General features: G+C 39.7%; 1 long non-coding RNA gene across 5 annotated transcripts; it reads right to left on the reverse strand.

Annotated features, from left to right (window-relative positions):
• Positions 1 to 32,955: 32,955 nt before the first annotated feature.
• Positions 32,956 to 55,090, reverse strand: LOC148183169 (uncharacterized). 5 transcript variants are annotated; one of them, XR_015773772.1, is made up of 5 exons: positions 54,947 to 55,090; positions 47,315 to 47,397; positions 46,261 to 46,325; positions 45,095 to 45,173; positions 39,649 to 41,767 (listed from the first exon to the last, which is right to left on the reverse strand). It is a non-coding gene; the product is annotated as an uncharacterized LOC148183169 (long non-coding RNA). The 5 variants fall into 5 exon arrangements; XR_015773771.1 differs by lacking the exon at positions 47,315 to 47,397; XR_015773774.1 differs by lacking the exon at positions 45,095 to 45,173.
• Positions 55,091 to 72,089: the final 16,999 nt, after the last annotated feature.

The following is a 72,089-nucleotide window of genomic DNA, read 5'->3' on the forward strand; positions in this document are numbered from 1 at the left end:
TAGGTTAATATTTATACATTGGAAAAACTGAAAACCTTTCAGCAGTTAAAATGCAGCAGTTGCTTTATTAAAGTTTGGTTCTGAGTATTATCTTGAAAGAGGTGAAATAGCCCTGAATTGACCAAGAGAGCATTTATAAAATGCTTTTCACAGACACTCCAGGGAGATGACCATTAGCTGTGGCACAGCTGTATCTCACCACAGGTGGGAATGGGACCCATGAGGAAATCACCCTTCACTTTGCAGTGGTTTTCCCTTAAGTTTTCAGTAGTTCCATGGAAATTACCTGGTTGGAGATCATGTGATTAACACTCATAAATTATCAATAAGCCTTGAGAAAAAAATACCCAGAGCATGCTAAGGTGACAATACAGAAACTGTGAGACAGAAATCTTTTTGGAAAGCTCTCTGTACAAGGAAACATTTCAGTTCTTTTCTCAAGTTAAATCCCAAAGTTTGTCTGAATAAAGACAAACATTTCAGTCCTTTTCTCAAGTTAAATCCCAAAGTTTGTCTGAATAAGGACAAACATTTCAGTCCTTCTCTCAAGTTAAATCACAAAGTTTGTCTCAGTAACGACTATATATTAAGAAGGCAATGTTAAACCCAGAAGGCAACTATGAATACAATTGTCTAAATAGGAATGTCAAGTCTAGTTAATCCAGAGTTTGTGGAAAAACTTATTTTGGTTTCCCTTTACTATGAAAAGTGAAACATTAGCTGACAAGAAAGAGTATGAAATGAAACAAAGCAATGATACAGTTCTGTGTGATTTAATTCCAGAGAGCCTCCAGCTCAACCCCCAGAAGCACTTATTCAAAATTCTTATTCCTCATGGAGGCAGAGTGGGAATCTCTCTGAACCATTTCAAAAGTGTGCTCTGCCCTCAGCCAGGATACCCTCATAAGGATGAGAAATCATGGAATTTTCACAAATTGGCAGGTGTGTGCTGTGGAATGATGAATCAGCCTCAGCCTTACTGCAAGTGACTTCCACAGCCATCAGCAGGTGTAGATGCAGAGTGGTCACTGAAGGTATTCCAGGGAAACAGAGGAAACACCACCTCAGGATCCTGCTTCTGTGTCAAATCCAACCTGACCATGGCCCTTAGCAGAAACAGTCTGAACACTCATTTCTTAACCTTTGGGGGAAAAATAATTTTTTGTGCAGTTTCTGATCATAGAATCATAGAATTGTTTCGGAAGGGGACTTTGAGGATCATCTAGTTTCAACCCCCTGCCATGGGCAGGGACACCTTCTGCTAAATTCAACATTTAATAAACAGTAAATGAATTAGACACCTGCCCAAGAGCTGGGATCTGTCTATTGTTTGAAATGAGAGTTTTAACTAGACCAGATCTTAAACATTCACTAATCTTTAGACTGAAGACTTCAGAACTGGCAAAAAACAAACCATGAAGAAATCATTGTCTAACTGAGAGCAGCACAGGAGCCAGCTCAGCCAAGGAGAGGAGGAAGCAGAGATTTTTGAGCTGTTAAGCACAGAAAACACCGTGCAGCCAGAGCTGCTGGTAGCTCTCACAGATGGCTGTGCTTGAGATGTGCCTGCCCAGGCAGGAGCGCTCCAGTTCAGCCTTCCCAAAAGCTGGAGCAGAAAGTCAGGCAGGGAATGCAGAGTCCACAGGAAGCTGTGGCTTGGCAAGGAGAACAGACTGTACGTGTGTCCCAGGCAGGAGGAAACCCCAGACAAAGCACAAATCAGAAGGATCAGGAAGATGAAGCATCACTTTGGTCCAAAACCCAAACAGCTCTGTGAGAACTGACTCGGTCCTTCTCAGGAAACACTGCATCTCCTGAGTGCAGGGGTAGAAAGGACAGGGGAATGGAGAGCTGGAGCAGCACTCATAAAGAAAAGATAGAGCTACCCAAAGCAGGATTGCTGACAATATGCTTTAGAGAATTCAAATCCGAATGGAAATTTGTGAAGGCAATAAAAAGGCAAACGAGTGAGGACGTATGCAAAGGAATAATACAAGCAAATTCCAGCGCAATGTTACCTACAGACAACAAAGAATATGGAAAGTCAAAAAGGAATTAAAATATTGTAGTGATTTGCCTCCCATCCAACAAGTAAGAGAGAGTTATAATTAGCAGCCAACCCAGCTTCAATTGCTTGACAGATTCTGAAAAAAAAAAAAAATATTAAATAATCAATTAATACTCACCTACAGGATAATAAAGTGATAGAAATAGGCAACATAGATTTGTCAGGAGCAACCAAATAACTTTCCTTCCTTTACAGGTAACTGGTGTAGCTCTTAAGGCAGAAGCAGTAGATGCAATAGAGCTTTATATCTTTCTATAAAGATTTAAATACTAGTAGGCATGGAATCTCCATTGCCAAGCTAGGGAAACCTTACCTGGATGAAAAAAAAACCCCTTGAGCTAAATCCTTAATTAATTTAAAAGATATGTTCAAGGAGCAATTACCAATATTCTTATTTTGAACTGAAAGAGGCATTAAGATGGAAATTCACAGGAGTCCACTCAAGCAATATCTAAATTATCCTCCAGTGAAGAGGGCCAGGGAAAAAGTGCAGGGGAAAAAAAAGGCAGGAGGACATGCAAGCATGGATCTTTGTGATCCAAAACTAACTTTACAAGCTGGAAACAAAGTCAATAAAAACCTCTAGGATGAAATTTAGTAAAGGCAGATTCAAGTCATTGTGTGTGGGAGTAAGTCATGAAATGCACCAAGAGCAACAAGAGAAGGGTCAGATGGCAGAATTGAAGCAAAGAATGGAGGGTGTAGAATTTAAGCAGCAGTAAAACCCCCCAAGCTCCTGCTTGAGGCACGAGCAGGTCTGCAAAACACAGACAAGGATTCCTGACAGGTGTGAGCATGAGCCAGGTTCTGACATCCCAAAATAGATGATGGCAAATTTCAGGCTCTACAAGAGGGAGACAATAAAGACAATGGTTTTTAGAACATGACAGATAAAGAGGAGCTGAAGGAACTTGATGTATTTGATTTACAAAAGAAAACATTAAAGCGAGATTCATGAGAGACTTACAATGCAAAAATCTGCAAAATGACAGTCATCCTAAACAGGGCAGGAAAAAACAAATGACAGGCATTATAATTTGGTTCAAAGATTTACTTTAGATATTAGGAAAAGTTTTCTGACTAAAAGAGGTACTAAGTCTTCAGAGATTTCTAGAAAGGCTGCAGAAACCCTTTTGATTTGTTGTTTCTATAAACACATTAGACAAACAGCTATTTCAGTGCATGATTCCTTACAGACCTCCTAGCCTTAATTTTCTGTAGTTAATGGATTATTTTGCTACAGACAGAGCAACTCTAGACCAACAAAAGTCTAATCAAACTGAAGAAATTATTTCTAAATACTTAAGGAAAAATTAATCTTTGCAATTTTGGTGAAAGTCACAAAAATACATAGAGTAAAAGAGATAATTCTAAATGTGACTGAAACTCATTAGAGGTGGCAAACACTAATACACTGAATATTTTTATTGATTTTGCTTTATTTAGTGAGAACTTTTTTCCCAATAATAACGTGTTACAGATCAGGTTATGTAACAGCAAGGACAGCTGAACTTACGTTGTTCACTGGGGTTCACCCCTTAAATTCATATATATATATATATATTCAATATGATTGTAACTGCAATGAAGAAAAATGTCAGAACTTAGTACTTCTGACAAAGAACTTCTAAAACCTCCTTCAGATGGAAAAAAATGAGTCCCTTTGATACTCTGGACAAGAACTTAATGAACAGTAAATCACTTAGGGTGACAGCATGCCTGCCAGAGGAGGGAGCAGAGAGGGACAGAAAAATGCAGAAAGGTGGCTTATTTCCAGTGGCTTCATGGATTGGCTGGGATTCAGCCACTGAATCCAATCTAAGTGCCGGCTTCAGGAACAGAAATCTTCACCTGATGAGTACAGCTGATCATTTATACCTGTTTTGATCAGCAGAGAAAGATATCCAGTGATTGTTTAGCACAAATAAATGATTTACCATCCGATCCAAATCCTGTTCTTTCCTGAGTTGGGCCAGGCCCAGTGTCAGGAGGATTTTCAGCCCTGTGGGGAGGATGCTCAGAGCATGTCTCACACTCTGAACCCATCCCTGTCCCTACCACAGCCCCACTGGCTGATTTATTCCTGGTTGCCAAGAAATCACACTGCTCCTCTATTTACAGTGTCTGGGTTTTTATCTGTTGGGGTTTAATACAGGTGTTTAATTAATACCTTTCATTAAGATAATTAGTGCTTCTTGGAAATATGAATAAGCCACCAAGTAGTTGCTATGAACTTCAAGAGGTATGAAAGGTGGAATGTTAGCATGAGGACAGAAATAACCTCAGGCTCTGTATAACAGAATTGACTGCTCAGTTTAAACTGGCCTTTTCCCCCTCTCCATTTTGCAGCCTATCAACAGGAACTTCTAGGTTTTAGGAACAACCAAGCAATGAAGGTTGGATTTTTTCCAGGCAAAAATTGCACCAGTGTTGTTATTACAGATGAAATTTACCTGCTAAAATGCTGCCCAGTTTTTGGGCTGCTGTGGCATGCCACTGACCAAGCTGAATGCTCTCACACAAAACCAGGCACAAAACAAATTCCCTTTCTTTCCTGGCTCCCAGACCAGCAGGCACAGAACAAACAAGTAACATCATGAACATGCGATGTCGTAGTCCTGCTTATTGATAATTATCTTTTACGTGTCTGAGTAAGCTTCTGCTCCTGAAGGTGTAGGGATACCCTGGAGGAATAACAGCAAGAATTAACACTCTAGTGCACATGCTAATTAGGATTTAATTAGGGAATTTAAAAAATGCAGAGTGCATGTTTTCAGCGAGTGCAAATTACCAACTTACTGCTTATAGAGTTGGGTTTTTTTATTGCAAATATTATAATTGTCACTTTATGTAAAATTCAAGAAATTTAAATTCTGTTTCAGTTTTTAGGATGCAGTAATTTTTCCTCTGGCACATTTTCATCCCCTATAATTCTTGAAATGTTCTATCCCAATTTATAATTTTTTCTACATTACTAATTCAGCATGAAATATATTAAATTGCTTTTCTTTATGTTATTACAATATACACAGGTTGTTCCCTACAAATTGCACTATATCATTTTCCTTCAGCCTTTGCTGTTCATCTGAATAACAGTTATAACCTGTGGGTCAATAAAACTATTCCCTCAAAAGAGGAAAAGGGTGCAGGATTTTCTGGGTTTTTTGGTTTTTTTCCCCCCGAGGAAAAAAAGCAAAATGCAAATGCCAAGCTCTATTTTAACACAGCAGCTCCTTCCCTTCCTGCTCCCACCTTTCTCTCCCAAGCAGATGTTCCACTTCATTTGGAGGCTGATGGGATCCTGACATCAGTAGTCTGGGAATTTTGACCCTGATCTAAAACTGCACAGTGCTAATGGGAATTCTTCCAATCCTTCCCCCGCATTTGGCCATTCTCTGTGTCTGATCACTGGAAAATCCACTCAGGAGATAAATAAACATGCAGTAAAAGCAAATTTTAAAGATCTCTCTAGCTGGGCTCTGAGAGAAACTTCTAGCTAGGGACTTCCTAATGAAAGGGAATTAACAAGATGATTAAAGTGTTAAGAAAACTCAATTTGCATCAGTATTTTAATTCTTTCAAAATAGACCCTTTATAAAAAGGTGATCTTGTCAAATACCTTTCCCCCTTAATTATTAATGCTAATTGCTGTTCTTCATTGTTTTCTTTTCAAAACCAAAACTTTTCCAATGTGCTTCCTTTGCTGTTTCTGGATGTGTTGCTCAGCCCCAGTGCCCAGTGAACCCTCAGCTCTGCACGGTGTATGATTTGTGTCATGGGCAGGACAGTGCAGGAACACCCCCTGAAACTTCCCACTTTCCCACTTGAATTCCTGAACATCTTTAGAACCTCCTAATTTGACTCCAGCACTGTTAACATCCTGGTGAGTGATTCCATCCTCTCATTCACTGTGGATAAGGCTGAATGGGGAGAAAGCAAATAATGGCTGACTTTATAACAATCTCTGGGATGAACAGCAGTGAGGACACAGCCTGTCAGAACCACCAGATAACAAAGGCAGGATTGCTCAGGACACACAAAGCACGAGTCCAAAGCTCATCTGAGCCAGCAGTCACCACCAACACTGAGGAGCAGTGTCAGTTTAGGCTTGGAATGGCCACATTTATTTTCTTTGTTTTCATAGGCTGCATTTTTATTGATCTGCTGAACCAAGATTTGAAAAAATGAAATGAAAACCAAGAAAACACCCCAACCAACCAACCACAGACCAAACAACGGGAAGATACTTCAATAAGACAGTCCTGACACTGCATTTATTTGTCTGAGTGATTTTTTTGTGCTGATATTTCAGCAGATAATTTGGGTTCTGCATCATTGAAGTCATCAGGTTATTACTGGTGGGGTGGGGAGAGCACATGAGCACACAAGCACTCAGCACAACTGGATCAGCCAGAAAGGAAACAACAGCTACAATTAACTGGGAGATGATGATGACAAACCTTTGTGGTAAAAATAATTCATCTAACCTCAGAAACAAATCCTTTCTCTCAAAAAAACAAACAAACCCCCAACAAACCAACCACTTAAATCCTCAGTTCTTCCCTTGTCATAATAATGGTTGATCTACTCTAAAGTGATCTGAATATACACAATATACACTTCACTTCCTTCAGTGCTTGTACTGAATCTTATTAGGAACAATCAAAACATTCCAGAAAACACATCAGCAGGGAAGATTTCTAACCTTTAGTAGTTACCAGGTCCAGGAACAAAATTCATTGCTTTTGAAGATGCCCAAAGTAAGTGAAGTATAGTATTAAACACTGGGATTTTGTCTCAGTGAAGTTATTTTAAAAAAATAAAATACTAGAAGCTTAAGGAGCTGTCTGGCAGTATGAATGTGGTGTTAGAGGAAAGGCCAGCAAAAAACTGGGACTTCAGACTTTGTTTAGTCTTCTCTTTGCTTTCATTCAGCATTCAGGTTCACCCTCACTCAGATGAGATTATAACATAATAATAGGCAAAAGCTAATAAATTTGTGCTCTCAGTACATCACTCAGCTGTCTCTGATATCACAATATTTAAAGGATCTATCACAGCATGAAACATTTCAGCTAAGTCTTTGTAACAATTGCAAATTAAATCATTTAAAAACACTTTTACAACCCATTTCCTTCCAAACACTTTTCTTTGACAATAGCTGGACTGAATTTCAAGGCAACATATAGGAATATAATAAAAACAGCACAAAAAGACAAAGTTTTTATTAAAACATTGTTTCAGGAAAGACTGTAAATGAGGTTAAATTTAGCAGATGTTTGTAGTTAATTAGTAGGTCAAGAAGTTTCATGAAATGTTTCAAACCACATGAAATTTAGCAGATGTTTTGTAGATAATTACTAGATCACTTAAAGAAATATTTACTTTTTGGCTACTCACCATGTGTACAGTAAAACAGGTGTTTTTATTAGCATTTCAAAGCAAGATCAGGGATAGGCTTTATCTTGCAGAAATTCAGTTTATCCTGCTGAAATGCCAAATGCTGTCAATTGAAATATTGAAATATAAGAGGCAGCTTTTTACAGAAACTCTGTAAAACGCTCACACCAAGAACTTTAGTGGCTGCTGTATTTTCAGTGACCTCCCCATCGAGCACAGCACTGGATGTATTCAGGCTTCAGTTTCATTGCAACCAAACCAGTGGAGGGCAACAAGACCAGAAAATAAGTAGGGTCCCAATTTCTTCCTGGAGCAGCTGATCTCTCTCCAGTAACTCCTCCAGGAGGCCTGGCAAGAGCAGCTTTGGCTTTTATTTGTAGGCTGTAGGAAAAAGATGGCATTTCTTGTCAGGACCGGAGGCTCTTTCCACCTCCAAGGAAGAAAATCAGGGATTCAGATGGGGGAGAAATTCACATTCCAGCCCTGCTCTGGATGAGCAAGGACTGCAGTAAAAGCAGTTTTATTGACAGGTGTCTGACTGACTCTGGCATAACCCTGCAATAACACACAGGTTCTCAGCACAGAACTGCAGCTGGCCCAAGAGCCCACCCTGGACAAAGAGAGGGAACCCAAGGAAAAGCCTTGTGCTCTGCTTGTTGTGCCCAATATCTGCATCCAAAGGCTGGCTCAAATACAGGGCATCTACTGGGAACAGACACTCAGCAGTACAGGAAAATTCAGGTAAATTATGGGGTCACAGTTAAGGGGTTCTGTGCAAAGTTTTGCCTTGGAGAATTCCTGTAGAATTTCAGTTGCTTAGGGCAGAACTGCAGCCTCGAGAATGCCAGAGATACTGAAGGTGTTTTACATACCATGCAATTGTAGGTGCCAGATTTTGGTTTTTCTTATTGCAGCAACAGCCACACATTTTGTGTTCTGGAGGTGAAGCTGTTAAAATAAGATATATTTGGCTCAGCAAGGCTGGTTGTCTCATCCAAGTCATTTCCCCATGGCATAAAGTCATATTAAAATCTGGAATCTGCCCTAAACAGCACCAAGGAGCAGGAACTGCTAGGGGATACCACGAGCTCTGGCAACTTGTGTCAACATTTATCTTTATTCCACTGCATATTTAACACAGATTAACCCTTAACCTAATCACTTCAGCCTACTCTGCTATCTCAAATTCTACAAATAGTTGCAATGACTGATTTCAGCATTTCAACAAAGGGTTCAGTGGAATTTAGGGTTTTATAAATCTTATGTTACAATTTCGTTCTGCAAAACAAATTTTATTTTTTTTTTTAAATGCAGTAAGAAATTTTTCACAAGTGATATTTTTTTGGCACAAACAATGTAAAAATGAGGAATCGAAATGCAGAAGATACAAAGTTCCTGATGCAGATTCCATTTAAAAAAAGGAAGCAGTGTTTCCCTAACTTCAGGTGGAGGGGGTTGCACATTCCCAGACTGTACAGGAGAGGAACTGGAGCACTGGAAATATGAGACAGGAGTTTCTGTGCTGGCAGGAAGAGGAAACACCACAGTGAAATTAAGTTTAACTTCTACAAAAGGAAATAGCAAGAGCTAAGAGCAGAATTTAAGTTTTTTTTCTTCTTTCATAGCACAGGAGACTGAAGACAATGTTACATGCAAAAATCAATCCATTGTTAGCAATAACACTTCTCTGCCTCTTACCTTTACTTTTCCCATCCCATTTTCTTGAAATAAGCTGAATAAACATCAGGTTGCACTCCTGTCACTTTATTAAGCAAGAAATTTCACTTTAACCAGACAGCCAACCTTCAGATGCTTTTCTTAAACAAAGTATGTGAATTCTAACTTTAAAAAAAAATTAATTCCAGCTCCTCCTAGGCAATAGACCCATTCTATTTAAAGCTCTTAAAAATCAAAATATAGGACAGAGTGTTTAAATGTGGAGTTTGTAACGCCAGAAAGAGGCAGAATTTATGTTGTTTGTCCTTCCTAATTGACTGTTACCAACCTAGCAGTCCATATAATGATGAGAGAATGATGAAGGGAACTGTAAGAACTGAGAGCATGCTTGGAGCATCCCAAGGTGCTCCGTGGACCAAGAAGGCAAAAGGACTTTTTGTACTTTGGGTGCAACTGGGTTTTTGTGAGGAGGCTGAAAGTTTGTTCACATCTTACTGTAGAGATTCCCAGAGACTTTTGGGGAGGTATTGCTCTAGGGCAGTTTGCTGCAGACAAAATTCTGCTCTATTCTCTTTCACCAGCCCAGGGATTATTAGAACAGGACAGGGAACTCTCTCTGAGCCTTCAGTGGTCACCTGAGTGGCCCCAGTCACAGGGAGGATGTCCTGACCAAGGAATGGGTGATGGAAGATCAGAGAGGCTGCTCACAAACAGAAAAGTTTGTGAAACAATGAAAGGCTCCTGTTCACCCATTCCAGTTGGAGCACAGACAGAGAAATGAGAATATTTTCTACTTTAGTCACATGTCTCATACTTGAATGGCCAAGATTTGAGTCCCAGTAAAGTCAGGACAAACTCCTTATTCACAGTGCAGCATCCTAATGAGAGTTCACATCCTTTTCCAATAATTTATGCAGGAGGCCTTTTAAATCAATCCTTTTCCTCATCACAGCCTTCTCCATCCTCTTTTTCCTCCTTCCTGACTCTGCAATTAACTCATAATGCTGAACGTGGGATACATCAACATCCTGGCTTTCCAAAACATAAAGTCCACTTGAGTGGATCAGCTCCCCTCTCAGGAAGCTTTAATGTGGAATGTGGCTTTGGCTGAAGGTGAGGAGCAGAGCGTGGTGCTTCCCCTGGTGGGTTTGGATGCATTATTATAACCCAGGCAATGGATGCTGATGGACAGCTCACAACAGCTCCACACACAGGATTTCATTTTGCCCACACACTCAAAAGGAAGAAGCTGTCAGAGCTGCTGGGAGCTCACAGGAGAGCACAAGAGAGCTCTGCCACTAAACATGCAGCAGCTGAGAATTTGGGCAAATACTCATTTGGTTGAAATTCTTGTGCATCTTCTGATGATGCATCTGTGGTGTGACAGACAACAGAATGTGCCTTCCAGCTCCTGCATGGCCTGATTTGTGAGCATTGATCACACAAACCCCAGTGGCACAGTGCAGCCCTCCTGATATTGATTAAACACACAAATACACATTGTGACAACCAACCTGCACAAGGTCCTGCACATCAGTACCTCAGGTGACACCTCTGGGATTTAACTTCCTTCCAGTGACATCTGTCCCAGCCTAACATCTGCATCATAAGATCAAGGATTGTTCTCACTGAAATAATTCTATTATTATTGTTGTTAAAAACAGCCATTAAAGTAAAAAGTCTAAATCTGAATTCAACATGTTTCTTTCAGGTAACTTTACACCCACTATTCCACACCTGTAACTTTTCAAATAAAAGTCTGAAAAAATAGTGTTGCTTCCTGTGACTACTTCTTTAAACAAGTTAATTTAGAAGAAAGCTCATTTGAGTGCATTTCAGGTTGTTGTGTGTCTGGGCAGCAGATTGCACCACACAAATACTGACCAGTGAATAAAAATATGAACAGTACAGGGTACACACTTTCAGAATCTGCAAATTAAATGTTTATTTGCAATATTTAGAATCACAGAATATTTTGAGCTGGAAAGGACCCACAAGGAATATCCAGTCCTGCAGACCCCCCAGCAATCCCCCTGGGCATCCCTGGAGCGCTGTCCAAAGGCTCCTGGAGCTCTGGCAGCCTCCTGCCCATCCCTGGGGAGCCTGGGCAGTGCCAGCACCTCTGGGGGAAGCTGAACCTTTCCTGATCTCCAACCTAATCCTTGTGACTTTAGACCTCTACTGCAGTTCAGATTCATATTCTTCTAACCTAGTTTAAACACATTTCCAAAATATTCCTGCATCATTGAAACCCCATTTTGTGTGCAGTTAGCCCATGTTTTTTTGAGCTCTCCTGCTCATGATCAAGCATTACCAGCATCCTTTCCTCCACCACTGTTTTCAGCTCTTTGAGCCTTCCCAGCCACAGAGCTCTGGGGGGATTCTCAGGGTCTCCTCCAGGCAGCAGAGCTGAGCTGGGGGCTGCAGCCAGCCCGAGCCTGTGCCAGGGCAGCAGGCAGCTTTCCTGCCCAGCTCACACCCGGTTCCAATGGGACAGGACATTTCCTGGGAACAGCATGCATCTCAGCAGGTCTGCAGGAGATAAGTGATACATTCCTGGAGGTCTTTAACTCCCACCTCTCTCTTTCCCTCTGTTTCAAAAACACTTGTGAAACGTTCCCTCGCATTTTTTACTCTATTTATATTAAGTCTGACTGCAGGAGATCAGTTTCCTGGGGTCCATTGCACATAGAATAATATACAAATAAACACAAAATTCTCCCTTCTATCATAACATCAAGTCTGTGCAAAACTTTGGGTTTTTTTTCCCTTATTGCCTCCTGTTTCACCCCCTTTGAGGAAATTTAGCCAGTGGCCAAGCTGACTGTGCTTGTGCTGATATGCTAACATGGGTTCATGTAAGTGCAAGGCAGATTTCTTACACTTCAGACTGGTTTGTAACTCCAGGAATTTATTGATTCTTTCCAATTGAATGGTGGCAAAGATTCTCTAAAACAGAAAGAAGGTGAGGGGAAGCTGACAAGCTACCAGGTCAAGAGAAAGGTGAAAGACCTGAAAGATTCATAAAAAATAAATATACTTTGCAAGCTCCTAATGGCATTTCTTCCAGGGAGCAACAAATGCCACTGCAAGGGGAGGTAAAGGGGGAGATGGGGGTGAGGGAATTTCTATCACAGGAGAAAGAAAAACAGAAATCCAGTCCAGCAAGGACATCTCAGAATCCCATAGTGCTGCTGGGCAAAAGCAAACCAGAAGACTGAGAAGATGTTTTTGGGAACATTGCAGAAATTGAAGAATGGACCAGGATCAGGACAGAATTCTGCTAATGAAAAAAATTACTGAAATCAAACTAAAATATAGCTTTTTACTGTATTCCAAATTGAAATCTACAGACTGGGTGATTCTTAATCTAAAATGTTATGGTCCAGGAGCTGGAACTGATCATTCAGCATCTTGGCTGCTGCCCATTCCTGGAAAAGTTGACAATCACAGAAGTCTGGACAGGGACTGTGGCCACATTTTTATTTGGTATTATGCTGCTCTGCCACCCAAGAAAAGCAGATAAACCTGTGAGCAGATAAACCTCTCTGTACAGTGTGGTTCAGCACAGCATCAGCAGTAGCTGTTACTGCAACTGCAATTCAAAGCTTGTGCTCAAACCTTCAAAGCTTCTGAAATGTTGCAATCACCTAAATGAAATGGCATCATTTCCTCCAGATCAGCTTCTTGACCCCTGTTCCATGACCAGTTGTGGTTCTTGGCAAGTGGCAGAACATTTAAGACTAGAGGGAGTACAGACTACTTAAAATGTCTTTGTGCTGTCAGGATTTGGTTGACTCAGGTGTGTAGGGGGGGACAGAAACATTGTTGGCTCTCAGAAAAAAAACCCTCAGGTTTTGTAAGAACAAAGTAATGGTAGATCATCCCTTTAATTTCCATCACACTCTTCCTGTAGTTCCTGTTTTCTGCTGCAGCAAAGCTCTGTCTTCTGCCAGTGAATTGTTTTAATTGTCAGGCCAACAAAGAACTTCAGCAAAGCTTCCCAGTCAGAGCTCTCCAAAGTCAATGGTAGCAATCAAACTGGTCTCTAGAAATACTTTTTTTAATTAAAATTTATTTGCTAGAAATAATTAATTCTCAGTAATTCCAGCTGAAAGTGCCATCCATAAACGTGTTCCTCTATTCCTCCCAGGTCCTTTAGCAGTTTTCAGAATTGTCTCAGATTACATTGACATTTAAAAGGGATAAATCATAAAATAAGAAGTATCTCACAGTAGTTTCTGCTTTTAGTTGAATTCATATTTAACTGAGCTGTGCTTGTCTGATCGGGCTCCAGTTTGGAGCTAAAATGCGAATTTCACTGTGGATCCAGCACAGATAAAGCCTCCTCAATTTGTAAACTAGGAATTAACACAGTTTGCTTTAACACTGTAAAACCTTGAAAACAAACAGATCATGAGAAGCACCAGCTCCTCTCATTTGAGGTGACACGTTCACACCTTTGCTGATAGCATCCTTTGGCTGCAGAGCTTCTGCAAGGTTGGGCTAACAATGCAGCAGAGCTTATGTTTACATGCTGAGAGCTGTATCCTGGAAACAGAACGAGTTTCTTGGGTAATTCCAGAAAATAATGGCACCTTCTGTATTCCAGCTTCTTTTTCACATTTTTTTCTTCTAGGGGTTGTTTGGTTGGTTGGGAATTTTTGCTTTGTTGGTTTTGGTGTTTTTTTGTTTTGGGGTTTTTATGTCTGTGTTGTTTCTGATACCAAAACAATGGCCATTGGAAGAGTTTTTGGGGATTCCACTGTGTGAATTAACTGTGGTGTAAACCAAGCAGAAGGGGTTTGACCAAAGCTCTGCCTGCAGGCATGAACAGAGAAAATGTGACACAAATTCTACTGGTTTCCTCAGCAAACAGGATAAGGCTTATTCTGTAACACACTGAATTTCAGTCTAAGCCATTTCAGACTCAGGGGTATCTCTCTGATAGACATTTGAGAACTCCTCAACTGAACCCATGCTTAGAATTTTAAGAATGACCACTCATAATACATAAATGCACACATAAATGCATATATACCAGAGAAAAGGGAAGAGAGCAGTTATTACATACTGGGGTTTTCATTAAGCTTCACCATAAACTCCTCAAATATCCTCAAAAGCAAAATTAATGATGAGGTATTTTTTTTCAAATTTGCCAAGAAACACTTCAGCACAACCACTCCCAGACAGAGATCTGCAGTTTCAAATAAAAATATCATTCCCTATTACCCCAACACAACCTCCTAATGTTAACTTGAGGTTACCTCTAAGCCACAGCAACTTGGCCTCTTCACACAAGGTCCTGTTATTTCCAGCAAGGCTGCAGATCTTTGGTTCACACCCCCACAACCCAAAAAGCAGCACTTTTTTTTTTTTTTTCCCAGTGAATATCACAGAAAAAAAAACTTAAATTATCAGCATCTTGCCAACTCCCAAATGGCAAAGTTGTATAAACCCATATTTAAAGAGCAAAAGCACTGTGTCCCCATCCTGAGTCATACAAATGACTGTTTTAAAAGGATCTACTAGCTGAAAAGGAATATTCAGAAATGTCCCTGCATCTTTCAGTTAATTTAATTTGTTTTCCTTTTTTTATTTTTTTTTTCTCAGGCCTTCAAGTGCCATCACAGGAACAAGCACAGAACACAACACTAATTAGGATACTCCAACCACTCCTAATAAGTCTTAATAAGCAGTCTGCTGTACTGTATGAATCAGCACCACTGTATGAGGAACTCCTGCAGTTTTCAGGCAATATTCCACCACAGTCTGTGCATTCCTCTGCCAACAAAAAACTCACCAGCACCTCTGCCAAAACTCAACACACAGTTACTTTGCTTCTAGTTACTTAAAATGAGATTAATGAGTACTCACTTTAGCTTATTTTTTACTTATTAGGTGTTTATTCAATTTTAATGTAGCCTAAATCAACAATTATTAGACCTTTGTTGTTGTTTGCCTTTAATGCTTTAGGCACTTTCAGGATTTACTGTTCACATCTGAAAAAAATTGCAAAGGTGCTCTGGGTAATTTTTCCTCTGGAAATGTACATTTACAATTAAAATTAATTGCAATTATTAAACACCAACACTTTGCCTCAATTATCTGAGCACTCACATTAGAAAAGAGAAACCTTAAAATATTTATTTGCAAGCATTAGAGAACATTACTTTGGGCCTCAGTGAAGTCTAAAATGCCCATTAAATGTCTGAGTGAGCTTTGGAATACTCAAATTCCCATTAAAGCTAAAATATTGACCACAGCACACACATTTCTTTTTCTGAACTCACCTACGAGTCTAAATCAATTCCTCAGTTGTCTGATACTTTGAAGCAAGTGGCTTTTTGAAAATATCAGGGTACAAAGAAGAGAAGAGCATCAATCCCTTGAATAAGAGTATTTTCCTCTTTTGCCTTTTCTTAGAAACACAAGGATCATTTAGGTTGGAAGGAATCTCTCAGATCACTGAGTCCCACCATTTTCTTGATTCATAACACTTCTTTATAGAGAAAAACCAGAAAAATATACCAAAATATCCTCACCATGTGAAATTCTGTGTGATCTACATAATCTTGCAGATCCCAAGATCACTTGGGACATAAATGATGAGTCCAAAATTATATCCCAAGTTTAGATGTTTGCTGTTTAACCTCTGCAGAGCCAGGCAAGGCATCGAAATTTCCCTGCCCTCCTTCCTCCAAGCTTGACTCCAGTTTTTCTGATGCTAACACCTCTTTTTGTTTGATTTGTATTAACAACCCAACAGTAACACTAACTGTAATCTCACTTTTATAAAAATACACTGCTCTAGTGAAATAGACATAAGTAAATAACTTTCCAACCAATTTCTGAATTTTGTCTGTGCCTATTTCTGCTGTCTCAAATGGAGTACAGAATAAAATTAATCTACAGAGTCTTCAAGAAGCAAATCAAAGCAAGAAATTACTCTTTTTTTTTATCTTAACAATACTTTATTTAATTGTAATCACCTTGAATTAATTTAGACTTTTCCCAGCAAAACATTATTTTCTATTGACCAAATAAAATCAACCAAGCTAAATCAGTAGGTTTATTAATTTCACCTCTCCTGATGAAGGCAACTTATTTCTCTACTTCAAAAATGTCAAATAAGCAACCTTGTTTTTATTCTTACTAAAATAACTAGATCCACACAAGCACTGTTCTTCAACAAACAGTACCACCAATACTGTGAAATTCTTAAATATTCAGTCTGGGTCATTAAAACAGGTTGGTGTAGAGTTAATTGACAAAAATTGCTACAGCTCACCTGAAAATGACTTGGTCATGATGAGGTAATAGGCTAAATTGTATATAAAATCATATTCTTAAATCAGCACGAATCAGCCTGGCAGTTAGGCTGTTAACAATTTAATCCTCTTGGTTGACAGACTTAAGAAACATTATATATTATTAATATGGCTGGCTAATTTCTAATTAGGAACCCATTAGCAGTTCTAACAGCAAGAGATTTTGATGGATTTGCAGTCAACCTGGCCAAAAAAAATAAAAATCAATAAATTACTAGGTGACCTCTTGCATGAGATTCTTCCATCTGTCCATTACCATTAACTGCCAGTCAAATCTGGATAGTAAATAGAAAAAATGTGGGTGTGTTCTGACCCAATTTCATCAGTGCACAATGACCTCTTTCCTTCTTCTGTGGACTTCCCTGGGAGGGTCATGGCAGTTTGTCTTAAATCAAACTGGTTTTCCTTAATTAAGAATTAAAACCTCAATTTATTCCCTGGGTCACTCATTCTCCTCAGTTTGAATGTGCACATATCTACATGGCCTATTTGTAAAATGGAAGGTTAATAATTGACATTGTCAGGATCTGAGCTGGGCTCCAAAGCCAAGATAGTTCCAGTGGCTCTCCAAGGAAGCTCCCAGAAAACCAAAGTGATGCACAAGGGGGTGAGAGGCTCTGCACAGGCAGACAAATGGACAGGAAAAATGAAGAAGCAGCTCAAGGCTCACTGAGATGTCCCAGAACAGCATCACTCCTCCACAGAGAGGGAATAGCCAGTTCAACTCTATCTCACTGTTTCTCCCTTTTGCTGCTTAGGGCTCATAAAAGCCAAATTAGCCTGGAAGAGTTTTGAATAATCTTTATTGGAGTCATTGCTATCACCAGGTCAACTCACAACTTCAGCCCAGGTGGTAGCTCCTCTTCTGGGGTAAGTTAAACAGCAATAGTGCAGCATTTGAAAGAGAAAAATTGTAAATATTATAAGATTTGGTTTGCCCTGTGCTGAAGGGACAGACCATTAAGGAAAAGGAAATGTGGAAATTTAAAACCACCCAAATGCCTTCTGTTTAACACCTGGAAAGACTCTGGAATCAGTAGGACTAAAGACATGCTTTGCCATGCCCAAGTGCTGCTGGAACTGACAGTCTCAAGTGTTGAGGGCACTTTTCTAAGGAATACTGGAAAGCTTTTGAAAACTGCCCATCACTGAACTGCTCAAATCTTATAAATCTTATTATAAATCTTACTTCAGATGCTCTGGCTGCTGAGAACCCTGAGGAACAGTTCCCATCATTTTACTGGGGGATGACATGAAATTCTCTTCTGGAGAAGAATGAAGCAGTAAAGGAAGAAGTTCCAGAATTTCCTAGAACAGGATCCAACAGACTGAGCAGCATCTTGTGTCCCAAAATTCATACAGTACATGTCAAACACACAAACAAGACACAGTGGGAAGAGTAAAGCCAACCTGGCCAAGAACATCTGCCTACAAACATTGATCTGGTGCTTTTTGTCTCAAACCTGTGGATATTGACTGGAATAAAATGGACTGAGTGGCAGCACAGCTTTCAGCTGGGCCAAAGGTGGTTTGGAGATAATAACTGGATGCCAAGTAACAGAAAAAAAAACAGGTTATAATCAAAGGAGAAAATTCCTCGTGATATTCCACTTCTGAAATAAAGCAAAACCCTCATGCATTATCCTGTGCTTGCAAACTGTAAACTCTGTGAACCTGTAATCCCACTCAAAGTAGCAAAGGAAAGGGCTCTCATTGCTGTGGTGTTTTTTGGAGATTTATTCCGCCCACCCACTCTGGTATATGCAAATCCCCTTTTCTTTCCCTTTCCTTTCAAAATACCAACATCAGGCAGGGCTTTTTTCTTTGGTTGTTTGCTGCTGGCTTTTTTAAGAGTGATGAAATCTGACTGAGATTTAAAAAATATTAAAAATTTTACACCCCAAGCCAAAAAAACAAAACCAACCTAAAATGTCCCCAAGTATTAACATAATACTAATATTATCATATAATCTGACATTCCCCTAGATTTAATTAAGATCAAGGGTTATTTTGGGGGTTATCCACTACCCAATAATGAAGATTTTGAGTCAAGCATACATTATAAATGCTGAAGATGGCTGCAACAGTCTAGCCAGTGAGTTATCCCTAAAATTCTCTGCCACTAAAATGAAATTGACCCTGTAGCCAGGCCTGTTTCTAGAACATATTGTAACTTACTGTGTTTTATTACTGATTGCTTTAAAGATCTCAGACTGCCAGTGGAAAGGCCCAAAGCAGCCATTTACAATTAAGTTTAAAAACCCTGCAGAAGTATAGATTATACACAAATTTATAACTCATATACATTTAGATCTGCCTTGAAAAAGATGAGAAAATGCTAAATGTTTTTTAAGAAAGAAGCACAATTGAAAATGAAGAGCCAAAACAGGATTGTTAATCAAATTTCTGTGTTTCAGTGTCTGGCTGTCTTGAAACATTTCCACAACATTTCATAGCTTGGCTTCTAAGTTCCCACTGCAGTGTAGTTTTTACTGCAGGACTACCTGGATGTCAGTGTTTGGCATCCACTGGTATTTGAAAATTTGGTCAGTGGCTTGTACCAGCACAAGAAAATTGGAATGAAATCCTTGTTTGCCCTTCTTGGAAGAGCAGCTCTTCACTTTCCAGGGTATGTTTTGCAGTGGAGCTTTCATCTTCAGCATGTCAGTCGTGGTTCACACCAGGGTTGTGACACAAATCACTGCCTGGAATAGGAAATGTTTCAGAGACCCCACCTAAGAGCCCCTCTGGCCCACTTCCAGCCTGTGTGGGGCTCTGAAAGGGCAGCACTCTGGGGGCTGATTCAGTGCAAGGAGCCTGGGATGGTGTGATGGAGCTGCCCCAGCACTCAGGGCTCTGAGGGTGCGAAGGCAAGCTGGGGGAAACCCTGCATGGACCCATCCAAGGCTGTCTGGGAGGGCACAGCCCGGTGGGACCGTGCTGGAGAGGGGTTTGGAACAGGTGCCCAAAGCTGGGAGAACACCGTTTACCCTGCCTGCAGCACCCCAGGAGGAAGCTGTTCCCAAACTGAAGCTTTTAACTGAAAAGACAGACATAACAGCCCCAAAAAAGCCAGGAAATCAAGCAGTGCCAGGCTCAGCTCCTGCTGTTCTCCTGATGGTTACAGCTGCAGCAGTGGCTCTTGCTGGGAGGTGGGGATGCACACAGAGTCCACAGCCACTGCTCCTCACACAGGGACTTCAAGGGGACTCCTGGGCTTCCCCACAAGCCCCCACACACCTAATCATCCTGACAGGCTGGAAGAAGAGAGGAGAAATTACTTTCAGACAAGGTTATTTACTTTTCTCTCTTAGGTTTGTCTTTTTCTCCTACCACAGTTTGCACATTTGCAAAAGAATCAGGAAGGATCACTTGGGGCAGGGACCAGAAACTTGCTTCTTTTCATTCACAGGGCTCTTCTCAGCCCTTCATCTCTGAGAAAACAAAGATCTGATGGAAGCTGAGTGCTGGAGTAGCTATAAAACTTGGGGAAAATATTTTCTATGACTGAAGATTGTGTTTATTCCTTTAATGATACACTTAGTCACAAGGGCTTTTCAAACATGTATGAAACCTTAAACAATAATAAGTATCTAAAAAGATGCCGTAGTTATAAAGGCTGAGCACACACAGCTCTCAAGCTAAATATCCAATCACTTGTTTGGGGTATAAGGACTTTCAAATAGAATTTTTGCTGGTTTTATTCTCATTAACACTGAGAGATAGCAGCTCCGTGGTATAAGAGGGAACTAGTGAAAAATAAAAAGACAGTTCTAGAGATGACTAGAAAAACTGTGATAGTGGGTCTGGTATTACACATGCAAATATGAAATATGCTCAACCAATTTTGTAATAATTCTCTTGAACAGAATAACAAACCATGTTTCTCATTAGTGGTTGGATAATTCTTTTTCTTTAGAGTTTTCCACTTTCTCCTGTGACTCATTCTTCTCCTCTAACTCCAATGGTTTAACAGGTTCTAGATCAAAAGTGCATTTCATCAGCTGAATGGAACAGACACCAGCATTTCACTGTCACCTTGTACCTAGATAAATCCAGAAAATCTTGAGGATTCTGAAGCAGAACAGGCTGACTCTTTAGGAGATGAAGCAGATCAATGTAGGGGTCCAGCTAAAACAAAACAAATCCAGCCAGGTCCTCTGGAAATTTGTTGGCAAACACGGTCAGCAGAGACTGCCTTCCCACCATGGAAAATGCAGCAGCAGCCTGGAGATAGCCATGTTCAGCACACTTCTCCTGCTTGGGTATGTGGAGACCCTCAGCACCAACATCACCAGATCTTTCCTTATTTCTATGGGTCCCCAAGCTTGCCTTCATTGACACAGTTCAGTTGACACAAGACTAATTTTTTTGGAGGCCTGGAAATGTGATTTTCATGATCTTTCCAGACTGCTTCCTCCTTTTCTCTGCATAAAGCCACGAATAGTCCTTTGCCATGCCAAAGGAAAGGAGAATCACAGCAACAGGGAACATCAGTCCTCCCTCCTTCCATCTCACTGTTCTCTTGCTCAGATCTGGGATCAGTCTAATAACAGCAGTTGCACACTTGAATTTTTTCTAATCATAATGAAACTGTGTCATTAATGGTACAGAACTGCTGCTATCCTGCTCAGCTGGCTTCTGTATCTCTCTAGAGGAAGGAAATATAATTTATAATAATATAATGCTTGTTCCTCTCCAGCCACAGCGCATCTCTGAACTTCTACACTGCATTAGCTCACATTGTGTACACCCAAACAATATTCCAGGCTGCTTCTTGGTGAACATTTTAGTATTTACTCTTAAGATTTAGATTTGGTGGCAAACAGAGCTGGGATAAAGAAGTTCTCTTCTTGGACAGTCCATGGAGTTCAGCCAGCCTGTTCTGACACAGGTGGGGTGAAACCAGAGCCAGCACCACGTGAAATCCCTGGTGCCTGTTAAAGGTTTAGGATTCAGCAGATCCCCCTGGTGCCTGCTGCTCGGTGGCAGCAGGAAGAGGCAGTCTCCAGTACACAGCACACAATTTACACAGAGAACTGAATTATTCTATAGGCCTTTAAAGTGTACTGAGACTATTTACAATTCCTATGTCTTAAAAAGTTGCAACTGCCTTATTACCAAAACCAGATTTCCACAAGATTCTGAAGAACTGAGCAGAATTTTAAGGGAAATACAACTTTTTGTTACATGTTGCTGTTCAGGTGCTCTGAACATCAAAACTGCATCACTCACTCTGTTGTTCAAACGCAAACATTTGCAGCTTTAGGTACTTTCAGGCTATGTGGATCTCCCCTGTTTAATTGCCTCAGAACACACATCAAACATGATTGAATGAGAAAGATAAGCCTTTCCTTTTTGAGGAATGATTTGTTCTAAATTCTATTGAGCAGGAAACTAAACCAATATGGAATGCTTCCCTTCACATCCCGATCAAGCTATCAACAACCCTGAGTAAACAGATTGTGCTTTATCACCTGTTTTATTGTCTGTTTATGTACAAGCACCATTGTTATCGACTGGGCACATTCCTCAAGCCTCTCCACCATCACAGTCCCTCAACTATTTGATCTACAGCAACAATTATGATAAAATATGAGGGGGTTGAGATACTTCTCAGACAGAGAGGGAACATGAAGGGAAAAAAAGTGGAAAGTTATAAAATAATATTTTTCTATATATATTTTTACACTTTAATCCTACCAAGTAAATAACTATTATGTTCCATTTGCTGAAAATAAAATTGTAATTTGTACACATACACAGCAAGTTCTAACAGAAAATAGATTTTTTTATCACTTGAAATTGAAATAGAGACATTTTGTATATGTCTGAACAAGCCCCACTACATACCTTTAATATATCTGAGCTGAGCAATATTAATTGCTGTAAAAAGTAATTTTTTTCCACTCTGAACAATATCAGGTAAAATATTTGCTAAGCAGATGAAGAGGTAAAGAAAGTCTGCATTACACTTGTATGACAAAAGGAAGAGACATCCCTTCATGCATTTTCCCAAAGGAATAAGGCTCACACACAATAATTTAGAGAAGAAAAAATTGCAGGAGACTTTCTTATGAGAGGCTACATCCAAAATCCACTAAACAAAATGGGAATTTCTCCACTGAGATCACAGGACTCTAACACAATATATAGCAAACCCCCAATGTATTTAACTTCAGCTCTCTCTACAAAGTATACAGAAAAACCTCTTTTAATAATAGGAAGCACTTATGTCTACCTCTAGCAATTACCATGCCAGCAATATGTTCTTTATTTTGGACACACTGGACTGCAACAAGATTGAGGTAGAAAGAAGAACAGTCACATTTCTGAATTACTGCAGAAGTGTTCAGGGTATCAGCTCTAGCAAGTGTCTCATAGCTATTGCCTGTGCTCATCTTAATGACAAAGATAAAAATGCATCAAACTAAATCTGAGCTCAGTCAAGGAGTCAGTCCAAAAAAACTTAGCCTAGGAGTAAAAAAAAAACAAAAAAAAAACCAAGCTAAAGGAATCTGTAATAAAATAAAGCATTTTTACTTGTTTCTGGGATTCCACACAATATTGCTCTCCCTTCTTACTACTAATAACAAATCCCAGTACAGAGTTTATTTGGAAAAGTGCATGCAACCCTTCTGCCTTGTTATGAAGAGAAATTCTTCCTGAATTAAAGGAATGGAAATGAGATCCTTTGCCCAGAAATTACTTTATCTGAAAGTGCACTATTCCTCTGCAGTTTTTTCCTTCTGATATCAGGTTCATGTTTATCACTTGTGTCAAGCAAAAGGACCATGCAGTTTTAGTTGTTTGCTTTTAAACTTTCATTGAGGTATGAATAATATTAAATATATTTGATCCCACTCATCAAAAGTACACTTGGATTCTTTATATTGTCATGTTTAGTAAAGAGAAGCTTTGGGGTCCAAATTAAACTAAGTGCAATTGATCTGTGGGCAACTCCAAAAAAGAAACACTTCTGCCCTTCATTCTTTAAAGAGAAGACATTTGCCCAGGCAAAAACCTTGTAATGAACTTAATTCTGAGCACATGCACTGCATAAAAAATAAATAAATGTAAAAGCAGGTACAAGAAGGGAGGTCACTTCAAACATCTGGTGTTCAGTCTCTGAAGTTCTGTGGTACTGAATTTTAGCTGTTATGATCAGTAAGATAAATTAAGAAAGAGTTATGAAAATTGCAGCCAGTTAGGAGAAATGACATTTATTTCATGGAACCTCCATCTTCTAAAGAAACTGATCACTGTAACCTAATTAGACCAATCAACACATTTTGTGTTTCTTATATATTATGTATATGTGCACACACATACATATATATCTGGACATATAATTATGTGAAAATAAGCTTAATACTCTTAGATTGTGCACTATCCAAGTTGTTAAAGTAAAACCTGTGCTGGCTGAAACATCCCCCCTATCTGCTACTTTTTACATATTGTTTACACAGGGGAAATCACTTTCTTTAGGCAAGCATTTCCTGATTTCTCCACATCTTATGGGACTGCACCAGGCTTTGCAATCCAGCCAGGATTTATTCCCCACCCAATGTTTCCTCAGAGTAGAACAGCAAGGATAAGGATGGATTCCTCTGAAGGCACTTCCAGTCTTCTAGCTTGTTTCATTGCACAGGGAATACTGAATATAAAAGTACTTCCCTTTCCCCAAAGGCACAAAGTACTACAGTTAAATTTGTCAGAAAATCTCCCCAGTCTCTGACCCCTTCCCAGACTAACACATGAAATGAGGAGTAGCCCACAGAGCATCAGCTCTGGAGTTTGTACTCTGTTTCAGGAGGATGAAGGCATCCCCAGAGCTTCAGCTGCCCATCACAGTCACGTCAATCACTCCAGAGCAGGGTTCCCTCCTGGTGACCTGACAGCAAGCAGAGCTCCAGCACTAATCACCAGCTTGCTCTTGACTCCTTGAACATGAAATGTTACAGTATTCTGTTTGTCTTGGGAATAAGAATCATGAAATGACTTACTGGATAATTATGGCTTGAGAAGAAATGTGTTACAAGCACAAGCTGTTTAAAGACAAAACCCCTACTTGAATTCACAGATAACTTATTTACTGTAAATGTTTGTGCTCTAATCAGTAAGTACTTTAGAAATCAATGTGGGCACACTGAAACTGTTTTACCCAAGAGACGGAATTCTCTTGGTACACCTCAGGACTGTGGAAAAAATCTTATAAATTAACAACTATCATAAATACTTGCACATTTCACTTAGCTGTTCAAGAAACATCTGTTGATCCTGCCACCATCAGCAAGTGTGGGGTTCTGTAAACATCTGTGCTCCTTCCGTCCATACCCTCCTGCCATCAGCACCATGTCTGTGCAGTTATGCTGATTATTGTTTTTCTTACTTTGTTTTTGCACAAACACATCCTATAGGAAACAACAATTCAAAACAAGGAAATTTGCTTTTACCCACTCCTGTTCTAAAGAATAAAATCCATGGTAGCTGTGAACTGTGGTGTTCAATACACCTGCAAGGCAGAAGATGGATACCAGGCAGGGCTGAAGAGGCAACATCTCATCCCATCCCACCCCAGCCATGGCAGGGCCAGCTCCCAGTGTCCCAGGTGCTCCCAATGTCCAAGCTGGCCTTGGGCACTGCCAGGGATCCAGGGGCAGCCCCAGCTGCTCTGGGCACCCTGTGCCAGGGCCTGCCCACCCTGCCAGGGAACAATTCCTGCCCAAGATCCCATCCAGCCCTGCCCTCTGGCAGTTTCAATCCATCAACGATGGAAGAAAAAAGATATTGTATATGTAGGAGGGCAACACTTTTATTAACAGCTTTTAACATGTCCAGTAATACATAATGCACTTATGTTCAAATACAAGACACTAAAACTGGTGAGTCGTTTGTTCATGACAAAGCTTTTTGTGAGAAGATTTCAGTGCATTTTTAGGGACATTATTCAAGACTGAAGTATTTCTTTCTGTGAATTTCAGATATTTTTCTTGTGACTTTCTAAAACACAAAGTCTTCCTTCAGTATGAGACTTAAAAAAAAATCAGTTAAAAAATTTGACAAAAAATTTTAAAAAATAATTTTCATTAAGTGTATTTGTGGAAAAACAGTTCTATTTCCAAAGAACACCGGCAGAAGTTCTTCTGCACCTCCCCTTCACATAAAATTTGTCCGTGAATAAGAAAATATTCAGGTTTTGATTTCATGACCAGCAACCACATTTTTAAGTAGATTTATTTAAATATCCCCATCATAAAACACATATCTGAATTCCTAAATAGCACCAAGTTTCAGAGCTTAATAGAAATTATTGTTAAAGTTCTCATTTTGCAAATTTAGTGGGGGGGTTCAAAAAAGATTCACATTTTTTAAAAATGTGACAGACCATAAAAGGGGGGGGGAAATTATTTTACTCATTGGGCTAAATATTGCTTGTATGTCTGCATTCCCTGCTGCACAAAGCACCATGAGATCTTTTTGATAAATAGCTACATATTTTGTAAACACAGCAAATATCCAGCACACAACAATAAAATATGTACCTGGAGAGGAGCCTAGCAGGACTCTAATCTCCAGAGCTGTCCTGCAATTAAACTTTTAGTCTTTACATCAATAATGGCACTGAATATTGAGCTAGATTCCCATGCAATAATTAGCTTTAAAAAAGGACTAATGTTTCTAAATGTCCTCCAGCCCGTGTGCTGTGAAATCCTGGGTGATGTTATTAGGACATGAGCACAGCACATTCACAGCTCCCTCCCTGCTCCAGTGAGGGATGGCCATGAGACCATTATTGTCAGAATGATTGCTGCTCACTCTCTCCTGGATTAGTGAAATGGGCTCTTCAGCTGCCTTGGAGTGGCCAGGATCCTGGCACTGAATGATGACCAGGACAGATGTTTTATGCATCTGTCTTATTGAGCAGCCAAGACAAGGAGATAACAACTTTTAAGAAGGATGCCAAATAACAATTTGTTTATTCACTGCTACACATTTCTGGTGCTTTTACTTATGACAGGACACCTTTTACATTTTTGAGCAAGGCATTGCAGAAACAAACATTGGAGGTGGAGTGAAAGATGTAGAGCAATAGCAGAGATAAAGTGAAATAAGACACCAGCTTTAACACTGCCAGAGAACAAAGGGCTGATGTGTTGAGTAGGCAGGTTACAGAGAAAAGTCCCTGTCCAAGATAATTACATTTTGCACATCAGCTTTGGGCTGGATAAAATAGTCCTGGGTTTGCTTATGTATCACGACTCCAAGATTTGAAACAAGTAAAAGCATGAAGGAAATCAGCAGTGCTGTCATTTTCTTCCCTGACACTAATGCAAGAGAAAAAGAGAACATGTTTATATGGTGTGACTGACACAAGACTTCAGCTTTAAGGGAGCATAACCATTTATCCTTGTTTACAGCAAAAGAGAGGGATGAGGAACTGTTCTGTGATAGCAGAGGCAGAGCTTTCATTATAAAACACAGTTTACCCAGAAACTGAAGCATGTGTATTTTAGAAACAAACAAAAAACAAGACTGGGAAAAATACTTTAGGAAACAGAGAATAGAATTACTCATCTCCAGAGGCACCACATGTAACAGTAATTCTGGTTATGCCACACACACTCTGAAGGCACACAGGTTATTTAAGAGGCAGGGCTTGCATCAGTGGTTTCACCCTTTGCATTCTGAGGAGATTCTGAGAGAGTTCATCTGCTTCTTGATGCTTCTGTGAAAGTCGAGAAATGAACTCTTTCTGATAAATAAAAGTGCTCTTACAGATCACCAATCCAAATTCAATTTCAGGCAGTCACGACAATTTGTCTTCCCAGAAAGACCTTGATTTACATTTCCAGTTTTGTCGTGAGCCTTTTCTGTAGCAGGTTTGTTTTTTCTCAGCTGCTGAGTTTTACTGCAGCAGATCCTCTATTGATTAGGACAAGAGCACAAATGAATTAGGAATAGAAGAGCTGATTTAAAGTGGGAGGCTGTAACTTTATTAACTTTTATCACAAGCAGAGATATTACACTAAAATGTTTTTACTTGGTTCAATAAGTTGCTAGCAGTGTTCCAAACCAAATAATGATACAGCCTAGGCCTTCAGATCATCAGGTCTTCCACTATTTAAAAGAAGGAAAACAAATACAGAAGAGCTGTCTTAATCAGAGGGGATTTAAAATGCCTTTTTAATTATTGTACCAAAAAGATGTTGATCCTTAATATCCTGTAATACATTGGAAGTAATCTGCCATACTGCAAGTAAACCTGTTGTTAACTGAGTTTACAACCCTGGTAGACTGGCTTTGAACATCCAACCTCTCTAAGAGGAGACTTTGGAAATTCTGGGTTCCCTAGAAAAAGTCATTCCCGACTCTATCTCAGTGTCCTGGGAGTGTCAGAGCTGCTGTTCAGCCCAGGGCAGGGGAGGTGCTGCCCTGTCCCTCACTGGGCACAGAGGAGCTGCGGCAGGAGCAGCTCTGCTCCCCTGGACCATCAGCTGGACCATCAGCGGGCAGGCACCGATGGAATAAAGTGGGAAAGGACCTCAGCCAGGTTCCAGGGTTCATTTCCAAGGCTCAGCCTTCTCCCTGCCTGTGTGATCACAGGTCTGGACAGACAGGAAGACTCAAACTTCCCTGGAACCTTCAGGCTGGCACTGAGAGGGCTCCAAACCCTGCCCCACATTGTTCGAACACAGAACTGTCCCAGCTGACTCCAAGGATACACAGCATAACTTTTTAAACTCTACAGAGGTTTTAAGCACATTGTTCTCTGCCACTTTAACTTGCAACTTAAAACAATATATACATATTCCTTCAAACCTCCATGGTTCAAATAGACCCAGCGAACTCTGCTTGTAGCAGAAAGCAGGATTTCTGCAGCAAGGCACCACTGCTGTGATATCAGTTATTTATATTTGCATGACAAACAGTTGCTGGCTCCTTGCCTAACGCGTTGGAGTTGGAACATTTGGTCCAAACAGTGCGTCTGCCAGCTCAGGACTGTGCTGAATCTGTCACCAGGCGTTAGATAAATGTGTCACCCTTGACAGCCTGCATGTGGATCGCTTGAACCACGATAAGGGCGGGGAGCTGACCACAGTGCAGCCTGTCCTGGGGCTGCACACACTTCCCACGCACACAAAAATAGCGAGGACAGCTCTAGACCCATCTCTATTTCCTGACTGTGGGTGTTGTACCTCTGCCCACCACTCTGAATACTCTTGTAATTCCGTGCAAGCAACAGAAGTGGGCCGAAGCAGCCTCTACAGTCAAAAAAATCCCAAACACAATCAATGGAATGAAACCCCAACCCCGCACTCCTATGTCAGCAACTCGAAATCTGTTGCATAAATTAGGATATTAAATACCACAAGCAAGCTCTCCAACAGCCTTCCTGTGAGATTCTGCCACTACAGGGCACCTATTCCCCGAGTCAATGGATGCAAAGTGAGCAGCTCAGGCAATGAAATCCTGCAATCAAAAAGAGCCACTAGGACTCTCACCAGTCTCTCTCGTGTGTATCTTCACTGTGTGATGCCAGATGTACTAAAATCCGCTCGTTTAACCCGTGCTGGAATCACAGGGATAATTCTGAGGCTTTTCTGGGGAGGCTGTTCTGTGTTTCACTGGGGCTCTGACCCTCCTCCCTCTGAGCTCAGTAGGGGTTGGCTTTCAAAGAGGGAACCACTGAGCCCAAAGGTACCCACACTACAGGCAGCACCAGAACATTATTCTAGTGGTATTCCAGTGATTCAATGGAAAACTTATTTTTGGTGCCTCACTGGAACCCAGAAAAGCATTCTTCACAAAGCAAATAGAATGAATTGTAATAATTGAAAACAGCGTGAGCTCTCACTGTTAATTTGGGGAAAGGGATCTTGAAACCTGAACGGTTACCATCTGAAGCAACGACAAAGAATTTACCAGCAATTTATATAAATACCAACCCAACGTAATAGGGATGTAACTGAGCAGCAGATGGAAAGGAAAAGAGTTGTCTCTGCTTTTGCAGAACTGCTTACTGCAAATGAAGCCAGCAGGGTATCTGCTGAGTGACATCACACTTGGATAATAAATAGATCTTCCCTGGCAAAATTATGACCCAAAAATGTAACTCACTTTTTGAAAGTTTAGAAAACATATATAAACAGTATGCAATTCTTATTTGTCCTGGTTTCTAGAATACTAACTAGTGCCTGCCAAAAATTTATATTTGTACCTGCATGGTGTGTTCTGGACACTCATTCTGGCAAATTTAAACACTTTGTTCCTCAGCTTTAATCAAAAATTACCTATATTGTACTCTTTTGTTGTTATTTCCTTTTGGGATGCTGAGCATTTAAGCCACTACAAACAAGTGATTGTCCTTATCAAAACAGAAGACTTAACCTTGCTTGGAGGTTTCTGAAGCTTAATTTGTACTTTCTATACGCTCATGATCACTGAAGTCATAAATACACTTTACCTCACTGCAGTCAATTATGGCAAAACTACGTGTCTGCATCTGCTTTACCCTAATCCTCAATATAAATGTGCTTAAGCGTGGGAATTAACCTGCTGAACCATACTTAATTACATCTAGGGAGGAAAAAGACAGTTCAGAGCCTGTCCTCGAGATCGGATCCATATTCCATGCAAACACCAGTCCAGCACGAGGGCTCTGCCGAGCTCTGGGTAGTTCCAGGGGCTCGGTTCAGCCCAGGAGCCAGGCAGTGATGCTGCAGGAGACAGCGAGGGCTGGCAGCCACAACAGAGCCTGTGCTGGGGAACAGCTGAGGACACAGCTCCCTTCCAGCCCAGATGTGCCAGACACAGCCTCTGCCAAGTTCCCTGTGCCTGTTCCTGCTCTCCCAGCTCTCAGCACCATCCTCCCTGCAGTGCACAGGGCAGGCAGGCTCTGAGCGAGGCTCTTGAGCCCAGCGTGGAATGGGCCAGGGAGCTCCCCAGGGCAGCTGTGTGCTCCAGGGGCTCCCTGCTTCCAGAGACAGCTGCAGGCTGGACAGCTGGCTGTGTCTGTCTGTCTGGCTGTGCCTGTGTGTCTGTGCCTGTGTGTCTGTGCCCATGTCTGTGTGTCTGTGCCTGTGTGTCTGTGCCCATGTCTGTGTGTCTGTGTGTCTGTGCCCGTGTCTGTGTGTCTGTGCCCATGTCTGCGTGCCTGTGCCTGTGTGTCTGTGCCCATGTCTGTGTATCTGTGCCCGTGTGTCTGCCAGTCTGTCTGTGCTTGTCTGTGCCTGTGTGTGTCTGTGCCCATGTGTCTGTGCCTGTATGTCTGTACCCGTCTGTGTGTGTGTGTCTGTGCCCGTGTCTGTGTGTCTGTACATCTGTGCCTGTGTGTCTGTGCCTGTCTGCGTGCCTGTGCCCGTGTCTGTGTCTGTATGTCTGTACCCGTCTGTGTGTCTGTGCCCATGTCTGTGTGTGTCTGTGTCTGTCTGTCTGTGTCTGTGCATCAGTGTCTGTGTGTCTGTCTACGAGTCTGTGTGTGTCTGTGCCTGTATGTCTGTACCCGTCTGTGTGTCTGTGCATCTGCGCCTGTGTGTCTGTACCCGTCTGTGTGTGAGTCTGTGTCTGTGTCTGTCTGTCTGTGCATCAGTGTCTGTGTGTCTGTCTGTGTCTGTATGTCTCTACCCTTCTGTGTGTCTGTACCCGTGTCTGTGTGTCTGTACCCGTGTCTGTGTGTCTGTACCCGTGTCTGTGTGTCTGTGCCCGTGTCTGTGCCCGTGTCTGTGTGTCTGTGCCCGTGTCTGTTGCCTGTGTGTCTGCCTGTCCATGTGTCTGTGCTTGTCTGTGCCTGTGTGTCTGTGCCCATGTCTGTGTTTGTTCGTGTTTGTATGTCTGTGCCTGTCAGTATGTCTGTGCCTGTGTCTGTACCCATGTGTCTGTGTATCTATGCCTGTGTGTGTGTCTGTGCCCATGTCTGTGTGTCTGTGTCCATGTCTGTACCCATCTGTGTGTGAGTCCATGTCTGTCTGTGTGTCTGTCTGTGAGTCTGCATGCATGTCTGTATGTCTGTACCCATCTGTGTGTCTGTGCCTGTCTGTATGTCTGTACCCATCTGTGTGTATGTCTGTCTGTATGTGAGTCCATGTCTATCTGTGAGTCTGCATGCATGTGTCTGTATGTCTGTACCCATCTGTGTGTGTGTCTGTCTGTATGTCTGTACCCATCTGTGTGTGTGTCTGTCTGTATGTCTGTACCCATCTGTGTGTGTGTCTGTCTGTATGTCTGTACCCATCTGTGTGTGTGTCTGTCTGTATGTCTGTACCCATCTGTGTGTCAGTGCCCGCTGATGAGCCCAGAGCCAGCAGAGCCCAGCTGGATGAGCGCTGCCATCCCCAGCCTTCTGTGTGCCACACTCACCCCAAACCTCCCCTAATTCCTGTCTGTGGGAAAAACAGGCTGCAATAAACACAAGGCAAAGCATTGGGAAATATTGTGCAGGTCTTTCCACCTGGATTTTAAAAGTTTTACTGTCTGTCCTTGCAATTTTAAAGTACTTTCCTGAAAATCCTTTGAATTATTCATCTATTGTGCAGTAAGGCCAACGTAGAACACCACTAAAATATTATGCAGGTACTGAATGGGGAAGTGCTTTGTCTATTTGCTATTGTGTTATTTAAACAGAATTCTTAAATAACAACAAAACATGACCACCAGCAATAAAACACCTCTTTTTTTGATATCTGAAGGTTCACAAACTGTTTCAAAATGCACCACACTCCGTGTTATGCAGGTAAAATTACACTTTGCCTCTCCACCTAACAAGCATTTCCATTAAACATAGCATTCTCAGCGAGATGTTTTCTCAATAGTGAATACTTTGATTGACAAAGGATTAAATTACTGCTAAGCCTTTCGTGATTTATGGCTCTTAACACCTGTTAGGTGTTAAATTTACCTTTTCACATCTCTGTTGTGCAAGATATCTGCTCCCACTTCATTAACATCCTGTGTTTTACACCAGTGATGACACTTCAACATAAAAACTGATGCCTTTCTGAATATAATACTGAGAGGATTTTAAATAAATTTATCTTTAATGATTTCACATGCTGGTTTTTGTCTCACAGAATGGATTCAAAGAAGGAATTTTGGAAGAAAAGCAGTGCTGAATTTGGTGCTTTCCCTGTTGGCCCCTGCAATATGGCATGGTGAAAATAAAGATACTTTTTGCATTAACAAAGTGTCTATAGACACTGTGTTTGAATAGCAATGGCAAAATATATTGGTTTCTGCATCTGAATTTCAAGAAAGGATTCTCTTAAAGGGTATGAATTACACCTAAAAGAGGTCCAATATAAATATGCAATCAAATATAACATATAATTAAACAAAAAAAAATTAATCATCACACAAATTTTCTCTTAAAGAAATTTATTACAGTGCTGCAGCAGCACAGTTAAAAACCACTGAGACTATCAGAGCATCACAGTATATTTGTACAGGCTAGAATTGCTCAAATGCTTTAATAAGGTGCTGTGCAGTAATAACTTCAGCAAGTTCCCAAATCACAGAATTAATTTACAGTCCTTTTGCTAAACTAAATGGATTTAATACAGTGATCATAAATTAACAGTAGCAATTGATGTAAACAGCTGAGAGAGATTTTCTTCAGTTCTGTACCTGTTTGTGGTGTGATAAACCAGACTTCCAAGGTATTACAGGCAGAGTGGCAATCTGTTTAATATGGGAAACAGACTTGGAGGCAGGGAGGTGACCTGTTGGCAGAATTCTCCTAAATCCCAGGACAATTATTAGAGAAGCACTTCTATATAATCTTGACAAAGGCGGTGGAATGTGGCACTGTGGTGATGTGACTTCTCGAGAAATCTTTTAATTAAACAAATGCAAAGGGAAAGGTTAAGTGAAAAATAAACAGCTCCTAAACAGGCATGATGAAAAGAGCTTAACCCACATCAAAAGGGCAGGAGATGGTTTCAGTATTAAATCAGACCTCAGGAGTTAAGCTGGCCAGGAGGAGCCTCAGAGTCTTTTCTGAAGTGCACATCTGTGTGACTCAGCCTGTGCTTGTTCACAGCCAGGATACCCAGAGACTCAATAAAATATGTATGCAAGTTTTCAGCTCCACATTAAACCACAGCAACTTGCTTTCCATTTCCTTCTTTTGGAAACATTTTTAAGACAGCTCCAACCCACTGCTTCAGGATTCCAGACTGGAATCTTGCAACTGGAAAAACTGCCTAAAACCTGCAGGAAGCCCAGGCAAAATTCAGATTGGTTGGTTCTTTTTTGTGTGTGACTTCTCTGTACTCTTTGGAATAGCAGTGAACCAAAACCACCTGGTCAGTTTGCACAGACAGGACACATCTCTGGTTCTGAGGAGGAGGAGCTTTCCACCAGCTGCAAAAAGGAGCTGGCATCCACACTTCCCAGGTGAAAGCTGCTGCTTCACTAAGGCCTTTGGGAAAGTGCTCAAAAGGTAGTAGGAGAGTCTATTCCTTCTATTCAGAGTCTACTCCATTTCTTCTTTCTCTGCAAGGGAACATTCAAAATTAAATCTAAAGAAGAACTGTTGGAAAGACAATTTCTCAGAGAACTGGGAGCCTCATGCTCATGGGTGCGGTGACAGCCCTGACAACCATACACCTGCAGTCAGTATTTCCTGCTATTTCAACCAGTTCTAAGTGGGTTTTCTGTCATTTTGTATAATTCATTGCCTCATCCATCTAAGATCCATACCACCACTTCCTTAAATCCTACTGGGAACACACTGCATTTTCAAATGTGAGAAACCTTAATTGGAAACACCAAATGTGCCTTTCTAAATCTCATCCTGGTAGACAAGAGACCAAGCAGATTCCAAGCTGGATGTGTGCACCAGAATTAAGATTTAAAGGAAATTTATGTGCTTTAATCTGCAAGAGCAACACTCAGTATTCCCATCTACTCCTTTCAATTACATTTGCACTGGTAATATTTCAGGAGTTACAGATATGATTTTCTGTTGAGACCAGACCTAAGTTAGAGCAAGGGTGCTGTTGTTTGGCTTTTTCCTCAGCAACATTTGTCTTCTACATTAACATTTTTCACTAAACTAGAGAAGGGGAATCTCTCTCCTCCTGGCCCAGCACATTTGCCTGATATTCTCCAGGTCCAAGCACAGGGCACCTACAGCAGTTTACATCCTGCTGTGGAGCTCCTGCTCCCTCTTCTATCCAACAAAACTCTTTTTCATGTTCAACCTCTATCCTGGCCACAATTTCCATGTGGTTGGGTTGCAGCTTGACTGATCCCATGCTGAGGCAGCTCAGTATATTAACCCAGAATGATGATTTTTCTGGAGGAGGAAATGGGCACTGGGGTTGTTTTGCCTGGGGTTGACTCAGCTCAATGAGTGGTCAGCAAAGCACCAGACTCCAGACAGACACAAAGTGATAAACAGACATCTCTGGCTTTATCTGAAGAGGAATATTTAGATATTTCTTTTGATATCTAATGGGTAACATTAGGTTCTTCTCATTCTTTTAGGTTTTTATATCAACTCTCCAGGGTTCTTCATTACCTGAACACCTTTATTTGTTACCTAACGTGTTTAGTTCCAAACCCAATGATGAATTATGAATAATGTTGGCTATATTTATAATGCATCCAAAATCAGATAAAAGATATAAAAAGAAACAATAATTAGTTTTATCACCTGTTTCTTTTGCAAGGAAAGAATTTATCAAGCTAAGATCAAAAAACAGTCCTCTTAAAAAAAATATTAAATAGTCTTCTTAAAAAAGATATTGATTTGGCATATCTTCAAACAGTATAAACCAGGAAATAATATTGCTAATGAAAACATCTAAACAGCCTAAGCTACTTGACCTTTCCCAAAGCTCACTAAAAATAGCTTCCAATACTGTGACTTGCACTCTGCAACTGCAGCAGATTGATAAGGAACAACAGCAATGCAGAGGGAGGAAAGCAGGTTATGAAACACTGTCCCCTGTTTCAGATAGTACAATATAAACCACTCCTGTTAATGCACTGAGAATGCCAAGGTTATGTGGCTGAATTCAGCCCTGTGACGAACGACTGCAGAGGAAATCAGAGATGTGCCGGGATAAACAAAGAGCAGAAACAATTCTTGCTTCTGCAAGAGCAAGTTGCATTTGTTTTGAAATAGCCTGTTTCTTTTAATAATTCCCTAAATAGCCTGGGAGCTGTGTTAAGTGACTTTAGGCAGCACCTTCAGAAACACAAAGCTCAGCCCAAGCAGACAAGGCCTTTTGGCAAAGAGAGATACAATAAAAAAAAACCTAATAATAAAAAAAATATAGGGCAGAATGATGTTTTTAGAGTTGTATTCTCTCCAAACACACTGTTCCATATTGCTGTGAAGAAATCTTTTCCATAATAAACTCAACTTCAGAATGAAGGTATTTCTTCTGGTTGGAAAAAACCCACATAATTCATAATTCCACATCAAGACCAGTATAGAAAGTGGGTTTATTTCTTAAAGGTAATTATTTTCTCTCTTTTTGGTTTTAAAATTATGAAAAAGTCATGGTATAAATAGAGGTAAACCCTACTGTTATCTAGGTAAAATCCTTCCAGAGGATTTTAGTATTCCTAATATTGCCCCAAGAATTAATTCCTCAGAATTAAACAAGTTGGGCCTTTCTAAATATTGACCTAGTCACCAATGTTTTCCTTTTTCAGAATTCATTAGACACTAGCATGCCTCATTTAGAAACCAAAACACCTGATCTCTTCAGTATCCTATGAACATTCCCAGCCTGGGGACAGACATTTTTTAGCTCCATAATTCCTTTACAAAATGTTTCCGGTGTAGTTGTGATGTCTTTGCATATGAAGATCAGCATCTTACACAGCTAATAGAATCTGAATGCTAATTTCTCCTGAAAACAACTGCTAGTACAAGAATCATCAGGCTTTGCTGAAGTATTAACTGTGTTAAAGCCAGCATTGCTCCTTTACACATTTTTAAATGCCAATAAACTACTCTAGTCCCCACAGGTCTGTCATAATTCATGCATGAGATTATCTCATTTTACTACTCTGAAATATGTTCTGAATACAATTCTTGTTCCATTTCTTCTGGGAAAAGGGAGAGGTTACTACTTCAAACTGCTTCATCTGAAAAATTTCATAATTAACTCAATGTTAATTCTGTGCTACAACACAAACCTAATCACGTTATTAAATTAATATTTAATTATAAAATAATCAGTGTGCAATATAAAGGGTAAAAACAAATTACAGAATGATTACAGGGTAATTAAATATTTATCATTGAAACATCTGAGTGACAATTTGTGACCATAATGTGCTGAGAATTCTGTCCACAGCAAACTGCTGTGAACCACAGTCAGTCTCTTTCCTTATCTTTTGCACTCAGATTAATAAGACAGACTTTATCATCTTTGTGTGAGGGTAACCATGGGTTTTTACTCAGCTATATTATCCTCAGTCAGTAAACACAGAATTATTAATACAGAATTGTGTTGTTCACTCAAAAGGAGTAACTGAGCTACTTTTTATAACTGTTCATTAAGAATATTATGGAGTACAAATGTTTTCCTCATGCACATCTGTAAAAATACAGGAAAACAAAAGGCCTGAAAACTTCTGAGGTTTAATGAAGGGAACGAGACTAACTCCTCCATAGTCAGGAGGTTATAGTGAACCCCTGGGTTCAGCCTAACCCACTTCTGATATTCTAAATTCAAGTGAAAAGCAGCTCCCAGCTGCCCCGACAGACTAAAGCTCAGCCACAGACACCAACCCCAGGCACAAACATTTCCATGCACAGAGCACTTCCCTCTGTGACCCAAAACTCCGGGCTCAGACAGCAGCAGGGCTGGAACTCTCTGTGCCTCACCTTGGGAAAGAACATTCAACTTTTCACAGGGAAGTTTCCTCCCAGGAGCTGCTTCTTGTAGGGACAAAGGCAGAAGCAAACACAAGAAAGCGAGTGTGTTATTCACTGCTAAAAACAGCTTCCCTTGAAATTTCACTGAGTGAGGATTTAAAAGAAAGCCATGATCCTTAGGGTTGGGATCTGAAGGTTAACCCTGAGCACTAACTTCACTCTCTGTATGGCTTTATGGAAAATAAAAATGCTCCAGAAAAAAAGATGCTAAATTTACCATAGGTCTAATACACGATCCTAAGAATAAAGTTAAAAGTATTCCTGCCACTGCTGTACAACGAACAGCTCATTCTGTGCCTGAAAATGATCCTTTTCCTTTTTCTGCAAGCACTGGTGATGGCACAGAGATGTCACTAATCTGCTTTGTTCTCCAAATCTAGTGACAAAGGTGAATATTCCCAGAGAATTTCTGCTGTGAGGCTCTCCAGAAGGGCCATGCAAACCTTTGCTTTGCCTATTCTCCCTTTCATTTTCTTAGCACCAAATCTAATTTACTTGGGAAATTGTGGAAAATGATCAAAACTGTTCTGATTTCACCCCTACCAAATATTAAAAAGCCAATTCTTTTACAGCATTTAATTTTCCAAATGGAGCATCTTTGTATTCCTACAAGATATTTTACATTCTTGTGCTTGTAAATGAACACAAGAATGGCCAGAAAGAAGAAAAATCACACTTGGGAAAGGTAAACTTCTTCAAAGAACTCTCCACAGCAGGTTATCATTGGAATCTAATGGAACTTCCTAGGAAGAGCAGATGCTGAGTGAATTGCTGAAGGAACTAATTACTGAAGAGTGAAATTACAGCACACAGTGCTGAAGAGGTCTGAAGTTCTTGACACAGTTGGCCTGCTTGTTACTTAAATAAAAGAGCTGGATAGGAAACTTCAAGTCAGTAAGGAGAATAAAGAGGTGAAGAAGAATTTTCTTGAGATGAAGAAGAAGGTAACAACATAAATCAAGAAATTAAAATCAAGCCTGGGCTAACTGCAAGTCAAAAATCAATTTGACTGGGCTAGAAGAGTTCCTTCATATCACAAAATTCCATGTGAATGAAATTCTGAACTGAAATAATCAAGCACTACAAAACTTTTCTGCAGAGATTCATAGAAAGAAAAAAAAAAAAACATTCTTAGATTAGTTACATGTAAATATTAATGGACATCAATAAGTTTGAGACAACTGATGTCTCCACTACAAATTCATACCTTATCATTAATGTCATTAATAACACTGACAAAACAAAGAAATCAAGTAACAGGTTGAAAATTTATGTTGGAAATAACTTCAATAGCAAAAGCAATTTTCCTGGCACAATCTCTGCTTAGTCATTCAAAAACATTAGTAGAGCTGAGGGAGGAACACCTTATGTACAGTAAGGAAACCTTAAAATTTGCAGTCTGAAAAATAACATGGACAAAGAGAAAAGCCAAGCCCCCATATGGTAAGCTAAACACATTTATTATTTTATTAAAAATGTGGTTAGAATTTTTTTGTTATGATGAGAGTGTTTAATTAGGGAAAAGAAGAAGGCTGGGTCTTGTAGGGTATGGGATTCCAGAAGACATTACAATCCCATTGACTATTCCTAGCCATAACCTCTCTCTGCCCAGGTGGGAGCCCTTGCAGACCTGTTTTGAAGTCCTGGATTGACCATAAACTCACCCTTTACCTGGTTGACTCCACTAGGATTAGTCATTTATTCAGACACCTTTGCACCAGTTGGGCATTAAACATGTCTTGCTTATGCCAGCACAAACCTGCAGCAATCTTGCTTTACATCAGCATGAGACAGGAATGCAGAATTTAACACCAATTACAAACTAGCTCTCCCTTTAGCTGTTGCCAAATAGCAAGGAATTATTTGTTGCTTCCTAGGTATCTTGGTGATTAATGAAGTTTAAGAAGGGCACCTTCACTAATAATATGTGCCTCACATTGATCATGTTTCCAGCAATCATTAGTATTCATTAACAGCAGTCAACTTCTTAATTCCTTTTTGCTTAAGTCCAAATTATTGCAAGTTATTTACAACACCCTGTAGGAAAGAACAAAGCTCTCACAAAATCTTAATGGCTTATTCCCAGATCCTCATATACCAGCACTTCTGGGAAATACATGCACACTACAAAAATATCCTGGCTGATAGTCCAGAGAATTAACTGCACATAAAACTTTCTGTACAGAGTAAGCAGAAGATAAATTTGCATCAGGCACATGGCAGAAATACAAGATACAGGAAGGTAAAATATCTCACTTGTTCAGATCTGATTGTCTTCTATAAATCCAGCATTGCAGCCTTCTCCTTCTCCAGGTGGTCTGGTGCAGCATCTCTGGATGATTACAGCATCAAACTATCATAGAATTTGTCTACACAATCTCACCAGAAAGCTCCCAGGCCAGCTCCACACAAGGAGCTCTCCCAATGTGCTTATCAATTTACTTTCTTGCTTCTTACAAACCATTTTGGAATCACAAATATGCTGAGTTGGAGGGATCCATCAGGATCACCCAGTCCAGCCCCTGTCCCTGCAGACCCCCCAGCAATCCCCCTGGGCATCCCTGGAGCGCTGGCCAAAGGCTCCTGGAGCTCTGGCAGCCTCCTGCCCATCCCTGGGGAGCCTGGGCAGTGCCAGCACCTCTGGGGGAAGCAGAACCTTTCCTGATCCCCAACCTGAGCCTGAGCCTGAGCCTGCCCTGGCCCAGCTCCCACCCTTCCCTGGCCTGTGCTGTCCCTGGCCCAGGGAGCAGAGATCAATTCCTGCCCCTCTGCTTCCCCTTTCCATTCCTTTAACTGGGAATTAAATCTATTTTTGCCCAAGCTGAGTATCTCTGTGACAGGAGCTGGTAAAGATTTTCCCTCTCTTTATCTCACCCCAAAACTTTCTTACCCCAGTTTCTCTCCACATCCAGCTGGGGAGCAACAGAGGGTGACCAAGAAGCTGTGTCTGCCCAAACATTCCATCATTTCTTCTTCACAATGGTACCATCTTATTATTTCAGAACCCACTTTGAGATATTCCTACTTCTCCCCAGCCAGGTTCTCCACTTTGCGATTTGTGTATAAAAAGTATTTCAAATAATATCCATGCAACCTTCTTATCACTTTTCTCTTTTGATTCAAATATTCAAATATTACAATGCAAAGCATCAGAGCTCTAAGATTTATGAATACATCACCCATCTGGCAATGGTCTGAGGTTCCTAGCTGCAGCAGACGAGTAAATCTGAAATTATAATTCCTTCAAAGACCGTGAGGATGACAGAAATTTGCTAAAATCTGTAACATTATGTGAAATGCACTAAAAACATTGCATGCCTCAAGATGCAATGTGTATATGCCCCATAACAGAAGTCCAAATATAGGAAAGCAAGTTAAATCTATGATAATTTTTGCACTGAGGGACACAGAAAAATACAGTGCCATAAATAGAGACTGCCTTTTGGAGAGTTAGTTTCTAATTCCTCTACTGGATTGAAGTAAAATGGAAATATTGTGGTTCACAACTGTAAAACACAAGTGCACAACAAAAACAGAGACCTCAGGTCAGGAAAAATCTGTTGAAGAAGAAATAGTTGACTGCATTTGAAAATATCAGATTTCTGCTGGTGTGTCACTCAGGAGAGATTGCTTCTTTCTTCCTCAGGTGAACTTATTGTGCAATAGGAGAACTAAACAAAAGTATCATCAGAGCCTAAAAACCCAGTCTGCCAACACTCACATTCTCTTGCCATTTGTGGTCTTGCATTTCTTGTGCCTCATGGGGCATTCTGGAGACATCTCATTTATGTTCAGACCTTCCTGACCAGCCCTGGGTCCACTCACATCCATAGAGGTCTGTGATGTGCTGTCATCTCCAGCCAAGGAATTTACTGTCTGTCCCACTCCAGGCTCTCTTCTCTCCTTTCACATCACAGCAAGAACAGCCCAGGAATGAGGAGGGCAAGGTTTGCATGCAGACTTTGGCAGGAAAGGCTGAAAACCCTCCCACGCTGTGCAGATCAGCCCTGCTAACACCATCCTCAGTACTTTCTGCAGCAATCAGGGGGCCAGTAACTCCAAAGCTGAGCTCTCCCCAGGATCCAAGCAATGTCCTGTGCTGGGATATCTTACAACTTCTGATGTAGTATTTTGATGAACAGCTCTGTGACATAAAAAGAAATAACTGCACTATCTTCCTGAAGAGCCAATTTGAAAGCCTGGCAGCTGATAAACACACCTCCAAGCAGCAGTTATTAATGAATGGCTTTTCCTCTCAACTTTTCAGGCCTGAGAAAAGAATAAGAAGCTTCAAAGTTGTCCATATGAATGATTGTGGAGGTATTTGTCATCCACAGGCCCAGCTTCATGCATGGATTCACCTCTGTGGGTCGGCATGAGGCACAGCAGCTGAAAACCAAAGCAGAACTTCAGCCCTCAGTTCTACAGAAGACAGGGAGGTGCAGTGAAAAACCTGACCCAGCCAAATGGTTAAGCAGCTTAGACATTCCTTTTCCACTGGATTTCTTTGTAGCAAAGAAACAGCTAAATAATTAATAAAGCAGATTTTAGAGAAAGGCTTGAAAAATTAATGGAAATCTGTGTGATCGAGCCTGGAAGAGCCCGATGTGAAGCTGGCTGCATAGCTCTGATCAAATCACAATAGTCAGGGAACTGCTTCACATCAATGCAGACATCTCTGGGAATACTTTTATAGTGACACCACTTCTGCACAGTTTATTAGACTTGTTAAGACAGATTATAATAATATCTGACAAATAAATAAGCTTGGATCTATTCCAAAATGAATCTAAGTACCACTATAGCAGATTCACATGCTGGTTTAAAAATAGGAAATTATGCAGTAGACAAAATTACCATTAAGGTAAAGGAGCAAAACAAACCAAGCAGTAAAATAAATTCATTTTCAGGTGATATTGCTCTTACACCTCCTCTGAACCCTGGCAATATAAAACAACTCATGATGAAAGGAAAAAGATGAGCAATTCCACCTCACTTGTCCCATTGCTGGGTTCCAAAGCCTGGAGCAAATTAAGGGACGAGAATTTATAGCAGAGAGCTTTATTCTCACTACTACTTGAACATACAAAATAAAAACAAGGTTTATTTAATGCTGATATTGGGGAACTCCAGGCTGCACTGAACACTAAAACTCCATTGCTGCTCTTTCTTCACCATCCCACTTTTCTGGCTCAAACTTTAGCCAGCTCTTGGCATTTCCTACCCTGGGTCTCTCTCTCTCTCTCTGGTTGAGCTTTTCTTTCTCATTTTTGATGCTTTCCTCCTGCTCAGCCATTTCTGAGACTGGCAGTGGGAGAGAGGAATTTTGCACATGTAAAATAGTTCCCAGACTTTTTTGTTTTTGAAGCCTGCTAGCACTTCCACACTTCCCACACATGTAAGCAGGCACTCAAAGAATAACAAGGGAAAGAATCTGTTCTCAGTGACTGAACTGAAGCCTCTCACAGCTCAAACTGTTGGATTTTGCTGACCAAACTTTACAAGCATTGTGTCTCTGGAGGAAAGGGGATATTAAATTCATTTTCCAGTGCCCTGGGTTTACTAAGCATGTCCTGGTCTTTGGTAGTGGAGAAGGGTTTAATAATAATTGCTGTTACAAGACAAAATCAGGTATTGGCATGAAAAGCTGAGATCTTTTGTCTCCTTGCACTCTGCTGGCATTCTGACACCAATGAATCATAAGCTAAAGAAAGAAAAGGAGCAATCTGAAGGTGCAAAGAATGTGCCAAAAAGCTGACTTGTTAAAGAAGAGGAGGCTGATGATAAGCAAAATAAAAAACCCCAAACAAACCAGGGTTAGTTAGTATTTCTGAAGGATAAGGAGCTGGGAGGCAGAAATAACAAGGAGCTGAGTAAGAAAGCTCAGCTTTCATAGTCAGACCATTCTTGGTGGGGAAGAAAATGTAATCATAATGTACCTGTGAGAAGGGGCCAAATGACAGCTATTTCTCAGCTTTTAGAGGTATGTACAGTTTAGTGGTTTTATTAGTTTTAGTTTTATTTTGTATATATTTGGTGGAACATTTATGTGCTGAGAGCAAGTTCAGAAATGACATTTCAGTTTCTCAGAATTATTTTTTTCAAGAAAAATAACACTGAATCAGAACAATGAGCCAAAACTCAGGAGTGTGTACTTGTTGCCAAATATGACATTTCTAGAATGAAATATCCACTTCAAAGTAGCAAACTACTTGCTAAAATTTAGAGCAGGACACTCAAGCAACTTTGGCAGTTCTAGATGGATATGGATAAAATATCTGTCATTTCCATGGCTACTCATCATAGAATAAAAATCTCCTGTGTTAATCAGACTGTAGAACTTAATTTCAGTCTGCACCTGCCACAGCTCCCATCACAGCTCATTAGGGATCCCCCACAGTCAGGAAATCTGGAGAGCAGATGCCAAGCAAGTTGGCCTGCCTAGGGATCTAGTCTAGAAGCCATAGATTATGAAATCACATGGAAAGTGGTTCCAAATACATGACCTCAAGAAGTGTTGGGTGCTTGGCAACCCATCTGTATTCATCTAGAGCCAGATGAGCAATTGAAGAGAAAATGAAGTTTCATTATGAGCTCATAAGAATGGAAACCAGTTACATGAAATTATTCCAATCAGATAACATTAAAAATTGGATGAGTGAAAAAGTGACAAAGTACAAGACCTATTGCTACTACAACAATCTGGTAAATAAATTAAAAAAACATAAATTTCATTTTCATGTTCTCCTCCATCACTAGGTCAGATCCTCAGAAATCCCTGAAAACTCTTACCAAAGGAATACAAAGAGCAGTTTCCTCCTGTGGGAAAACACTCAATATTGTAATGGCAGCACTTACTACAATTTATAGTTTGCTGCCAAACTACACACAGAGCACACTGCTGTAATGCATGTAGCATCAGTGCTGCAGTCTTTAAAACCATACCAAAAGGGGATATTTATTGAGGAGAAAACCTGACCCTCAACAATGCACAGTTGCTGGAGATGATAGAGAAAATCACACGATAATATTTCACACTACGACCTAAGAGAAAATGCTTCAAATCAAATGCACTTTCTGGATGGAGAACACTCAAAGCAAAGTCACACAGAGAACCTGTGACAACAGGGTACAATTACAGTTACAGCTGATCCAAATGCTGCTCTCCAAAAGCAAAGGTTTTTTAGAACCTCTGTGGCAATTTAAGGTAGCTTCCTTAATAATGAAGGAACTCTTACAACAATGGGAAAAACTGTGCCATAAAACTGAAAAAACGCTTCCTTCTCCTCTCCCATACGGCACACAAGCATTTTGATTACCACTCCACACTAAAGGAGGTTTCAATTTAAAGCTCTTCAAGGGGCTGCCAGGGAAGCTCCTCTCAATGACAAGTCCATTGTACAAGACAAGTGGGAGAGCACTGCCTTCCTAAGGGCCAGGAAAGTGTATTATTGTGTTATTTACAGCCAGGTGACAAAACAAAGAGAAATGTGGAAGATGTCAAAGAGAATCCAGGACCAGAAGCTTTAGCAAATAGCATTAAAAAACACACAATGTTTTGGGTTTTGTCTCTCCCCCACCCCATTGGTCTTCATATACTCTGAAGTTTAAAAGTGATGGAAAACCTTCTGCTGGAAGACTCAAAGCTGTGATCAGCAGGTTAGCCAGGAATTAACTTGGTTCTGCAGGCTGAACAATCACTCTTGGACCTCCTACCTCATAAATAGGAAAAACTGAGGATGGTGAGGTCCACAGTGGGTTTGGCTGCAAAGTTCACACAATGGAGCTGAAGATCCTGAGAGAAGTGAGCAGAAAAAAAACCCAGCTGAATTAGAGCTCTGAACTTCAGGAAAGGAAATTTTAGCCTGTTCAGGGACCTTCTACAATATGAGACTGCCCCAAAGTGCAAAGAGGTGCAGGAAAGAAGCAGGGCCTGGCAGGGGGAAGCATTTCTATCAAGGAAGGTTAAACCACAAAGTGCTTTAGCAAATATTGTGGACATATCAAAGGTGTGGGACTTAAGGGTTCCCAGAGAGCTTTTCTGTGCATTGGGAGATCATTCCCTACCCATCCAAACACTCCAGGAGCCACACAATGCACAGACCCTGCACAATCTGCTGGGAAAAGCACCACTGCACATGAGGACAAGAGCAGGTGATAGAGAGAGGCCTTCTAAAAGAAATAATTTTAATCAAACCAAAGATATCTTGGAAAAAGACAAAATCTATAAAACCCAGGATTGATTATTTGGATTGTCTGTAATAAAATCACATGGGTATGAATGAGTATTGTTTAATGTTTCTTATGCTGCATATATACCATGATAAACACAAAATACAGATGTCCTGCATTTGGGAGAGGATATAAACAAACGGCTTTATCTGTTAATAAAAACATATTTCTTGGTACAAAATTTAAATAAGAATGCACTTTATTAAAAATATTTTCTTTCCTTTGTCAAATATCCTGTGCAATGATTACTATTGTATTTATAACAATCTGCCACTGGTAGATTACAAGCCTAATACTGTATAGAAAAAAGCCTATTTCACTAATATTTTTTCAAATACTAATTTCCCATCCCTGGAGGTATTTAAAAACCATATAGATGTGGCATTCAGGGACAGGGTTTGGTGGTGGGTCTAGCAGTGCTGGCTTAATGGCTGGACTCCATCTCAAGGGTCTTCTCCTACCTGAAAGATTCTATAAAGTTGTAATTCTATGATTATGGCTCTCTCATTCAAAAACACCCCTAGATAATTCCAACTTCTTCATTGCAAATTGGATCAGACTCAAAGGTCAAGAATGGTACCAGAAGACTAATCCCCAGCACAAGTAGTGAAAAAACCTTTATAAATTAGTCACTGCAAGAGTGCATTTACCTCCCTTTCTCCAGGCCTTGTGGTGGCCAAACTCCTTCAAAGATTCAGGAGAAGCAGAACTTTATCTGTAAAGAGAACAAAAAATTCTGAGTTGTTTGGTGAGGATTTATATTTTTTTATTTCTATTTTTCCCCGTGGAAAATCTGGGGCAATCCATCAGGAGCCTGTTTAAGTTTGGTTGTTCTGCCCCTGTTTTGCTGACAGCTGAGTGTGGAGCTGTAACCTGGTGAGGCATTTTCCCCCTGCCACTGTCACCAGGTGCCATCACAAACAGCAAATCACAAACACTCCTCGGCTTTGGAACAGAGACACACAGCTGACAACTGCCAATTATTGCATCTTTTGTGCCCATTTCCCTCTGGGACACACACAGTGCCCACTGCTGAAGGTGAGTAAGATGCAAATGTCTTCATTCTTTTGATGCATATTCTGCCCAAGGAATTTAGTTACAGGAAGGAGTCTTTTGAATGGGTTGCACTTGCAAGCAGCACTAGACAAGAGAGATGAGATATAAAAGAAAAATAAATCTTAATGTTGGTAACGAAAAGACAGACACGATGCATAAGTTCTATAATAAATAAATATTACGCATTTTGTTTGAAAATTGCAAAGCTGTATCATGGCAAATAAACATCTGTCTTTGGAAAGGAACCAGGAGTGCTCTGGAGGTTTACTGTGGCCTCAAACACTGCATGGAAGCATCAGTTATCTTCTAAGAACCTGTACAACCCTGGTGATGTAAAAATAGGTAAAAATGGACAAAGAGTATGTTTTAGCTCACCACAGTGACATTATTCACCTCCTTAAAAATGCTTTGGATAGAGATATCCAAGCAAAATGCATCTTTTGGATTATATGGAAATTTTTTTAATGTTTTTTTATATTTTAGAAACTCCAACAATTACAACATTGTTATTCAAGATCCCCTTATTTTATCATGGTAGCTTGTAGCAGTAATATCAGTATTATTTTTTATTTTTTTATTTAAAAAATAATGAGTTACTGGCAAGTCCTATCAAAATGATCATAAACTCTATGTTAAACCTTAGCACACCTGTTCTCCAAGCTGTTGAAAAGTCCACAAGAAGGGTTTGGGGAGCACACAGTGCAGATTTCTGTTGAAAACATCCATCTTAGCTATCAGGGGAAAAAGAAAACCAAAACAAACTAGTATCAATGAAATAAGGGCAGAATTGGTTTTAAAGATTTTAAAGTAAAATCCATTTAGCTCAAGTTTAGTATTCACTACTGCATTCAGCTACAAGTACTAACATACATGGTTGGTTACAAAAACTATAACTTCTCTCCAGGAAAGAGAAAATGCTAAATAACGTAACTCCAGGTATTTTATGCTTCTTCAGAGGACTTCTTTTGAAGTAAGAAGTCCCAAAAATGTTGAGATAATCTCAAGAGAAGCAAGTGGGACAAAATGAAACTCTGTTGGATCACCCACTAATAAAATTTGTGGATTTTGGTCTTCTCATATCTCAAGGAGAGTTTCAGGCATTTGCTTAGAGTAAGTGTATTCTTAGGCACATTTCTGAACAAGGACCTATCCTGGCTGTGTTCTGAGAATCCTGGAATGGTTTGGGTTGGAAGAGACATTAAAGATCATCTGATTTAATCCCAGCCATGGGCAGGGACAGCTCTCAGTGTCCCAGGCTGCTCCAAGCCCCAATGTCCAACCTGGCCTTGGGCATTTCCAGAGATGGACCACCCTGAGCTCAGCCCAAAGCTTCTCCTGTGCAGGTGAACAATGGCAGCTGTGGCAGCCTTTCCTCCCAGCAGAGCTGCTCCATCCCTCTGCTCATCCTGGAGCCTCCTCTGGGCTCATTCAGTGCTTACCCATTTTAAAAAAGCACAACAGCAAAAGCGTCTCCCCCTGAATCCATCAAACAATTCTTCTTGTAGAGCTTTTTGCAGTAGTTGTGCATGTGAAGTGCAGCATGTACAGTACTGCTGATGAGTGTTGGCACAGCAAGCACTCCATAATAAGCCCCAGAGACAGTAAAGTATTGCAGCAATTCAGTACAGAGACAAAGAATCCTAGCCATGAAGTCATCTGTCTACACAAATCCAGGAAAAGCAGGAAAAATGACATCTTCACTGAGGCAAATAATGTTCCCAACATACCAAGCCATGTAAATCATTGCAGGAAAGCACATGTTCATCTTCATGAGCAGACTATGTGCTGACAGGTAGATCATTCACAGCACTGGCAGGCATCTTAGAACTTCTATTTTCTCCTACTCTGCTTGCTTCATACATTTCAGTTGGAGAGAATAACATAATCCAGCACCAATAAGTATTGCCACAGAGATTATTCTGGAATTACATACTCAACACTTTTATTTTTTTTTCAAATTAACTAGACTGAGACTTGCAGGAAGAACTTTTCATATCCTGACCAACTTGGGGATAAATGTCAGTTAAGTCCAAAGCACTTCATGCTAAAGAAAAAAGAGTCTTTCAGAGATGGGTACTGAAGCAAACCAACAGAGTTCAGAAAAGAGATCATTATCATCTCACTGTGACCAGTTCTCTGAAAAATAAAAAAATATAACCCATAGTATTATTACATTATATTCATTAATTCTCATTGATTTAAATTCATGGAAGAATGGCATCTCATCCTGCAGCCAGTCTGGCCACAGAGCACAGAGAAGGGGAATAAGAAGGTTAGGGAAGACAACTCCATAGAAGAACTGACTAGAAGAGTGGGAGAAAGAGGCATTAGAATTCTACAGAGACTCATAAAATCCTGAGAAATAGTGAGGAAGATAAATGTGGGGTAATGCATTTTCTCACAGTACAAGAACTGGGAAACCATCAATTCAATTATTAGGTAGCATATTAAAAGTTCAAAAAGGAAAGTAATGCTAAAAGTAATTTATAAAATACATAGTTGCATCATGAAATTCATTGCCACAAGATGTGGTGGAACAAAAGAGTTTTTTTAAAAAGTCTGAGCTACAATTCCTGGAAGGTTCTTCACAAGTCACAATCAAATGCAATGAATGCTTTTCAAGGCATTTCCAACTCAATAAATCTGTGCCATCATTTGCCAAAAGCTCACTCTGCCCCTCCAATGTTTCTAATCCTTTTTTCTGGAAACACTTAGTGAAAATTCTGCAGCTTCAGGTGGTAGGAAGAAGATACAGCGTATGACAACTCTCAAACTCCTGTTATCTCCTCAGGAATCCCAAAGGAAATCACAATCAGAGTGCACTGTATTAAAGGGTCTTCCTTGCACAAGTGACTTTAGGCTGCATCATGCATAACAATATCAGTTTCTAACAAGGGCAGACAAATATGACTTAATTGATAAGATGCAGACATTAAGTCATTTCTCACACCAGCACCAAAGTTTCAAACTCACTAAACTAAAGTTCTCAAAATCCTGCTCAAACTAGAATGCACCATTGACAGGGAAAATCTTCCTGTTGCTAAAAATACTTTGGAAAATTGTTTGTATTGATTCTTGATTCAATTTCTAATTGATATCACTAGCATTCTGTATTTTGCACCTGTTCTTACACTTTATACAACCTATTTTATTTATTAATTTAAACTAGAAATGTGTTCCTCTGGAGATGGATGCCATTTTTTTCCTACTTGCCATGCTAATGCTCATAGTGGCTTCAGCAAAAAATCATAAATGGATAGTCTGAGTTAAAATTTTATTAAATATTATTAATGCCACATGTCCCAAGTATTTCCTGACTGTGTGTAAAACTGATCCTTTAAAGATTAGAACTCTATTTTCTATCTATACATTTCTATCAATTCTTTTAACAGAGCTCTGCACTGGTATTTTAACATACACTTACTTTAAAAGCAAAGTGTTTTCATCCTGCAGATATCTCATTATTTGTCAGTCTTGACAGTTTCTTTGTTCTGCTCTCTCATAAACCACTTTCCTTGGGAATCCCTGAGGAATGCCTGTTTATCCTAGAGAATACTCCCTTCCTATCAGTAGATGTAATTGAGGAATCTTCTTTTCACCTAAAAAGCACCCATCAAACCCCCAAACAAACAAACTCCATCAAAACAAACAAATCAACCCCACACCCCCCCATCTTTCAGATCATTGTGATGTTCAAAGAAGGTGCATTTAAATTTTTTAGTAATGTGGTGAAAAACACTGTGAAGAAAATGCAGCTCCTGTAAACACCTAGGAGACTAAAATGTGCTGACAAAAAAAAAAAAAAACATGGTATACTTCGGTGACCACAAAAATTATGAACGAACTTTTGTGCTGACTGACAACAAAAGTCCACAGTCCTCTAAAAGAGGTTCAGTGTACAAGGAGATGTGATAACTCTCCAGGAGCAACAGAAAAATTTAAACTCAAAATTATGTACAGCATTTTACTTTCTAATCAAATGCTTGCCAGATTATGGGTTTGATAAAGTGCACACAGCCACCAGTGACACTTGTAATGAATATTACTTGTCAATAGCTGGTCATTCATTTCTCCAAAACCCAGCTATAAGTCGTTGAAAAATTTGTGAAGGGAAAAAAAAGCAAGAATAGCAGCAACAATAACAGAAAACAATCTGCAAGAACCTCCTTAACTCTCTTTCCTGTAACATTTGAAGTGAGAAAGTGAAGAATCGTTGTGCAAAACTTCCTGCAATGGATGCAAACCCCTGAAAAGATCTGCAGTTCAGACAAGAGAGCTGCGGTGGGGACCAGAGAAAAGAATTTCACCTCAAGGATTGCATAGAAAATAAAATAAATGTCAGCTTGAGAACAGATGTTAGAAAGCTTATCAGGAGATGAAGCTGGTGAAAGGGCCTGGAACACAGAACATCCCCACACCTTGTAAGATATTTAGCAAGGTGCATCAGCACCACCCAAGCACTGCAACGGAGAAAGGGGACATTTTCTTTTGTTGTCTTCATTGCTGACGTATTCTTTAAACTATTTTGAATCTGTGCTGCTTCTGCTGCTTCCTAAAGCAGCTGCCTCTCCAAGGCTATCAGCCAGCTCTCTATCTCCCTCCCCCGTGGAATTCTGTCATTAGCCCCAAATTTCCCTTCTCTTGTCTTCACAGCCCCTTGCCCTTTAGCTTACTCTTCCTCCTGTCCTTGCTTACCCACTTCATTCCACTCCTATTTCTGACTAGTTTCCCTTAACACAGCAAGTTTTACTCCTCTGCTTTGATAAAGTCATTCTAGGAAAAGCCTCAGCATCTTACCATCATATTACTCATTATTTCTTCTGCTGGGTTATCAGTTTTCATTACAAACTCTTTGATAAGAGGATTACCTGTTGATCTCTTGCACTTCTGCACAAATAGCTGCTTCCTTGGCATTAATACAATTTCTTACTTGCAGGCTACAAGTTCCATGGGATTTCAGTCTGACCCACAACTCCAGAATTACTTGTGATTCACTCCACAAGATGTAATTGTTTTCCCCACCTACCACCAATGTAGAGTTTAGTTTTAAAAGCTTGTCAGAAACATACAAGCATGCTGTCTTCTCTACCTTATTTTAATGGACATTGCAAGAACACATTACACTCGTGCACCCCACAAAAAGCAAAATGTATAGTTTGCTCACTCGTGTAAAGGAGAAAATTTATCTTAAAATATTTAACTGTCTTTAGGGAACCTTGCAGCATTTTTATTCTGAAATAAAACAGTTCCTACACAAGCCAGAAGGGCACTCCACATTCTAAGGTTTGAGCTCTGCTTAATAGTTGACTTTTTTTATTCAAATGTTCATTGAAAATTCAAGTTTTTGATACTAAAGAACACAGTTTAAATGAAAACAGGATCCCTGGAGAATTTAATAGCATACTTCCCATAGTTTAGACTTGCTGAACAAGTCAGCTTTTATCAGCAATAATTGAAGTTGCCAAATTCAAGAACAGAACTGATGTGGCTACACACTGTGAAACCATTTAGTGACAGCACAAATACAGAACACTGTAATTAGTTGCCTAACCATTGGTACAAAAAAAATTGTGCAGTGTGCTGCCACCTCTACATAAATTTCAAAGTGCTTATGTTGTGCATTATTTCTAGAGTCATCAACATGGAGTGGTTTGGTTTTCCCATCTGTACTTGTAATTAACTGATTCATAACTTTATGCAACTGAACAAAGATATTTGAAATATATTGAAGTAAAACACGGTGTTATTGAAAGATCATTATTCCAAATGATCACAACAGCACCTGCATTCCAAATTTAAGATTTGCAGTTTGACTCAGGTAAAAACATCCTGAAGGACTACCCAAAGAATGCTTTAAAAGTGATTTTTTGTTCCCATCAAGTACATGATGTTGCTTGCCTTTAAGCTGCTTTAGAGCCACTCTTATTTAGTGAAGATTTTTTACTTCAAAGAATAGAGGTTTACATGAGGTCACCCCCTTGGTGCAACTTCACAGCTGCACAGATGGAGAAAAATGAGTGAGCACCACAGCGAAGGAAAACAAAACATGTTTTCATACAAAACTCCCAGAAAAAAAGGTTATGAATGTGCTTTCTGACTTTTGACTTACATTTTTATTATACTGCTTGACCTGAACTTCAGTCTAGCCTTTCTCCAACCCATGAAACTTAAAAGATGCAAAGGACATCTTACACTCACACAAAGCGAGAATTATGCCCCATTTTGCTGTTTTAGAAATTCACATACTATCACCAAGTAGTTTATTAAATTCTATGTAGCAGGACTGCCCAAAACTTTAATTTTTACCAGCCAAAACTAGAAGACATAAAGGATATTATATATAATCCTACCAATTTTCCTCAGCCAAAATCACGTGTACCAAGGAAGATCAAGAGGAAAAAAAAAAAAAAAGTGAGAGGGCATTCTTCTCATGATTTTCAATGTATATAGATAGATTTCTGTATTTTTGCCAATTATTTAACAATTTCATAGGTTTATTTTACAAATTTAGATGTCCTAGTTTTCAAAGGTAAGTAGTTTATTATAGCACTATGTTCAGAATATTTTTGCCTGGTTCCTTTAATCTCTCACTTGCACAGGTAACAAACTATGAAACTCAGTTGGTTTGAAGACTTCCAGTTGTTCCTCCTGCAAGGACAAGTGGAAGGATCTTGTGACTTCCTGGACACACTCACTGTAACTTTTAAAACTAAATTTCCCTCTCAGTGCAGGACACAAGTGATGAGACATGACATCTTCATTCAACCCTCCAGCCCTCTCCTCCACCAGCTCCTGATGCTAAAAATGTCCTCCTGAGCTTTACTTTGGACAGCACTTCATGAGGTTGTTTAGGTGAGACTTGAGCTTTCATATCAGCCTCCTGATAGACACTGAGGATTCCATGTCTCTTGTACTTTGCTTTCACAAGCACAGAAATCCTCAAAAGAAACAGACCATTTCAAAAGGCACTGACATTCTTGTGCTTTTTCTTGACCTGAAGACTTCCTGCTGTTTCAATTCTCTGCTTCTGTGAAGCATCTAAAATACTCTTCAGGTTTTGAAGTGACTGGCAGCAATTAAACTCCATCCACAACAGAACTATTGGGTATTAATTTAGGCACAGGCACCGGGCAGCACAGAGATATCAAAACTGACTTCAGGGATCTCTCAAGAATTATTGCACTTGCTGTGTATGTAACAGCTATTTATCCCAGGTTCCTGGGCATCAGGAAGCTGAGCAGAGCTCCAAAACTCCTGCCTGGCACACAGAATTACCCACCAAAAGACCAGATACTGAATGTAAAGAAGGGAAAGACAGGACAAATTTAACAAGTAAATTCATAATTGAAATGGATTAAGAGGAGGTGATCTGTGTGTACCCCTGTGGCAATCCAGCCTGGATATTCACAGAGCTCCCACTAACACCTTCTGCCTGTGCAAATTAATATTTTGAAAGTCATCAGGCAGACTGAAGAATTTTGGAGGTAAGGAACCCATTTCTTTTGTCCAGTACTAGAGCATGGTGCCAATCACACCGAAGCTGTGGGTTGAGCCCCACAGGAGCCACAGATGTAAAGCTTGGATTCAGTGATTCCCCTGGTCCCTTCCCACTCAGAATAGTCCGTGATTCTACTGCCAGCAAGATTTGATATTTGGGTAATACTAGAGATGTACACCCATGAAAAATCAGCCCCTCTCCAGCACCTCTGTGCAGTTTCATGTGCCTGATCACTGCATTTATTCGCTGCAACCATTCCACAAACAGAAGACAAGTCCCATCTATCTGGAAGAAATTTTCCATAAAATTTCAGAATGCTGCTGTATATTAACACCAAATATACTCCTGCTTTTGGAGAGAGGTTGCCATGGGGCTGAAATGCAGGAAATATGCACTTCAGCTTAGAAAAATGACTGCAGGACAAGCCCCCTGTGCACTTGCTTTTATTTAATTATCCCAGTTAGTGGTAATGAATTCAACTATTATAAACCTCTCCTATAACAAGCAACAATGGATTAATTATCACAACAGCTATCAAAAATGTTTTGCTATCAAACCAGAGAGATATTTCTGCTTCACTTTCAATCATTTCCAGCACTAAAGACCAGACCATTTTTATAAAAAGATAAAATAAGTGTAAGACATTTTTTGACCATTCAAAAAGACTACATGTAAAATAACATTGTTCAGAACTCTGTTGGAAATCTATCTGGAATGGACAGATCACTAAGAAAAAGAAATTTAAAAAAATAAAAAAAAGCAGAAAAAAAATCTATACTTACACAACACTAATTTGTAGTGAAGAATAACCAGGTAAGACTCTTCACACTTTTGTGGAGCATGTCACATGTGCATATGTACACATTTTTCTCCACAAATTATCTGAAATGTGTTTTATAAATTGTCAGAGAATGGCACATCCCAGTGTCCTAAGTAAATGTAGCCAGCTAACAGCACTGATTGCCTGTATTTATTACTGGGGGTTTGCTTTAAGAGGAACAGATGGTTTCCATGTGCTCCCAATCAAATACTCTCAACTGCTTATTTGATCATCCACACTAGTTTTTTTGATTTAAATAATTGAGCTTTAGCATTCTGTACTTTTTAAATTTGACCTGCTGCCTGCAGCTCTTTTGACTTGTGGCAATTGCTGTTGGCTGGTGGCCAGCAGCCTTTTCCTCAGACCCCAGCACAGTTAATTCAGCAGTGAATTAAAAACAGACACTCTGAATTCCTTTGGATGACATAGCCTAAATTCTCTTCTCCAAATAATCCCTATAGAGGCATACAAGCACAATTAATAATTCAACTATTAACCAAAAATGAAAGACTCGTTTAATCTCATTTAACACTGAGCAGTCTTATGACACATAAATGAGTGGTTTTAACCTAGTGTTTATTTAATTATTTAAAGAGCAAAGTCATTTAAAATAAAAATGCATAATTTACAGGGAGACAAATAACGTTTAAAATCTACCTTCTATTTGTCTTGTCCATTTGTTTCAGAGCCAAGGCTTGTTGCAAAATCATTCTATTACACTCTGCATCTTGGGTTATTTACTTGAAAACACAAATATGTATATTACTGAGTTCTTTAGCTGCTATTCATTGCAAAAAAGCAGCACTTGGTGTTCTTCTGAGTTTAGTTTGTTACTGCCATTGAAGTTGGATGTTTTAATGAGATAATATAAGCTCTCCTGCCTGGCAAGTGCAAGAAATAAGCACACTAGGTTTGTCTGCTTCCTGAATGATGGAAATGCATGTTTTTAATTACCAACACACAATTTGGTATATGCTCCCTTTTGGGAGGGTTTTTCAAATAAAAGATTTTAAGATCATGGTAATTGTTAGCAAATCAGAGGGTCAATTTAAACATTAATCTGAAAAAAAAAAATAAAAAAAAATAAAAAAAAAATTGAGAGAGTTACAAAGTGCCCAGGAAAGAGTACAAGCACAAAAATGCATTCACAGAAATCTTAGTTCTTTATAAATACATATTAAGAGGTCTTCTGAGAATGAAAACCCATATAACTGCACTAAGGCATATTGCCTAGTGGTGGAATTGCCTACATAATTTGGAATATTACATTTATAAATTAAGTTTGAATTCTGTTTTAGTTTTCTAATTTGGTCTGTCAAGGTGAGGCCTAAGGAAATTTTGTGCTAGATTTCTGACTGGCTATATAAAATTCCAGCACCTAAAACCTCTGATGGCCAAGTCAGGTCAATGCATTTGTTAGAATGAGGACTAGAAGGTTGTTTTTCTTCTGTATGTACGTACAGTGAACCAAACAAAAAGTTTAGGTAAGGATAATAAGGGTAATTAAGGTAAGGATAATTGCTTTTTTCTCCCATCCTCCCAGGGTTACAACAGTGTACCAGCAAAATATGTCTAGAGCCAAGAAAGGAAAGTAAAACAAAACAAAAAAAAATACAAATTAAGAGTAGTTAAATGCTTCCAAACACAGAAACGATGCCCAAGAGGCACCCTGGGAAATGGAAATGTGCAGGGGAGGAGAAGAACAGCCAGTGAGAAGCAGTGGGTCAGACAATGTGCTCCAACCCACCGTGGTTGGTTCTGGGTTCTGACTGTCAGGGAGCAGAAGGTTTCAGCACATTAAACAGGAGTTTCTGCTCGGGGAGGAGGAATAATAGTAAAAAGGGCAGTACTACCAGTGCTGCCAAAAGCAACAGCACAATCGCGGGAGAGGAGGAGGATTCCATATGCCAGAAGGATGGAGAGCCAGATTTGCAAAGATACTTCAGTACCTAACAAATGGTACTGAGCTCTTAGCTGCAAGACATGTTAACAGTTGATTACTCTCATTGATTACAAAGCTATACAGTAGTTAAGTCTCTACATTCCTCAGGGACATAACAGGGTATTTTCAGTCACACAGGTTTTTCAGCTGTTTTCCACCTACATTCATCTAGTACCTCCAGGTCTGGGCAATATTCATCTAGTCCTAGCCAGATCCTCAAATTTTCCAAAATGGTGCAATATTTAGATTTAGAAATGCATACTCAGAAGGTATCCCAACAGTTTGTGAATGAATGAAAAACCTCAGCTAGCACTGATTGAAAAATTCTTACAGACTTCTGAGGTTCATCTGCCCGAAGTGTCTGCATTTCAGTGTATTATTTGTTTTTATTTTCCGTTAATTAAAAGCATAAAGTGAGAGGAATTGCTTAATACTATTGGAGTAAAGCCCTTAGATGAGTTGAAGTAGAATGGGGAAGCAAGTCTCTGCTCAAACTTATTTAGGGTAAGATATTGGATGTCTTATCCCAAACCCTGCTTCCCAGTCTAGGGAACGTTGTAGGGCTACTCTCACTCACTTCTATTTTAATTATTTCAGACTGTAAAAACAAACAAACAAAAAACCCCCAGAATCCCAGAAGGTTGGAAGGGACCTTAAACTGATCCCATCCCACCCCAGCCATGGCAGGGCCAGCTCCCAGTGTCCCAGGTGCTCCCAGTGTCCAAGCTGGCCTTGGGCACTGCCAGGGATCCAGGGGCAGCCCCAGCTGCTCTGGGCACCCTGTGCCAGGGCCTGCCCACCCTGCCAGGGAACAATTCTGAGGGAAGGCAAATCACAGAAAGAATATTGAATTAAAATGGGAGGTAAAGAGTACAGCTGCTTACTGGAGAAACAAAAGGGGCTTGGAGGTCTTTGGGGGTTTCTTTTTCAAGGTAATTAAAATATGTTGGTTATGTAAGAGGCTTCTCCAAGCTTCAGAAGTGTGCATATGCTCAGAGAGCTCTGCAAAAGCAAAGCTTAACAATATGGAGAAAATAAACACCTTGATCATTACCAGATGGAATTTGTGTATTCGGCATTACTTAATTTCATAAATACTTACTCATAATTAAAATCACTAGATGGCTTTTTCAAAGCAGTTAGATGTTAAGATGATTGGCAGTTTCCTTGCTGTTGATAACACCTAATGATGCATTGCAGAATGGAAAGCTACATTAAGAAATCCAAAAATACCATCCCTGTATTCACTACATTAGATAACTCTGAGTTTATCTTTTCATGGACATTTATTGATATTTACCACATAAAGAAGGCTGGTGGATGTCAAAGGCTCTCCAAGGATACTTTTCTGTTTATTTGTTCAAATGTTTCTTCAACACATTTTCACGTGTTGGTTATTTTTCCCCCTACTCTATGGGCCCAACAAACACAATCAGTTTCATGGTACCAGCTGAATCACTTCAGAATTTCATCAATTTTTACCTGTCTTTAGATAAGAAACACAATTATGTTCAACATTTAAACTCAAGCCTTGTCTTATAAAAAAGTATTAGGACATGAAAAAGGATCTTCACTTGTTTGTGCAATAGGACAAAAAAAATCTATAGGTGTACTGAAGGGGCCAAAACCAGAAGATAAAAATAGGGTCAGCTTTATATAAGAGGGTTTAGTAAACATAAATTAGCTTCAAAATCAGATGTACACAGGTCACCTCTCACACCTCTAATAGCCACCCTGACTTGCAGCCAGTCCAGAGTACAAATGCAGATTTCATTTTCCAAACCTTCTTTTTTCCTTCTCTTACCAGTGTTTACATACCCATCCTGCAACACTGAGCATATTTACTTAACTTCAAGCAAACAAGAAAAGCTCCTTAGTGATGTGCTCTATTTAACTATTTTTTAATTAATTCTAAATACAGAGGCCTTTATTGCATTTAATTTTTTGTATTTTGTGTGACAGGCTAATCACAAACATTATCATTAATTCTGAATAGAAGAAAAAATGAATATTATATTTTGCTTAAATTTCTACTTTATTCTTTTTCCTTTTGGCTGGCTGCATCAGTGGTAAGTTTCCCCTACTTATGAACGAAAGGAAAAAATAAAGAATTTGCAAAGCTTTCTACCAACTTTGATATTTCTCTGGGACTGTAATCATTAATTCCAATGAGAAATTTAAGTTATGCATAATTTAGGGCTTTTAGTCTGTATAAATACAGCATAGCAATAGAACAAAACAGTTACTACCTTAAAGTTTTAAGCCTTAATTTGGCCTGGATATATAAAGGAATGTTTGATTTCTCTCAAAATTGAGTTTCCAGTTGTTCATAATACCTTCACATAACCATCACCAAGGCAAAAATCAGGCTACTTTTACTTTTCAAAGCCTGTACGTAGAAGCCAGACTTTGAATACTTCTTGCTATAAAAGAAATTCCTCCACAAGTGCATATTTTTACACAATAAAAACACAATAACAAGAATAACCATGGAAGTTTTTCCCAGAGGATTTTAGGTGTTCCACCCTGGATGGTTCCAATGGCCAGGATGGCTGTAACTCCCTGGCTGTTCCTTCCTGCCCTTTTGGAACAGAGAAAGGACATTTGCATTCCTCCAGGCTTCAGGAGCCTCTCCCAAACTCCATGGCCATTCCAGGTTGTGGAGAGTGGCCTCAGGGAGAAATCAGGCAGCAGCCTTGTGCACGGACCCATCAGGGCTCAGGGGCTTTGGGATGTCCAGTTTGGGTGTTCCCTGACTTGATCCCACCTGGGGCCTTGTGTTTCTGCAGGCCAGCCCTGCTGCTGCAGACTGAGATGAGGAGATGTTTGGTACCCCAGCCCCTCACACCCTGTGCCCAGGCCCCTGCCCCAGCTCAGCAGCAGGCTCATGTTTCCCCTCGTATTCCTTCTCCTCCTGATGTATTTATGAAAGCTCTTCTTGCAGCCTTTGACAGCTCTCACCAGATTTGACTCCAAGTGGGCTCTGGCTTTCCCAACCCCACCCCGGAATGCTCAGCTTCTCTATATTCCTCCCAGGAATAACTCTTTGCTTCTATCTTCCATACATTCCCTTCCCACCTTTGAATTTTGCCAGGAGCAGCGTGTTCATCCCTGCAGAGCTCCCAGCTGAGTGTCCTGTTCTTTGCCTAGACTGAACAGGCCAAACAGACTTTTTTAGCTTGGAGGATGTTATCCTGAATATTGACCAGCTTTCCTGCAACCCTGCCGCCACTAAGGCCCCATCCTTCCTTCTGAGGGAATCCACACTCCCTGGGAGCAGAATCCTGAAAAGATCAAAGTCTGCCTTTCCAAACAGAGCTTTGGGGGTTCTTATCTTCAGGAAGGAGCTGATTTTTAAGTGTGGGGGTCCCCTCAGCCCCTAGGCTGGGACAGGCGTGGGACAGCTCCGTGGTGTGAGCGCGGGTGCCTGAGGCAGCATCCCCTGGCACAGCTGCATTTCCCAGCCCTGGAGAGGCTGCAGAGCTGTCAGCCCTCCTGGCAGCCCTCCAGGTGACACACAGCCCTGCACTGCCCAGGATGCTCCCATGTTCTCTGCTTTGCTTAGCACTAAGCAAGCTCAGTCTACTGAAACAGAGCAGAGACGAGAAGCCCAAGAAGCTTCTGTGGGGGCTCAGGCTGCAAACAGAGCAGAATTTTCTGTCAGAAAATTCCCCACCAATGCCATCCTCTGCAAGGTGCCAAACCCCACAACACCCTACAAAACAGCAGTGCACTGATGCCACTGATGCACTTGATGGCACATAACTGCAGCTTAAAAATACCCCAGCTGCTCTAAAAGGTGACACTGCTTTTCCTACTGCAGTTTTTTTAAATGATGCTGAAAGAACAGTCACACCTTGGTCTTAAAATAAACAAAGTATTTTGCTTTTTTTGTAACCTCTGACAGCACAAAGTAAAATGATTCATTAAATGACTACTTTATGGTTATTTATGAGATGCTAACTAGGTGTATGATGTGCTAATTATTAGGAAAGCACACATTTGGAACATATCCAGGTGTCTTTCCAAATCCTTTTCCCCAGGTGCAGCTGTTTTTCAGTTTCTTTCTATTTGAATGAACATTACAGTATATACAATTTCTTCACTTAGTTTCATTGTTTCATCAGAGCAAATTCAGGGCAGCTAATCACCAGCCATTCTCCCTCACCTGGACACTGCTTTTACCGAATCCTCAAAACCATTTAAGCAAGAAAGAGAATCCCCACCATATTTTTTTTAAGTCAGAACAGACAAGACATAAGACTAAGAGGCTGCTAATATTCAAAGCCTCTGCAAGGGCAGTGAAGCAAATCTTTTAAAATCTTCCAGGAGAAAAAAGGTTGAAGGGCTTAGGAAAACATTCTTAATGCTGATCATACAAGTCTGGATAATCAACATAAGCACCTAAATAGAAAACTGACCCCCTCCATGCTCTGTGCCATCTCTAGGGCCGAAAGAATTGTCCTGCTCTGAACAAGGAGTGTGGATTCTTGGAGCAGGAAGAGCCTGTGCTGAGTTCCAGAGGTGGAGCAGGTGCCATCACTGCCCACCTGCAGAGCTGCCCCAGCCTGGGCCCAGCACAGCAAGGAGCTGGAGCTGCTGCAGAGAGCCCAGAGGAGGCTCCAGGATGAGCAGAGGGATGGAGCAGCTCTGCTGGGAGGAAAGGCTGCCACAGCTGCCATTGTTCACCTGCACAGGAGAAGCTTTGGGCTGAGCTCAGGGTGGCCTTGCAGGGCCTGAAGGAGCTGCAGCAAAGCTGGAGAGAGACAATTGCCAAGGGCTGCAGGGCCAGGAGGCAGGGAATGGCTGCCAGTGGCAGAGGGCAGGGCTGGATGGGATCTTGGGCAGGAATTGTTCCCTGGCAGGGTGGGCAGGCCCTGGCACAGGGTGCCCAGAGCAGCTGGGGCTGCCCCTGGATCCCTGGCAGTGCCCAAGGCCAGCTTGGACATTGGGAGCACCTGGGACACTGGGAGCTGGCCCTGCCATGGCTGGGGTGGGAATGGAGCTTTGAGATCCCTCCCAACCCAAACCATTCTGTGATTCCGTGGCTATGGCAAGCAAGAGGAGCCCAAAGGAGTGAATCTTATCCTGAAGTTAAATAAGTGTGAAATTCTTACTGCACTGGAATGTTCATTTGGAGGATCAATACACACACCCCATTTCATGGACTATTTACTAGTCTGATGGTGTGATTCTATCAATGCTAAAAGGAAATGTATTTCAAAAGGATTCACTTACATTGCCATCACTGTCACTGATTACACTGATGTGGTCATGCCTGGAAAAATGTTTAAGTAGCAGTAGAATTCAGAATTAATCAATTTTGACATATATTTGAGTGCAGAACCTATGGCTCCACAGCACAGAACTGAGAAAAGAGAGAAGAGAAAATACCACCAGGAAGTGATATTCTTTAACCCTGAATACAGCATTTTTTATCTAACCCCTAGTATTTTCCATAGTACTTTGTTAAGATTATTTCCACATTGAATTGGATGTCAAACCATACAGCACAATTGTATCTTTGTGCTTCAAACCATCATGAGCTACGAACTGAGTTCCAGGTTTCAGCAAAAGGAAGGATGGAAAAGTAAGATATTTTCCTGACAACAAATTTGAAGTTAAGACAATAGTAAATAACAGAAGGCAGCACATGTGTGCAGAGCCATGGTATTATAGATAAGGCACAAAGCATTTTTTGCAGAGCATATAATTCAGTTGAATATTTACATTTCCTAACATAAAAAATATTTTAAAATTATAGATTGCAAACAAAAGGCTTATTCACCTTGCAGTAAAGGGAAGAATAAAAAATTTTACTTAATATTCTGCTAAGTCTAAATCCCTGACCTTGTCACAGACCAATTATTTTATTTTTCAGTTCTTAAGGATGCCTGCCTAATTTAGGGTGGTTTTTGATCTCTGTTTACAGCCTGCATTTTTGTGTTTATTAACTACTTTAAGTTGTGCTCCACATTCTGAAAAAAATATTGGAAGTACTTGCATTATGCTACATGTGGCATGTAATAAGTAAAAAAATTAATTTTATTGCAATTACCCTTTAAATTAAGTAAAGGTTTGGGGAAACACAGTTAAAGTTCAGTCCAACAGTAGAAGTTTTATGAAAACCTGAGCTTGTGAATTATAGAAATAAAAAATACTTCTAAGGCCTTTTACAAAACTGAGCACATTTTCTTTTATAAGGAGAATACACTTTTCCTTGGTTTACAAAAATCACTAAAACAATATTGAAGGCAACAAAGAAATATTCTAATACAGAAGATAAAAGAACATTAGCTTGTTGCTGATATAGATAATTTTAGCCTCAAATTACAGTTTTATTCAAACGCACATTATTTCCCTCCTCTCTCTCCTACCCTACCCTGAAGATGTTAATGCATATTTCAGTGACCGTGACACTGTTTTAGAACAGCCAGGTCAGCTGCTGCTTGATGAATTTATGTTTAATCTATCATTATCTATGCAGTCTGGAAAAGAAAACCAGGAAAGACTTAAGAGAAGAAGGGCTATGAGAAATTCTGGATATTTTTTCTTAGAAAATGCATTATATTTGAATTTATTGTCATCAATATTTTGCTAAACTTAAATTATTTTCAAGAAAGAATCTTTTTGGTTTTTTTCCATTTCATACCATTCATTCAAAATTCAAGTCAAGCTAAAGATGAAACTGTCCCTATTGTTTGTAAATCTGAAAAGAAAGCAGCAAATGAAACAGTAGTGTTGACTCAGGATACTGGTCCACCCCAAAATTGCACAGGATCTCTTTATCTTCCTAGCTGACCCTGCAATGGTTTGTGCTGGTAATTTAATCCTAATGGGAAAAGCTCAGAGGTTTCAGTAAGTGCAACTCAGGTCCAGCCCCCTTCTTTAAATGCTCAGAGAGTATCAAAGAACAATTAGCAATCAAGAGGAATAACAGAAGAAGTAAAAACCAAAAATCAATGAGCTAAAGCCCTTCCTTTGAGGCAGATGACCTCAGGCTGGGCTGGCCCAATGCCCCCTCTCCCTAGAACCAGGTCTGCTCTTTATTCCCCAGGGAATGTCCCCACTGAGGGTCCCCACGCTGCTCTTGTCACCTCCCAGCCATGCCACGAGTTCCCTCCTGCCATGGGATGGGATGGAGATAAAGCAGCTGGGGCTGGCCAAGGCCTTTCCCAACCACAGCACAGCCAGGAGAGCCTTGCTAGGTTTTGTAAATTCCAAATAACAATGACCTGGCTCCAGTTTCTCCAAGCCACTGATTATTTGTCACATCAGTCTGAGCTGATCTGGCTCTATCACTTCTGCCCGTCCCAGGAGTGGGTCACAGCCCAGGAGCAGGGGGACCCAAGGTGCCACTACAGCACTTGCTCTATGGCTTTTGGCTGTCAGTCTGTGCTCTGAGGAGACAAGGATGAGAGGGATATTATCCCTTTTGCATGGGATAATAGAGGATTTATTGCTCTGGGGAATACTGGGGGCAAAAGACAGAAAATGTGAGTGTGCAGCAGCTGAAATATGGAGGCGGTTCAAAGGGAGGGTACAAAGCATCAGCTAATCAGAGATATCCTGGGGAGGGTAAAAGGCAGGGTTCACAAAATCATCATCCAATGAGGGAGGTAGGGGCGGAAATTGGGTCACATGGACTAATCAAGCATTGAAATTTAGGGGATTTCTGAGGTGGAATTCCAAGGATGCGGGGGGCCTAAGACAGATTGACAGGAGACTCAGGGGAGATTGACAACATGGGGTGGGAGGGTCTCATTTGGACCAAACCATCGACTTAGGTAATAACAGAACACAGCATTAACAAGAAGCACACTGCAACAATTATTGAACATTATGGAACTTCCATTCCTGAAAATGATCCTTTAAAATCTTGTAAAAGCGGTAAAGCCATAATGTTGTGGGCCTCTTGATAATGAGAATAATAAACAAATTCCTCACAAAGCAGTGTACAGTTTAAAAAAATCTAATATTTTACAGTCAATGTGGTTTTAAGTATTCTAACAAAGAATTTATTTCAGTCTGTTGGCTTTGTCTGGTTGATAATTTTCTTTTTATTTTAACCCCAAAGTATTTGCTCTGCTGTTTCAGGGTTTTAAAAGTAAATAAATAAATAAATTCCAGCTGAATAAAAAATTTCCAAAGAGAATTACATACAATCTGAAAGATAAGTCATTAAAATAAATTCATATATAAGTTGATCTTAAGCCAGCACAGATTTAAGTGATGGCTTAATACATAGACATGTCTTTAAAGATAATATATTCCTCTTGTGTGAAATCATTCTGGATCAAGAATGTAGTGAATTTCTAAACAAATAAAAGAACAAGATTAGAAAAAGTACTTTAGGATTACAAAGAAATTGTTTGAATTTTACCAAGTAAGTTGGTAATTGAGTTAGTTAAGCTAAAGAAAGAGCTCTAAAACACTTAACAATCATTTCAGAAGAGAAGCATTAAAAGTGTCTAAGGTGGGCAAGAATACCCATCTACAATCAACCAGAATCTAGATATTGTCTAATTTCAGTGCAGTACAGTGGAAAAGGCTTATAGGTGACATAAAATCTTATTACAATTTTCCTCATTCTACTGGTAATTTTCATTAATATGAAAAATAAAAAGGCACATTACTATGACAGTGACATGATGTGAGCAATTTTATTGAAGTAGAAAGCTAAGAATGATAATATGCAATAATTATTTTATTGATGCACAGGAAATGAATTATTCATAGTTACAAAGTATCTGTGGATAATTCTAATTACTTGCTTTTAAAGTATATGAGATCCACGGAAAATACATTAACAACTTTGATTGAACACCTGCTATCCTGTGGAAGATAACAAGCACCAGATTCCAAACTTTTCTGACATTGACGTCAATGGCATTAGGGCTTCCAAGGGTGTATTACTAAAAGATCGTGGAGGATTTTGTTCTATTCTGTGTTTCACTGGCCTGTGAGAACTTCTGATAAAACCAGGCAGGCAGTAATAGCTCAAGTTGATCTCCTGTTTCATATTTTTAGTTCATGGTTCACTTTGTATCTGTATTTTATCTAATGCCAGGGTTATTAATGAAGTCAAAGTCTGTATTATGAAGTGTCTTCTGGGATAAACTCGTTTAAATTCTCTAATCTGCAAAACTCTCACTGCTAGCATGTAGTAATATTTATTGTTATTTTATATATTAAAATCTGCTAATTGTCTGATGTGCCTTTGCAAGTACAAGTTTAGGTAAGTGGCTACAGCTTGCAAATTTTGAATTCCTGAAGTTCAGATTCTGCCACTTCACTGTGAGCATCACCTTTAGGCTAACAACAATCCAGTATTTATATTATCAGCTGCTCAGCTGGAAGTTCAGTGTAACAGGGAAGGGAATAAAGGCCATTATAAACTTCAGGAACATGAGGTAAGGTGGAGTTCCTCACATCACTTGCCATAAAACCCCTTCCAAAAGTGTTGTGCACCATAAAACCCATTGCTTTTAAGCCCATGGACTATTTCACTACACTTTACCAAAAATAAAATTAAATCTAGAGTGATTTGGATGGAATGCCTACCTTTGAATCCCTGCTTTTTCAAAGCAGGAGCAATGAATATTTCTTTGGGATAAAAAAAGCTCCCTTCTTTCCTGTTTTGCAAGATAAAATATGGGCTGTGCAACTTATTTCTGAAAAATACCCAAGAATATTTTAGTACTTATCTAGACATTGACTGATCTGACTTATAGGGCAGATAATTACCTGTTGCCTTGGGGTTAATCAAGTTAATTACAGTATGAAACATACCACCATATGACATGTTAATTTTTAAAGATTCTTTCTCTATACATTCTGCTGAACTACAACACATATTCCAGAAGACACCACATAATCTTTCCCGCCCACACTACCCTATAAAATTATTTATTTCCTGAGTTTTCTATACATTCCACTACAGAACTGCACACTAAATTAAGTATCTCCTCAAAAGTTTTCATAAAAGGTGAAATACAGTGGCCATGTGCTAAGTTAAGCTCGGCCATACTTCCTGTTCATAGTGTGTGTTTGGTCTCTTCTAAACCAAATCATTTTCATTTCCCAAGCAGTCATTTAATTGTTAATTTCATTTTGTCTGACTAAATATAGAGCAGCTATTGAAATTACTTAGCAATGTGTTTGCTAGGGCAGGTACACAAAATAAAGGAAATGTCAAGAGAAGCTAGAGTGTTGGAACTGAAGGACAGCTGATTTCTCCTGTGTACATTTGTTAGGCTCAATAATGATTTACCCTTTTTCAATTGCTTAAATGTTTAATCAAGCAGATGCAACAGAATTATGAAACAAGAGTAAATACATCACAATCATTTTGACACAGACTTCATAAAATCAGAATGGCAGGTTTTGTTGGTTTGAATTGTTCCAAATCAATCTGGTGTTTGCAACTGCCAATTACATTCTTAAAAAATTTCTGTAGGTTTTCAGCTCCTTACGAGCAGCTCTAGCTCCCCTTCTGCTGTAAGGATGCAAGAACCACAGGAGCAGCTTTAGAGGTAGAAAAATGGTTTCACTTTCCTTCCCAGTTCTGGTTTTCAGTTGCCACAGAAATTGTGCCAGGATGCAGTGTGATGGAAGGGATTGTCATACAGTAATTATTTCTCTCTAAGAAACAGATTAAGAGCTTGATATGTGCTAAAAACCATCAAACAGCCACCCAGATATGATTTTATCACTGTTGGATGTCAACTGATATAACACCATTTGAAAAATTACTCATCCTATTACCAACCTATTAATATCTTCTACTATTCTCTGACAACACCAGTCTTTAAGAGGGTATTGATTTAAAAAAAAAGAAAACAAAAACAAACCAGAGAAACACTACAGAAAAAATTGTTCCTATTTTTTTAGGAACTTTTTTAGGAAAAGTTAAAAGGGATTCCAAATTTTACCTGAAGCAGATGGTGAGATACTCTCCTTCTCCATGACCTACCACTCTTCAAGGAGTTCATAAAATATCCAATAAATTTGTGCTGAGAGGGGCCAGAGAGCAGAAAAAGAAGGACATTAAAAAATGTTAAAAGCCATCCTGACAAGAAACAAAGATGGAGCATCATATACAAGGTCTGCCAGTTCAGGGCTTGCTGCAAGATTAGGAGTTCATGTGGTGCTTGAGGCTGTATTTGTTACTGATACATGACACACATCTGGAAAAGATCTCTGGTTGTTTTGATGAACTAAAAACTGAAAACACAGCTGCCCACACCAGAGCTGTAAGTTACAAATAGTTATCTCAGCCACTTAAAACAATGTGCTGAAATTTGGAATAGGAGAGGATTCAATACCTCACAGGGGGGAAATTGCCAGAAAGGACATGCAAAAAAACTTGAACATTCACAGAGCAGAGTATTCAAAGAGAGAGAGAAATAAAATGCTTTGTTACAAGAATTGGAGCTTTTGATCATAACCTAATATGTATACACAACAAAGTGAGATGGACACAGGGCACTGGGGGCTGTGCTGCTAAAAGGATGGTGATTACTGGTTTGCTTTAGATGAAGTAAAGGAAATGAAAGTATAGAGCTTAGATATGACAATTAATCTCTAATGATTATTTGCTTAGGGTTGCTCTGAGTGTAAAAATCATGTAACTCACTGAGAATTGTATTTAAATTGCACCAAATCTGAGAGAAGTTTTCCATAGCTGCCTGCTCCAAAACTTTTTAGCTGGCTGTGGGCTCTCAACTATAGCTCTAAATCCACTCTTATCTTCCATGAAATTCTTACAGTTCAGTTAATCTAAAAATATAAACATTTACTCATTTATGAGCTTCAGAATCAAACAAGTTTCCAAATGTAATCTCTGAGTGTGACAGAGGAAACAGCATGTCTAGAAATGACTGATCAAAGCAACAGTAAGAGCACAGCCTGTCCTTGAATTCACATTCAAATGCTTGGCTTGCCTTTAAACAAGATACACGTGTAAGATGTGAGGTACAGCAAGCACAGGGCTTGCAGTTCCCATCTAACTCATCCCCAGTTTGATTTGTGCAAATACATTTATTTATTATTAAAAAATTATATCTTATTTTCAAAGCCTTCACAGCTAAAAAGAGAAAGGAAATGTTGTCATCAGCAGAGACTTTGCTAGAAAATAAAGAGCTATATCACTTTCTATGGGAGAATGGAAAGTCAGATCACAGCTGAATTGTAATTGTTCCAAAAATGGGCAGCAATTCCATACAGCAAAGTTCAAAGGAAGTGGTGATGGACTTGGGAAATGGCAGAGATGTCCTTAGGATGATAAATATGCAGGTATTTTAATGTAAATAAATGTACTATGTGAATAGACCTGCTAGTCAGAAAAATAATGACTAGGTGTTATAATGAGACATGGCTGCCATTAGCTGATTGATCATTCAAGGTTTGTTTTTAAGTGTTACACCAGCAAAACCACTAACAAACTAACAACAGCAAAGCAGCTCAACCTTTCCTGGGCCATTTTAAAAACAAAAAGATAGCAAAAAGTCTTAGGGAAAACCAGCAAAAGGCAACACCACCAATAGGCACATTCTGGTGACCACAGGTTGCCATGAAACTCAACTCCATGCAGTGAGCACACGTACACAAAACAAATAAATTAGAAAAGAAAGGTGGCCAAAGTGAACTATTTGTATTTGTGCTATTGGAATTGATGCCATTTTTGAAGAAGCCAGAGTTTTGTCATATGGGTTTTGTCATACCATGACATAAATATTACTTCACTGTGAGCTAAGAGGTATTTTCCTGTGGCTCACACTGGACAGAACTTTCCATATTCTTAGAGCAGAAATCTAATTCTCCTACAAGAATACAGTTATTATAATATAAAAAATAATTTTATGGGACTGAGCATTGTATCTGACCTTGTGCAATGTGCTCAATTAGGATGAATTGCTAAAAGTCATTCACTGAGAGAAATCCGTATAAACTCCTACATGCTTAGCTCAGAATAGCCCAGTGTTCTTCAATATGCAACATGGTTTTTAATTGAAAGAAGCATAAAAAAACATCTTTATACATTATAGACTCACTGCAGAGGGTACAAATAAAGAGTCACAGTAGGATTCAGATTAATTTCTTTTTTAAAAAAGTCATATTCAGGCTAGAGAAAATTAACTGCACTTTTGTTCCTGAAGGTTCATATCTGAATTAAAAGTAGCAAAGAGAGAAGCTGATAAAGGAAACAGCAAGGACACATCTAATGTGGTCTGAACAACACTGAGAAGGAGCAAAGCCCATAGAGACCGTCTCAGATCGTTCAGGAAAATAGAATTTGAAGTAGGGGCAAGAACTGCTGCATTGAGGGAACCAGAACTTCATAGATGTCCTGGAAACAAATAAAGCACCAAAATGAGAAAGACCTCACAGGAGAAATGAAATGCAGAACCCTGAACTTGCCATTCTACTCCTGTGACCAAACATGACAGAACTTTTGGCACCTAACCAGGCCTGAAAACCCCAAAGCACAGCAGCTCTCATGGTGAGATACCCTGATAAGTGCCTGGGCTCTTCACATTCAAATCTCCTACAGAAAAGGTGTCAAACCACCCCCCACTGACAGAAACTGTGAGCCAATCATTTCTACAGAATGACATCAAATAGACATTTCCAGAGCAACTTAATGCTCCTTTCATCATGTCTCACCTCTGGATAAATAAAAATAATGAGGGAATCAGCCCACCAGTTAGACTGGGAAAATCTCTCTGTAAAATTAATGCAATTTTGATGAATGTTAAATTTTGAAAATATATCAAAACCATAAATTTATAAATTGCAACAAGAAAAAAACCCAATAGTTTTTATGCTTTTCCTTCTTCTTATTATTATTTTTTTCCATTAAAACATGAGAATTACAGACATGGCAATACTTGCCCACATGCTCTTTTATATTCTCCAAGGTGCCAGTGGAAATTAAAACCCTACTGAAAAAAATTAAATCCCTGCAAGCTCCAGCTTTTATTTATGTTGGAGATATTTTATATAACTATGAATATGTATTATACATATATATATATTAAAATATCTGAAAGGGAAAGAGTATTTTTCAAAATTTGAACTGTATCCATTCTGAAATGTGCACAGTTACCTTAATTTTGCGAATTTAGGAAAATCCAATTTATATAAGCAGATTTAGAATCCTTTTCTGCAATTGCCTGCCCTGAAGGTTTTTTTGATGTCTGTCTCTTCTGCTGGAAGCATTGCCAGTGACTTTTTTCTGAAAATATTTGAAAGAGGCAAGATTATCAAATGCATAAGAGGTGGAAACATATTATTTTAAATAAAATAAGACTTACTACCACAAAATGAAGAGATAAGCTAAACACCTTCTTCAAGATCAGGCACAAAAGCAACTTTTGAATGGCTGTAGTTGCTGCTTTTCAAATTATGTGTTCTTTTGAAACTAGAAATAGAAAATATGACTCTAAATACTTGGACACTTGTCGTGTGCAACACATGCCTGAGGCTGAGCTTCCAGTTCCAGGTATTTTATTTTTTAATATATTAAATCATTCCAGAAACTACCACCTCTTACACAAGGACCAAAGAAAGCTAACATGTTGAATCAGAAATAACAAGGATTTTTTCTTTTACATTTCCTTTATTTATCCTTTGCTATCCCAAATCCCCTCTATTTTTGGCTATTGGTTCCCATAAAGAAGGCAGCAATAAACTCTTTTCCCCTTTCAGAACCACGGTTACCAAGTAAAAAGTGACACATATATTTCAGAACCTATAGATTTGTATTCTAAAATGACAAAAATTACTTATTTGTATTCCTACTTGCCATATAAAACTAGGGTCACTTTGAAACAATTTACAGCTTTTGCAAGTAATACCACTGGAAAATGTCACATCATAAGCATGATGGATTCTTTTGTTGAAAAGATGATACTGAGAATTACTACTAGTCTGGTATTTCTTTATCTAGCAATATTTCCTTTCTTTCAGCAGCAATTATAACAGAAATTGGAAAATCATGGAACATGTCTGTATTCTCTGTGTACAGCTCATGAATGGCTATTTATCAAACTCATATTTTGTGTTCAGAGAGTTTGAATATTTCATAGCATTTGTGATACCAGTAAAATATCAATTTTTTTCATTAAGAAAAAATATGATGATGCTTATATTTCTTTGT

The sequence above is a fragment of the Pseudopodoces humilis genome, chromosome 14 (assembly GCF_049639895.1).
Source record: "Pseudopodoces humilis isolate 2021_Gansu_Grassland_sample_001 chromosome 14, ASM4963989v1, whole genome shotgun sequence".
NCBI lineage: Eukaryota > Metazoa > Chordata > Aves > Passeriformes > Paridae > Pseudopodoces > Pseudopodoces humilis.